Source organism: Callospermophilus lateralis, chromosome 3, assembly GCF_048772815.1.
Source record: "Callospermophilus lateralis isolate mCalLat2 chromosome 3, mCalLat2.hap1, whole genome shotgun sequence".
In the NCBI taxonomy this organism is placed as follows: Eukaryota; Metazoa; Chordata; class Mammalia; order Rodentia; family Sciuridae; genus Callospermophilus; species Callospermophilus lateralis.
The window spans coordinates 107,099,463-107,171,551 of record NC_135307.1 but is presented as its reverse complement, the minus strand read 5'-3'; the positions used below and the strand labels follow the sequence as shown (position 1 = coordinate 107,171,551).

The window sequence follows — 72,089 nt, the reverse complement described above, 5'->3', positions numbered from 1 at the left end:
TCTGTAAAATAGCAATACTATTAGTTATCTTGTGAGTTTATTACAAGGATTAAATAAAACCACATATGCGAAGCCATCTGGTGTTGTTCCTTTCATATAATGATCACTTCAAATTGCTACAAGAATGTCTTAAAACAAAGTTTATAAGGGAGGCAAGTAAAATTACTTACAATTACTACCACCCAGAAATAACCTTGTCATTATTGTGGTGTGTCCCCACTCCTAACCTGGAATTTGTAAGTGACATGGCTGAGATTGCATCATGTTCAGGTAAATTGACCAAGGTGTTGCAGCTGTGCAAGTGGCAGATCTGGGCTTACCAATCAGGATAGCTGTCTCCAGGACTAGGCTCTTCCTGCTATATGATGCCTCGATTAAGTTAAGCTTAAATGCCTTTGGAGAAATTGATAAAAAATACTTGGTCTTTCAAATGTGAGAATACACACTTCAAAAGCATGTAAAGAAACCAGAAGTAGCTATATAGTTAAAGGCTGGAATTTTGTCCAGAAAATAGTGTTTTGAGTGGAAAAATATTTTTAATTTCTCTATATATTTGTTTAACCAACATTTTAATTGTTAAAACAATACTGTTCAAGCATTTACAACTACAATGGGTAAATCTGGTAAAAATCTGGGTGAATTAATCAGTTGACAACTTGATTAAATTGACAATTCAGTGGATTGGGTGTTTAGTTTTACTGATTTCTTTTAGCGAATTGGCTTATATTTATTGGACATGAAATGGTGCTCGATATACTTATATATTTGTTAAATTCATAGAAGAATGGATGGATTTGTAGAATCTTGTCATAAACAGAATCATCTTTCCATCTAAAAATCAATGACTTTGGGGCTAGGGATGTGGCTCAAGCCTGGCATGCGCGGGGCACTGGGTTCGATCCTCAGCGCCACATACAAATAAAGATGTTGTGTCCGCCGAAAACTAAAAAATAAATATTAAAAAATTCTCTCTCCCTTAAAAAAAAAAATCAATGACTTTACATGATGCCAGCATTTTTCTTTTTAAAACTGGGGATTAAACCCATAGGAGCTTTACCACTGAGCTACATCCCAGCCCTTTTTATTTTTTGAGACAGGTTTTCATTCAGTTACTGAGGCTGGCCTTGAACTTGCAATCCTTCTGCCTCAGCCTCCCAAGTTGCTATATGATGTCAGCATTTTAAGAACCCTGAAAACTTCCCGAGACAGTTATTCTGGCTTAGGTTCATGAATATTCACTGCAGTGAACCCCTACTCTAAATCCACTCATTGTTCACTCAGCTACACTTAGAGTGGTGCTTCCTTGTTGCTTCTCAGGATTGAAGTCCATTCCCAGCAGGGCTTGGAGTCAGAGGACCCAAGCTTGGCTTATGTGCTCACTGGCCCCAGAGCATGGTCAGTTCATCTTTGAGCTCATACGTCATGACACACTACCCGTCAGGGTCACTCCATGCAAATCTGGGCTGACTAAATAAAGACACAGACACAGAAAATACTTTTCTTTGGTTTCAGTGACCGCTCCTCAGCCACAACTCCCACAAGCCGGGCAAGGCAGGCAAGAAGGAGAGCCAGGAGCATGTTCTGAACCCTTTTATTGGGGAGAAGCCATTCAAATGAGGCAAGGGGTCAGGTTACAAGGCGTTGAGTCTAGCTTTGTGATGTCTTGTGGGTGGTCAGCAGGTTGACTGACATCTTGGAAGCCCACGCCCATCTCATGTGCTGTATGGGGATCAAAGGCAGAGCAAGCGAAAGGGACACATATGTGCATAGCCCAGACAGGGCAACATCATCAGTTCAGTCCGCTTTGTGTGCTCAAAATGCTCACAGCTCACACACTCAGCCCATGGCTGGCTCACCACACTTACAATTCTGGTGTCTGCCCTATTTTATTTCCAGCATTGCTACAAATGCCAAATAAAATATGCAAATGTTCTCAGTGAGCAGGAAAGTGCTAGATGAATATTAATTCATTATTGTAAAAACCAAAGTGACCTGTATGCTTTGTGCAGTGGAGGGAGGGGGTTCCTCAGGAAGAACAGCTGGGCCTATTCCCTGGGAAAGGGTTACTTGTCACCACCTTTGCTCTTCAGTCTCTACCTTTCTGGTCATTGACATCCATAACAGAGAGACAAACATACCCATAAACTATCCCCACCCCCACTTCTGCCAGTGAGGAGCAGGCCAATACCAGTGGCCCTACAAACACCTCCTCACTGGCCATTTCATCGGTGAGGTCAGGCCAGGAGCCATTTGGGGTTGATGGGAGGAAGGAAACCTGGTTTCTGTGGCAGCCAGGTTGGGGGGCAGCTTCTTTCATCTGGCCTGTCCTCGCTACCCAGCCTTTGAGGTGGGGGGGCTGACGGGCCATCTACTTATCACCTTCCATGATGCACAGAAAGAAGTTTCTTGACACCCTGAGGAAACCTGGCTGGTGAGGGCAGGGGAAGAGAACACAGTTGGGTGTGACAGGGAGGGCAGGTGATGGTATAAGTCTGGAACCACATCAAAGACAAAAAGTGAGGTTGGAAGAGAGATGCCTGGAGAACACTGTTTTTTTTTTCTTTTCCCTTTTCTCAAATATAAGAGTGAAATCATTAAAGGAAGAAAAAGAAACCCTTCAAAGGAAAACTAGCATCAGTGTCAGACTCGATGCTTGAATGGGTAGCAGACATTCCAGTCAGGGACCTATCATCGCTAGGGGTCGCTGCCAGCCAGAGCTCTGGTACCTGACCTCACACCCAGGTCACTTGCCACCTAGCCACGCAATGAAGCATTAGCCACTCATTCTGGTTCACTCTCTTTTATGGGTACATCAGCCCCGGAGGGGACTCAACATAACTTTTCATTATACCTGAAAGGAGAATTCTCCCGGAGAATTTCACATCTGCTGCTTATCCCTCTGAAAGCTCTTCATGGGGGAAAGCTGTGTTCAGACTCTGAGTTGGAATGTCCTGAGGTTTCTAATCCAGTTATTACACAGATATAGGGTCCCCATCTCACCCCTCAGAGATCTGGTTCAATTTAGACTGAACCCCAATTCCAGGGTCTGTGACCAGGACTGATTTATTAAGACCTCTACAAGTGTTTCTCAGCTTTTTGGCTAAGATCAAATGTCTTGAGACCATTATAGGCCCCAGAGTCTTCTAATTATAAACTCCACATTTCATAGCACATTAACACACCAGCAAATACATATATTTCACATTAAATATAATGTGTGTGTGTGTGTGTGTGTGTGTGTGTGTGTGTGTATGTGTGTGTGTGTGCTTGTGTTTTGGAAAGGATTCAAAGGACTTTTACTATTCCTGCTTTTGGAATTATTTAGCTACTCTGGGTTACCATTGTACATGCACTGGAAAGTTTATACAGTGAGAAAATCAAACCTTAGCCTTATTTCCAAACATAGAATTTAGAAATGCTGAATTTACAAATGAACAAGATTGACATGATTATGTTTTATAGACATTTAATTAAAATGTATTGCTTCATTTTTTAAATTATTTTTGTGTTTTAGAGCCCAAAACCTTTTTTTTGCATATGTCTCACATGTTCTCACAGGCCTTTGAATAAAGCTTGTCGGCTAGGAGCTCTGTGCCAGGGAGGTCTATTGACCAGATGACTCTGTTTATGGTTAATTGAGAGCCCTTGGCAAGATTTTGGACTGTTCCTTACCTCCCTTGCAGCACCTTTTCTGATTCCTTGCTCCTGATTACCTGCCTGTGTTTTGTTGCAGCTGGTAAAACTGTAATAACCATTTTTACATTGTATTATAAGGTTAATAGCAATTTCTGAGGGCCATGGATGGCAGTCACTTAGGTACCTTGTGACCTTCTACTGTCTTGTTGGCTCCATCCTTTTCAACCAGTGCCCAACCTCTCTCATTCTGCACCCTCCAAACTGCCTCTGCCTGCAGCATGGCCACCCTGCCCAGGGCAGCTCTGCAGGGAGCCTGCACCACAGTGTCCTCTTCCATTTTTTGGCTGCTTTTTCTCAAAACAGCAGACCTTCCAGGAACACCTGCATTGCCTCCCTCTCTTGAACCTGAAGAATGACATTGTCTCCATCTCCTTTCATAAGAATTTGCTGATGCATCTTATCTCCAGGGTAGGAGCTGCATCTGGACACTTCCCAGAATGGAGACCTCATCATCTATCAGGAAAGGATTTTGCTTGCCCTCTGGGCTGTTCTCACAGATAGAGTATTAAGATAAATCTGAATTCTGGCTTCATTTTCATCTGCTCCTAATCTGGTCTCTGGGCTCCTTTGATGTTCATTCTACCCTGTGAGCCAGACTGTGTCCTTGTGAGGTAGCTGAGGAGTCAAGTGGTAAAGCCCACTGAGATTCAGGCCTCTGGTCCCCAGGCCTGGGCTCTCTCAGGTTCTCCCTAACTGCAACCCCACCCCACTCCTTTTATTACTGGGCTTTTTTCAGGAACACACTGCATTGTGAATTTCCTTCAGCCAACACAGGCTCTTTACTTGTTGAAGTCAATAGTGCCATGAGGGCAGGAGGAAGCAAAAGGGAAGGGAGCAGGGCAGCTTCTCCATTTGCCCCAGGAAGCACTGTGTCCAGGGCCTATCATACTCTTGGAAATATTTTAGGTTCTTTTAAAGTCAGGAGGAAAAAACCTTTTAGGTTAAAAAAAAGTTTAAAAATGTTCTACTATATGATATTAATTTATTTGTTTTCTTACCAATGCAGTATAAAATATAATTTATCTATGTATGTGTGTGGGGAAGTAGGTATATTTTATGAAGGAAGGGACCCACAAAGGAAAAAGTACCCATGGTCTATAATAGTCGTAATATGATCCTAGCGAGCAAGGGTCTTCTCGATGTATTTTTCATGTGAGGGTCTATTTAATGGATAGTTATGCTATGGAGGTGACAGAGCTGGCACCTCCTGGTCTATGAGTGACAAATAGCCCCTAGTAGATGAACTAATTATAAGGCCAGTGTTCTGCCAGTATGATCTGCATGCATTGGGTCTAGATATCCAATGCTCTCAGGGAATTTTCCTTAAGAGGAGATACTATACAGAGTATATAGAAGTTGTTTTTCTTCCTGTAAAAGGAAAATAGCATAAAGCTTTGTTGTAGTTTGGGATCAAATTGGTTCCTCATCTCATATCAAGGAAGCAGGTATGGGTACAATGTTGTGCTCTAAGCATCACAGATGACAGAAGTGAAACCAGAGGCCATGCTCTGCAGGAACTGGCATCTTTGCTCTTGGCAGTTTACTTTGTCCTTTGAATTCTACACAGTGACTGCTCAGCCCAGGGCTCCCTGAAGGATAGACTGGCAGTCCATCCAAGGCATAGGTCATCCTCATACTGGCCACCCCCACTGGGCCCTTCCCCTCACTCTTCCTTGCAGCTCACCTGCATTCTCAGAAGAGAAGAGCACTAAATAGCAAAAAGGATGTGAGCTTTGCACCCCCAGCTCTACCATCCCCCAGCTCTGTGTTCTTTTTGAGCTTTAATGTTGTTATCAATTAAAATGGGGGTAACATTGCCTACTCATATCATTGTTGTATTAAATAAGAAGCTATACAAAGCCCATAGAACCAGTGGGAGTTTAGGACTGGAAGTCTGAAAGCAGGGTCCAGGGCATGTTTCTTGGAGCTGAGTTTTCATGCTTTATATAATATAAAGAAATAGCAATAGCTTATATCAAAGATGGGAAGGGATTGACATTAGTGTTTCCTGGCATGTAGGTAGCTCCTGTCTTCTTTTTAATGAAACATTCTATTTCTCCATTCACCAGTTATCTGCCTTCCTAGTTCTACCATTCTATCCATAACCCATCTCCATCAGCCGGGAAGGGAAGACAGTGCAGCCTCATGGGAAATGCTCTGGGTATCTTGTCAGGCACCCTAGATCATAATGTGCACCCTGCTGTCCCTTAGCTATGGGATTTTGAATGACCTGCCTCAACAATTTGGTCTCCTCCTCCATATCTGTAAAATTACTTCTCCCTTCCAGTTCTGACATCTTGAACTTTTTTTTTTTTTTTTTTTTTGACTCTGGGCAAATTTGAAGTTTCTTCATGTTAGGAAAAGACTCTTTGTCTAAAGGTATTTCATGCATATGTTCTATTATGCTTTGAAAGCAGAGATTGTACCCTGTATTCCATCAAACTAGATGGGGCAGAAATAATGAACATTTGCTGCCTTCCATGAATTCTCTGCATCTCACAGTTGAAGGTGTAATTGATTTTTAAATTGCCTACCAGCAATTCTGTGTACCGCTAGAAGGCTCACATGCTGTTACAGACCCAAGAATTCTCTTACATTCCCCTGCTGGGACAGTCTAATGTGAGAAGGGAAAATGGAGCTTCATCGTCCCGGTGAGACCAATAAAATTCCTCTGGCAAATCCACAAAAATCTACAATTCCAGGGAGCCTGGGGAAATCACACTGGATCAGACTTCATCAGCTTTCCTCACTGAGAGATGATGTCTGACTTGAAAATCCTTGAGCTGGCAACTCAGCCCAAATTTACTGTCCTTGAAGTTGACCAGCTGCAAAAGCAGGAGTTTGGGGAAAGAGTTCATGTGGGGAGATGGGGCGACTAACACAACAACCACACATTTACCAATAAACTTGGGGTGGGGAGGATGGAAGAAAACCCACTTCTGGAATTCCTATTCTTGCCTGTTCTTTTCCCCTGCTCTTTTCAGTATGGAAACCATTTAGCTGCAGAGCGATGATTTCCCAGGCATGTAGTCGGGACTACCCAGAGTAAATCACTTCCTTTTCTACTCCTGGGAAAAATCTCTCTTTGCTTGGGTCATAATTCAAACAGTCTGCTTCCACTGAGCTGAGACTCAGAGATTGAGTAAGAAGTGCACCATCACTAATGGACTTGGTCTTCAAGAATTAGGAGCAGTGAAAAGACAAGATGAAGAGGAGGTATCCCTGGGCTAGCACAGTCACGGCTTCTGACCAATCTGTTTCCCCAAACTCAAGCTAATGTTTTTATCCTCTAAACCTAAGTAATTATTTTTAAATAGAAGTATAAAACTATTTTTAAAATATTATTTTATTAATAAGACTTCTATTTACATAGAGTTTCTGGAAATCAATGTACCTCTTAAAGAACCATTTCCCCACTAAAAAGAGATTATACACAAAAGTCAACTCAAAGTAGATAAAAAAAAAAACCTAGGAATTAGACCACACACTCTGCAACTACTAGAAGAAAATATAAGCCAACACTCCAACATGTGGCACAGACACTGACTTCCTTAACAAGATTCCTAAAGCACAAGAAATAAAGTCAAGAATCAAAAAGTAGAATAGCATCAAATTAAAAGGTTTCTGCACAGCAAAGGAAACAATTAGGAGTGTGAAGAGAAAGTCTACAGAATGAGAGATCTTTGCCACCTGCTCCTCAGAGAGGGGATTGATATCCAAATATATAAAGAACTCAAAAAACTTAACTGCATGATTCATACCCCATAGACAAAGAAACCAATCCAAATAACCCAATTAATAAATGGGCAAAAGAACTAAATGTCATTTATCAAAAGAAGAAACACAAATGGCCAAATACATGAAAAAATATTCAGCATCTCTAGCAATCAGGGAAATGTAAATCAAAATTACACTGAAATTTCCTCACACTCCAGTAAGAATGGCAATTATCAAGAACACAAATAAGGGGTGGGGTTGTAGCTCAGTGGTAGAGTGCTAGCCTTGAAAGCATGAGGCATTGGGTTTCCTCCTCAGCACCACATATAAATAAATAAATAAATAAATAAATAAAAATATCGTGTCCATCTAAGCTAAAAGAAAGAAAGAAAGAACACAAATAATAGTAATTACAGGCCAGGATGTGGGGAAAACGTACACTCACACATTTTTTGTGGGACTGCAAATTAGCACATGGAAAACCATATGGTTATTCCTCAAAAAAACCAGAAGTAGATGGGGCTGGGGTTGTGGCTCAGCGGTAGAGCACTCACATAGCACATGCGAGGCCCTGGGTTCGATCCTCAGCACCACATAAAAATAAATAAATAAAATAAAGGTATTGTGTACAATTAAAAAAATAAATATTAAAAAAAACTAGGAATATTACATGACCCACTCCTTGGTATATATCCAAAAGATCTAAAATCAGCATAATATAGGGATATAGTCACATCAATATTTATAGCAGCATGATTTACAATAGTCAAGTTATAGAACTAGTCCAGATGCCCTTCAATAGACAAATGGATAAAAAAAAATTGTGGATATATACAATGGAGTTTTACTTAGCCATAAAGAAGAATGAAATTATGGCATTTGTTGGTAAATGAACGGAATTTATGTTCAGTGAAATAAGCCAGACCCAGAAAGCCAAGAGTCAGATGTTTTGACTCATATGGAAACTAAACCAAATAAGGAAAGGGGAAAAGAAAGTGTGTGTGTGTGTGTGTGTGTGTGTGTGTTTGTGTGTGTGTATGTGTGTGTAATCCCAAGAGATTGGTAGAAGAGAGAAAGGGAATTAAGGGGGAGGGAGGAGGGATGGGAAAAGGAGGAACAGTGACATGAAACTGACGGAACTATCTTCTATCTTATATACATATTTGAATATACCACAGTGAATTTCACCTTTATGTATATCTTTAATGCACTAATTTTAAAAAACTATAAATAAACAGAAGAAAGACCAGTAGATTAAAGTAAACAGGGAAAGGAACTACTATAATTATGTCAGAATGAACCACAATATTATGTATAATTATAGTGCACTAATAAAAAAAATTAAAAAGGGATTTTATCCAGTGATTTTACAAAAAAATACTAGAATAAGCTGATGGGATAAATGTAGGGGCACAACCTCCTTTAAGAGAAACAAACTGTTTCTGCAATGGGCCAGACAGTAAATATTTTAGACTTGTGTGCCATATGGTCTCTGTCACAATTATTGGCTCTCATCCTAGCACTAAAACAGTCATAGACATTGCATGAATGAATGGATGTGGCTGGACTCCAATAAACCCTTACTTATGAATCCTGAAGTTTGGGTGCAGATAATTTTCATATATTATAAACTATTATTTTTATTTTGAGTTTTTTTCAGCCATTTAAAAATTGAAAAAAACATTCTTTACTATTAGGTTGTACATGGTAGACTGAATTTGACCTATTGACCATAGTTTGCCAAACTCTGGTTTAGAGGGTTTCTAGGGCAAAAACATGAAGAAGTTAGCATTTTGTTTTTTATTAGTATCCCATTTCCCTAATGGCACTGATGTTTAAAATAAAACAAGTGGGCAAGAAAAGTTAAAGTAAAATAAAAAGTATCATCATCATCATCATCATCATCTGTGCTAGAGGTGGAATCAGGGGTACTTTAACCATTGGGGATGAGTACATCCCCAATCCTTTTTTATTTTATTTTTTATTTGCAGACTGGTTCTTGCTTAATTGCTGAAGATCTTGCTAAATTGCTGAGACTGGCCTCAAACTTGTGATTCTACTGTATCAGCCTCCCTAGTCTCCAGGATTGTAGGAATGCACCACTGCACCTGTAGAAAACTTATTAATAAAGGAATTTCAAGAAGAGTAAGGGAAAAGGCATTTTGAAGAAGGTCCCTCAATTGATGCATTGTAAATAACTACCAACTTCACCTTCAGGCAGAATGAGTTTCAACTCTATCAAATCTAGCAGACTTCTGTTGATTTCTATTATATTTCAGGGACACACTAAGTGCAAAGATGATGAAAAAACAGCCTCTGCCCTCTGAAAGGGCAACTCTGTTAAATAATGAAGGGTCCTGTGGTAATCAGCTTTCTGTCTGAGATAATTATAAACAGACAGGTTTCATTTGACTTACATTTTTGGAGGTTCCAGTCCATGATCTGTTGATGCTGTTGATTTCGGGCCTGTGGCAAGGCATCACACCATGGTGGGAGCACGTGAGAGAGCAAACCTCATTGCCAGGAAGCAAAAGAGAGAAAGAGGAATTGAGGAAATGCCTCCTTCTCACTGGTCACAGTTTCTGGGGATCATGGGATCTTGGGCAGGGGCCTGTCCTGAAATGCACAACTCACTGAAACTCAGGGAGGCTCAAGGCTGACCCTGCCTGTTCAGGAATCCTCAGCTAAGTGCTTCTTAGACACAATCATCTGATGCCCCATTGATGGTTGACTCAAAAAAAAAAAATTATTTCATAGAATTACCTTTGAGCAAACCTCTCTCCAGAGAAGCCCCTCTACTTCAAACATTTGAAACAATGAAGGCTGAAACTTATGAAGATAAAGTTTCCCCACAAAGTCCATCAGGCTAAGATGGGATGGTTATGTGGCTTCTTTCCTCTATAAGGGGCTAGGAGTGAAGAGAGAACATTGACAACCCTATTTTTATTTTTTTGTACCAGGGATTGAACCCAAAGGGTTCATTGAGCCACATCCTCAGCCCTTTTTTTGTATTTTATTTAGAGATACAGTTTCACAAAGTTGCTTAGGGCCTCACTAAATCACTGAACTTGGCTTTGAACTTTCGATCTTCCTGCCTCACCCCCCTGAGCTGTTGGGATTACAGGTGTGAGCCACTGCTCCAGGAAACAACCCTAACATTTGTAAATTTCACCATATAGGCCCTGTTCATGATTTATCTTTTATTCTTTAATATAACCATAAGAAGCAGGTGCAGTCTTTTTTCCCCCTGGTACTAGGGATGAAGCCCAGGGGTGCTCTATCTCTGAGCCACATCCCTAGCCATTTTTAAAAATGTTGAGATAGGGTCTCACCACATTGACCAGGCTGACCTTGAACTTGTGATTCTTCTGCTTCAGTCTCCAGAGTAGCTGGGATTACAGGCGTGCACCACCAGCCCTACCAAGGCACGCTTTTATAGAGGAGAAAATCAAAAGTCAGAGCCAAGTAACTTGCCTCACATTCCCCAGTGGTTAACTTGGAAGCATTAGGGATTGAAGCCTACTATTACAGATTCACAAAACAGACCCATAATGTATAAATGTGGTTGGTGTTTCCTGTAGGTGATTAGTGGTGGCAGTGATGACAATGGCTCTGTGTATAGATATGTGGCCATATATTGAGAGGAAATGAGGTGGGTCCTCAGGAAAGTTAGGGCCTGGGTGAGAAGCTTATGGAAGAGCCCAGCACATCTTGATGGTGAACTGTGACACTGATGAGATATGCAGTCAGCTCAAAACAACATTTTCATGAAAGGCATTCATAACTCCAGATACACTATCACTAAACTATAAAATATTTATAAGACAGCAAATTCCTGTTTTTCAATGATAGCTTTGTTAGTACATCTTTTTAAAATATAAAATGTAAGTTAAATATTAATTTGCATTAACTATTAAATTTTATTATTTTTTTCCTCATTCTTTTGGGTGCCCTGGTTGAGCCAGCTCACTCAGTACCAAGTCCTATAGGATAATCCAGCTCTGAGGTGTGGAAACTGACCTCCCACTTCTCTTTAATGTCAAATCTGAGGTGGCAGCTGGCTCCTTCTGCTATCTGGAGGTTGCAGTGACCCCTCCATCTAGAAGACCAGGGATGTGCACCATTGTTAGGGTGGCAGATAGGGTGCAAACTTATGTAGTCACTGCTCTAAGGATTTCTAGAGTGTCCACTATCCCCATTCCTGGGCTCCCAGTCAAGATTGTAATTGAAGCCCTATGACAATAGAGTGTGAAAGGAAAGATGTCCCCTGGTGTCAAATACCTCGGCCAGCCAAACCTAAAAGCACAGAGCAGATGCTTGGCTTTATTCCTGGTGCTGGCTGGGTCCCTATGTCCTGCCCCATACCAGAACTACTCTCTAGGCAAAAGTCATAGCCAACTAAGGACCTCAAGCTCCTGCCTCCTCCAGAATGCCACAATCTGATCCAGTGAGAACAGCCTGCCTCCTCCTGCTAACCCTCCTGTTTAAAGGCTAAAGATATGGAGGTAGGAGCTGTAAGTCCACGATAGGGGACCATGAAGCAGCATCTTATATGCTGAGGATTTCACCAGAGGAGGACCAGGATGTTGCTGTCTGATGTCAGCTTTCAAGTGCTTTAGAGTCAGAGAGTAGAATCAACAAGCAGGTGAGCTGGGTTTTCGTAGTGTCATTGAGAAGTCTCCAGGAAACCTAACCTGGAAAGCAAACCCCTATCACCTGGGGGAGACACTGCACCTGGGCACTCTGTTCTGGATGCCACAAGGGGAGATAGCTCCCTGGATAGATGCTGATGGTTGCTCATTCAGGGTCTATTCAGGCTCCTCCTCTCTTTCCTGGAGGGGGGCTCTTCATGCTGTTCACCTATGCTGGATTTTAGAAGCCTTGATTCCTTGTGATTTCAGGGGAAAGATCTATCAAGCTATCTGGACACTGCCCTGACCCATCCTGATTTTCCTGAGGAAATGAATGTCAATGGTGGTCCTGAAGAGGAGAGCAAAATATCGCAGCCTCACAGTGAGTAGGGAAGAGGCAAAGGGCAGCCTTTCCTTTGAAGCCTGGGGAGGGACTATACAGGATGATTGTAGGGATGTAAGACTCAGGTGTGTTTCAATAATAACACACCAATGGGAGTTGTTCCTTGTTGAGTTTGCTGTGTCGGGGATTATACTAAAAGAAGTGCCAAGAAGTCTATTTTATACCTTTTCTGTATCATCCTACAACTCCCAATGTACAGTTCCTCATATGCAATAGCTTATTTATCCGTGTCCCAAATTTTATGATGCAGGTACTATTATTATCTTTCCACTTGGCAGATGGGGAATCAATCACAGAGAAGTTAAGAAGCTTACTCAAAATCACAAAACCAGTATACAGCAGAGGTGGCTTTCAAATTCTGGTCTTTTTCAAAGCTTGGATTTTACCCAGTACCTAGGCTGCCTCCTCAGCAGTGCAGTTTAAGCTTCCTTTATGACTGCTTCCTCCCACTATCAATGTTTATTACCTAGCACTTGAGGGTCTTCCCCAAACTGAGTACCTGGGCAATGCTTTTGAGTCCACATAGCACATATCCATTATTTACTCATATCTGTTCTGGGTCTAGACAAGGTTACAGACAAGAATAGGTAGCTGTGGTGAACACATGGCTTAAAGTTTCAGTTTTCATATTTGTGTTTCATAGAGATGAAGAGAGAAACAGAGAATAACCTGTGGAGCTAGATTTCTCTACCCTAACCAGTTTGGAAACAGTGTTTTGTTTCTTTCTTAAGAACCCAATATCAGGGGTGGGGGTGGGGGTGGGGGTGGGGTGGGGGGTGGGGGAGGGGCTCGAAAAAAGGCTGTCTAGTACAGGTTGAAGCAGAAATCACACATAGTTGAGAAGCAGCTTAATTCTGTATTTTACATTATGTCTGCAACTTAAAAGAAAGTTTTTTTTTTTTTCAAAGTGCATGTTTTTATTTCTCACAAGTCAGAAAATATCCACATTTCAAAGAATCTCTAATCAGCCCTAGTTATGAAAAATTAGAAACGACCCAAATGATCAAATATGAGAGAACAAATTATGGCACATTAGCTAGATGAATATCATATAATATCACGAAGACTAGCTTAGCAATATAGGAAAGTGCTTATGCAAACGCTTTTGAATACAAAAATTTGAATAAAAAGACATACACACACACTAGCAAACTACACAGAAAACAGAAAATCCTTCTTTTTAAAAGTGTTAAGATTACAGGTAATCTTTTTTGCTTTGTAGATTTTCTCTATTGTATGATTTGTGACAAATAAAAAACTCAAAATGTATACATATGGTATAGTATATGGTAGATTTTACTTTAGGCTCACATTTTGGCTTATTTACCTTGCAACTCTGTAACCAAATAGCTTTTCATTTGAACTTGCAAAGTATTGAATGAAATTTACATATTCCTTTAAATATACAACACACATCTATTCCTGTTATACAAATTGGGATTAGTTCTTTAGGTTGGCATCTTTTCCATTCAAATTTAATTATCCATGTTTATCAGTAAAAAAAAAAAAAATTTTTTTTCTGTTTTGGATAGGAATCAAAATTAGAAAAGCAAATGGCGAGCTCCCACCCCAGCCCAGCCGTTCCTGCTAAGGCAGCAGTGAAACCCAGCACACTGCCCTACTTTTCATCTCTCTTGAAAGACTGGGAAATGGGTTATCTGGAGACGCCCAGCACTCCTAACCTGTTAGGGAGGCTCTGAACTTGGCTGAAGCTTCTGAAGTCAGGCAACCCAAGAGGATCAGATCTTTATTACTCCAAGAAATAGAGCTAGGGCATATCCCATGGAAGAGGATGTTAGTGAACATTCTCAGTTTTTGGTTTTTCCAGAAACCCAAGGCTAACTAGTGGTGTAGAAAACTGATTTTATGGTCTCGGACAGTTTACACAACTGTTTGTTTATATTCTATTCTTTCCTCTAAAGATTAAAAGTTGCCCTAGGACAAAAGAAAAGGTTTGATAGGTAAGACCAAAAAATGGGAAATAGGTAAGAGGGAGTGTTAAAATGAGACTATGGGAGAAGAAAGCTACAACAATGAACAAAAACCTAGTGGACAAGGTAACTAGTAAAACCAGACTTTCTAAGCCAGTAGAGCTCATTTCTAAGATTTTAGAGGCCAGGGTGAGTCATGACTTGCCTGGGACTGGAGTGCCTTTGAGGAAATCATACATCATGCCCCAGGGAGTCTTGTTTTAGGGGGATAAAAACCTTCCCAGAAGGGAGTATGTCTGTTTCCCTTGTACTCCTGTATCATCTACTTTCAATTTGCCATGTCATCATTTTTTAAGTGTGTGTGCATATATTTAGTTGCTTCCTATGGATATCACAGACTCCTTGATGCCAAGAAGTCTATTTCATACCTTTTCTGTATCATCCTGCAACTCCCAATGTGCAGTTCCTCAAATAATGTCTTTTAAAAATAGAAATGGAATTTCTTAGTCTTTTAGACCAAATTATAAAGCTTACTTTCCATATATTCCCTAATTAATAAATGACAACATGGAAGCTCTTTTGCATATGATTAGAATAAGAGGTTAGAGTAATAAAAAATTTCAGGAAATGGTAGGGGAATGAAGATGATCCAAATAGTTTTTAAGAAGGGGGTTAGCAACTCAAGAGAGGTAAGCAACTTTGCCAAGATTTGACACCAGAAACAATTCATTGGGACTCATTTTTTTTTCTTACTTTATTATATTCTTATTACTAGACAAATTACTCTGCCTTTGTTTCTTCTTAATTTGGGGGGCAGGGGAGGCACTGAGGTTTAAACCTAGGGGTGCTTAACCACTGAGCTCTTTTAAATATTTTAGAGACAGGGTCTCACTGAGTTGCTTAGGGCCTCACCAAGTTGCTGAGGCTGGCTTTGAATTCACAATCCTCCTGCCTCAACCTCCTGAGCTACTGGGATTGCAGGTGTGTGCCACCGTACCTGGCCCTAATTTGTTGAGAAGGGGTTGGACAGTCCTGAGTTGTTCTGGAAAGGAGTGTTGGTGGACTACAGCAGGAAAACAAAACATGGCAGTGAGCCTTCAAGCGGAACAAGCTAGCAGTTCTCATTTTCGAACTGCCTGGTCTCCCAAGAGGCAGATATGCCAGCACCTCCCTAACCCTGCCCCCTGCCCTGCCTCTCCCCCACCAATCCCATTGCATTGTTCCCATTTTTGTGTGGATCACTGAGCTTTTAGCAATACTCAGTCCTTTTGGGGGATAGATAGTGAAGAGGTTCACATCATGTCCTTGACCAAAGCATGATCTAAAAGTAGTTCCTTGACAATTGTTTTATGTGAACCATGGTTTTCACGGAGGAACTGAACTTGAGACGGGTATGGAGTGTGGGTGCTGGTGCAGGATGTAGTGAACCCACTGAAACTCAGCTCACTGGAACACTGAAGGGCATTATCATTCCCAGGTACCTGGGAGTGAATTTTCAATTTTTGAGTGTAAAAGAGAGTTCCACTGGAAAGGCAGTATTCCAAATCCTTAGAGTTGGAAATAGATTGAGACTCACCATCATGCAGTATGCTGGTGTCTCTGTACCCTTCCCCATGCAGCATCCACTAAGAAGAGGTGGCTTTTCATTCCTCTGGCCCACCCATGCCCAGCAGGCCCCTGGGAAGATGGAGGGAGAGCTGCTCCTCTGTCACACATACAAAAGACACCTTACCTTTTGTGCCATCAGCTTTCCTCTGAACAGTGGCATGGATTCCACAGTGGTCCCCTTGATGACTCCTCCAGAAAGAATTAAGGGTGCACTGCCTTCCTTTACATCAAAGCCAGACCTTGGGGCAGTATCCTGTGTTCTGTCTACTTGCAATCAGCAGCAAATCCAAATATAGTTTGAGAATGGTGTCACAGAAACCTATTCTCAAGGGTAGGCGTTTTGATTAAAAGTGAAATGTGAATCTATGACATTCACCTCCTGTGCACAAATGAACAAATTTGAAGCTATTACTGGTGCTTGTTTCTGGGTCATTTTTCCAACCACAAACATTATATCTTTCATGTATGGGGCATCCTGGCCATACAATGAATAGCCTCCAGGTCAATGGTACCGAGGATTTTCATTTCAAAAGAAAAAAGTAGTTTCAGCTTGGCTAAGGGCACAATGCAGAAGGGAAGAAAGCCCAGGGCTGAGGAACACATTGCCACATCTACTTCTCAGCTAGCCCCTCTGCTGAGCTGAACTCAACCAGAATGTCTTGGAGCAAGCCACTTAATCTCTCCAGGCCTCCTTTTCCTCTGGCCTTTGTGGTCAGAAGGGGCAATGTTTTGCTGAATCAGCATTTCATTCAGGGCATCAGCATTGGCAGGCTCTGATAAGGCCCTGACTCAACTCTTTGTTCTCCATGGCCTTGGAAGCAGATGGAAATAAAATTCTCACAGGCAGCAAGAACCAGCCTTATCCTCTGGGTTGATGCCCATTTGTCATAAATTTGGCAAAGTTACATTCTTATTAGTGAACTCTCAACATAGCTTCATTCATTGTGTGACACACAAAATTTATGACATCTGTTGGAGGAATGTAGCTCTGAAAACCCTCAATGTCAAAAAGTATATATAGTGGAGGGAACATTTCTCATACTGCCCGACATTTCTGATTTATTTCTAAACCCCTGCTAATTTGGGAAATGATGGCTCCCTGAACACACTAATGGTTTTTGTTTTGAAGTGAGGATTCAGAATATTTTTTTTTTCCTGTATACACATCTGATTGTAGACTTTAAAAAATTACATCTATAAATATTTTTGACAAGTTGAGAAAATGGTTAAGATACACTCAAATATTTGTTTAAGAAAAAATGATTTTTTTTTTTTTTCCTGGAGAAGAAAAAAAACCTTCAGGCCCAAAATGTTAAACTATGGAGTATAAATACCAGCTTACACAAAAGGTGAATTTTGTTTCTGTTAATGAATCTCTAGGAACAGTAAGTAGGGGAATTGTTCTCTTTACTGCTAATTGCAAAAAAGTTCAGAATGTATTCACCAATGCTTTTATTTCCTCTTACTAATGGGTTATAGAAGTCTCATAAGGAATTTATGTTTTTTGAAGATGTTTACATCCTCCCCTGTACCCTTTTCTCTGTGGGTTCTATTGTTTTGCTCTGAACAGGGCAACTGCTACAGTCACTCATTCTGGAATTAGGCCTGGTAAGTTTCAGCAATTCAGATTCAGAGTTGAACCTTGAAATCTCTCTATATACTTCATGGGTCTCTATACCTGGTGGCCCTATCAGCAACGTTAGCCTTGGTCCTTCCATGATGGACTCCTAATCTCCTGAACCTGATTGCACAGGGCAGCCTGCTCAGAAGTTATCACACTAAGTCAGTGAAGGCGTGTGCCATATAAAAACAGGGCTGTTTTTAAAGTTTAATTTTGCAGATTAGGTAATTATTCTTGGAATTGGTATGATGCATAATTAATTGATCTCATCTGATACATAAAACCCATAGAGGAAGTTTGATGTTAAACCAGTTGTGGTCACATCAGCTGCTAAACAATAGACTCTACCTACATCTTCCTTTCCTAACTATGCTGCTTCAACTGTCTTCACCTGTATCTAGTCATTGCTTTTCTTCTACTGAATGTTTCCAACAAGTGGTACAAACCAAATAGAACTTTAGAGTCTGACAGACCAAGTAGCTCACAACTTGTGAGCTATGTTAGTAAAATGTTAGTAAAATGAGGACTGATGTGAAGTTTAAATGAAATAATACTTGTGAGTACAGGCTCTTGAATATATAAATGCTATCTGAGAATATTAACTATCACCTTCATTTAGAGTAAAGGTAGTGTAAGTCCCTGAGGTAGTCTTTAGAGCACACATAGCAAGTAGAGGGCAGCAGTAGTATGAACCTGCCTAAGTGCCAAGACCTGTGCTCCACCATTCCTTAGGTTACACATTACAAAAGTAACCTGTGTGCTAAGTGTTAATCTCACCTCCATTTTACACAGAGAGCACTTTAGATTGAGGTCCCTGACAGGTAGATGGCTAGTAACAGTAAATCCTGATCTGAAGTCTGAGCTGGCTCCCAAAGTGAAAGAGTGCCAGGTTTAGGAGAGGTTTCCATAACTAGAGTAAAGTAGAAGCTTTTTTTTTTTTTTTTTTTTTTTTTTTTTGTAGCTAAGGACTGGCAGAGTGAAACTGTGGATCACAGCTTTTTGGAAGTGGTGGGACTTAGAAGCCAGACCTCCAGGCTTTTTTGTGTTTTTTTTTTTTTTTGCTTTATAGTCTATGTCTTTCTGCAGAGAGGAGATACTTGATTAAAGATCATGAAGGACACTTAAGAGATATTTGTACTTTTGAATGAAAATATTATGCCTACATGCAAGTGAGTTTTCATTTATTTCCATTTGACTGTTTGCTTTTGGTGAGAACATTCTTTTTTCTCCTATGGCACAACTTAAGCCAAGTATTATTGTTTATCATCTGGGTGTATTGGCTTAGTGTCTCCAAAAGCTATGGAAACAATGATATTTTCAGTTTCCAAGTCTGAGGAAAGGAAGACGCAATGGAATTTGCAACCCATTCAATCTAGAAAGCTGAAAATCAAAAAGACTCATGAAAGCAGAACTATTAAGTAGAATCACAGGGGTGTGGGCCAATAGCAGGTTTGGTATATTAATCCACCACCAGTTGATGTGTACATATTAGGGCTAAAGACTTGGCTGATATTTGAGCAAGAAATTCCCAAAGCAGTAAAAGCATTGCAAAAGATCTCTATGTCCATGCAGATACATACCAGTAATATGGAAAAACAACTTCTGGAAAGAGTTCTTCCTGCTTGCTATAACTTTTAAGAGACCAAAATCATGCTGCCTTTACTGCTTCTGAGAGTATAACACATGAGACTCCACTTCCCTCTGGCTTATCATTTTAAGAAATCTTGAAGGTCAGTCATACAGTCTAAACTTCATAAAGTAAGAACATACAAATGACAGGACCACCAAATTTAGAAAATGTCCTACAATGTGCATTTTATTTCATATCATTATACAATGTTTACATATAGTTATGACTCTCAAGAAAATGTATTTTCTTTACCAATTGTATGTAGTGCCTAAACCTTTCACTTTAACATGGACAATGGGAAAAGAGTAGAAATCCACAATGAATGCTATTCTACAGAAGTTGTAATGGGCTGCAAATGTGCCAATCAGAAAGGAATGGAAGCCTTAGAAGAGCAGTGTGGCTTTCAAATCCTTGGCTTCAGTGAACACAGGCATACTGGATCCATAGTCTCATTTTGCAGTAAAACTCAAGACAAAATAGTGTTGGACAAAATTCTAAATTGTACAATATTGAACAAAAGACCAAAGGGGACATTTTATTTAAAGTAGCACCAATCCACAACTGATTGTCTCCGACATCAATCTTCCTGTTGCCCCTAACGTTGGCACTTTGAGTGGAAATCTTTCTGCTTCCGTGAGGAGTCTTCCACTGACTAAGCAAACTGTGTGGCTAAACTCTATGTAAAGTGTGGCAATGTCAACCTGGGAAATGGCACATTTAAACCATTATTGCCCTAACATGGGCTTGCCTTTTTTGGTGTTTTCTCCCTACCTCCTGCACTAGCTGGTGTTTTGTGGATGTTTCTGTGACGGTGGTAAAAGTAAATAAAAATGCATTTAAGGGGTATCATTGTAAGCAGGTGTTTAGAAACAAAACAACAAAAAATAAAATAAAAGAATGTGGCCGCAGCTAAGGAGGTTTTCACATGTTGTTTAACTCCAGTAAAGTCTGATCCAGCATCTGATGCATACTAAGGTTTTCTTCTTTGGCATGAGCCACTTTCTCTGTGGTGGGATTAGAAAATTAAGTCATGAATAGCTGCGCTTTGGACACAGTGGTGCTTTGTACATTCAGGCAGGCAAACATCAATCACAAACACAGAATGAGATGATTAGAACTAGGCATGCTTTTAAGACATTACTCATTTCTAGACAAGGACCTAAGATGGGGAAGACATCTTTAACCCAAAGGAACCACAGGCACAGCAGAGTCTTAGTGTGGTCAGAGACACCAGCACCAACAATCCGCCCTGAGAATAAAATGCAGGGTGGGTTTGGTGAAGGTTCACCGATTGTATGCTGTGGGAATACAGAGAGGCAAAAACCAAATACAGCTTGCAGCATTATTATACAAACTGGAGAAGTTAATATCAGCAGATGCTCTGAGTTACAGGCAGTTAAAGGTCTGGGAGACGTGTTGTAACACGGCCTCACAGAAAACAAAGATGACATAATAGGTTTTGGACAACTTTTAAAATGATTTATTTCTGTTGCTCATAAAGTTATCAACATGTTTCATGCACACTTCATTAGGACATTCTCTTAATATTTTATAGTATTCTATTTAGTAGTAGCAAGACATTCTCATCAGATTCCAACAACACTATTAAACTGAATAAAGCATACCTTTCAGACAACCAGGGACTTCTGATATAAGCTCCTGTTTTCAAAAGCTATTTTGCCCAAGCATAGGTACATTTAATTATATTTCAAACACTATACCATATATGAATAAGTTAGGAATACAAATATGTAATTATTTATATACTTAAAGCAGGACTCACAGTTGTCTCTGTGAAATAGAAAACAAAATTTTTTTGGTCCTCATTATTGAAAGAGGAGGACCTGCTGTTGCAAAAAGAGTGCCGACTTGATTGTTATAAATATTTATCCACATATATAATATATGTATTTTATTTTACCATAAAAAATTGTTTTGGGATTAAAGAGAACTCAATTATTCCTGATATATAGAGGAAAAGACAGGCCAAGCCAGCGCCTTTCAGCCGATTCCTTTCATTTGCATTTCTGCAGAAGAAAGTACCATTTTCCACCCTATTAGCTGAGGGTTGGACAGTCTTAGATTTCCTGCACATGGGCTCCATTCCTAGAATTCAGCCCAAGATTTTTTTCACACTTTTTAATCCTCATTCAGGGCCAGCTTTAGTTCATTAGTTAGGCGGCGGTTTTGCTCAAGTTGCTGGTAGAGCTGGTCTGTACAGGTCAGCAAGTAGGTTAGCAGAAAAGAAGAGGCAGAAGAGAGGTTAGGCAGACTTGGTGAGAGACAGTTAATAGAGAACACAGAGATACCTCAGGCAGGACAGCAACTGGTCACTTGCTGAACAGTCTACCCTCACCCCATTGTCATCTGTCCAGGTTGGTAAAAGGCCTGGCAGAAGGGTCAGACTTTCTCTCTTGTGGGGAGAAGGGAAAGAGAGGCATGGGAAATGAGGAGAAAGAGTTATATTCCCCTTGTACCTTACTAAAATCATCTCATGAACTGATCCATGTGCAGCTTCTGGCAACAGATTTGGGAACTGAAACCAGGCTGGAGGCAAGTCTACATGTCATCCACCCCTTGCTAGGGCTCAGCAGAGATCCTAGGCGGAACTGTGACCTACCCATTTCTGCCCATTCTTCCAGGACCCCTTCCTCTCTGCTCACAGTGCAGGCTTTTCCCTCAGGTAATCGCAAGCAGGTGCCACTGCTTCTGCTGCATTGAAACTTTTTGAAATGCAAAACTAAGCTCCTTGTTCTTCAGCCAATCACCAGGATACAGAGTACACATTCTCAAGTCTTTGGTAATGTGTTCCTCTATTCAAGTAGCAAAATAACAAGCATTTATCTCTAATCAACATTGATTTAGGAGTTATGTTTAAGAGGATGGCATTTATGTTTGGTGCTAATGTACGTGTATAAAATGAACAAAACATCAAACATCGCCACAAAGACCTGTGTGATACCATTTTTATATACTGAGATGCAATCTGCTCAGGTGGCATAACAATCCGTTACCTGGTGATATAAGGGATACCCAATGACAACCAAGAGACTGGTACCCACCAGTCTAAAACTGAGAAACATGATTAGAGTGATGGTGATCATCTGGACCTAAAAATTCTACTTAATCATCTTGGTAAGCTAATAGTTTTACTCCTTGGGGCAAACGTGCTGACTATAGTCCCCAGGGAAATTGAGCAGATTTCCTGTTAACTTTCTTTCCTAAACAGCAGGAGATGGGTAAGATGCTATGCTCATTGTTTACTAGCTCACTGTGAGATGCTATGCCCAACATCTGTTGCTTTTTTCTCTTTGCCAATTCAAATTTTCCGAATATTCACAGTTAATTGTCACGTCCTCCAGGTAGCTCCCAATTACAATCATTTACTGTTCCTTGCTGACTCAAAACACAAAAGTCTATTGGACTCACCTCACTCATCTATGTCTGCACAAGATGGTTAGCTCATGGAGGGCAAAGAACACTTTCAGCTCATCTTTTTCCATACCCCTACTACCTTCCAGTGTCCTGCATGTAGCATGTGCTTCAGAGTTATGAAAATGTACAATTCCCGCCCCCTCAGTATTGGGGATTGAACCCAGAGGCACTCTACCACTGAACTATATCCCCAGACATTATTTATATTTTGAGACAGAATCTCACCAAGTTGCCAAGGTTAGCCTCAAACTTGCAATTCTGCCTCAGTCTCCCAAGTCACTGGGATTACAGAGATGGGCCACCACACCCAGTGGGGGGTTGCAAAGTGTAACCCCATTACTATGTTCACACTATCTTTATGGGAAACTGATGCCACAGGCAGACAGGCTGCTGAGCCCAACCAAATGTTTGATCCAGCAGGAATGAAGAACTTTAGAGAAACCCCCGAAGATTCCAGAGGGCCAACGTAAATTCAGTTTCAATGACAGTGGTCCCTGTTTCAGCCTCTCTTGGGCTTGTTCCCCTTCACCTGTCATGGAGCTCTTGTGCCTATCTGACCTGAGGGCATATGCATTTGGAAGTACTTTCCCTCCTGTTTATTGGACTCCCAGATGTCTGAGGACTTCAATGCTCAGACTCAGTAATGCTTTTGGTTTGGTCCAATAGAGGCTCTTGTAGCAGCTGCAGCTTTGGCCTAACCCTCTGAACTAGAAGCCTGGCCTCAACAATTTCTTGATTAACTCAACTTGTGGTTTAACTTTCTTCTGCTCACCTTCTTAGGCTACAAGACCTGCTCTCTTGATCCATTGCCTTCCTATTTCCTTTGTAGACAATACTTGAAAAATGTGTGTGAAATCTCTGGTAGGTTTTTCAATAAAGAGTTGTGCCTCCAGGCTTTAGTGAACATCTGCTCAGCAGAACTTTCAGACTTGTCATTTTGTCTATAGCAGGATTACTCAGAGATGGGTCACTTTCATTATTCTGAATTTAAAAAAAGAACAAGGCAGGAATCATGGCAAAAACAGGTCTAAGAAGCCTTAGCAAAAGGAAAAAAAAAAAAAATTCAGAGGCATTTGTATTCCCAAGGGAAAGACGTTGTCCAGATTCTAAATTTAAAAATGTCTACCGTACCATTACTAAAATACTTTAATTCGGAGTCTTAAAAAGAAAGTACTCTCTCTTTGCTCTGAAGACTTTGTAAAGGGACTGACACCATTTTCAGAGTTTTCCAAAAATTTTTAAGTACTGTGGTATATGAGTCCTTGAATGCTACCAAACAGTATACAAAAAACAGTTGACGATGACCCATGTTTAAAACACAGAAGAAATAGAGCCAGACTGTTAAGGAAGGAGAAATGTTGAACATTAAGGAGCTAAAGTCTCCCATCTGTTTAAAGTTCTAATTTTGTAATTAAAAAAAAAAATTCACTTAACTGCTGTTTGTGAATTAAAATAGTGAAGCCCTAATAAAATACAACTGTGTTCTCAATAATTCCCACCAACTACTTTTTTTGGGGGATTAATAATAATAATAATAATAATAATAATCAACTAATGGCTATATTTTAAAAATGTTCATAAATGAAGAAAAAGCTCAGCTACTAAACAGGAAGATTATATAGTACAACCCCTAAGAAATACATGATATGCTTAAGAACATAAAAATAAACCTTGACTCAACTACAGCTGCCATATTTAGAAAACCTATCATGTCATTTCATGATCAAAATGAAGGATTCAGTAAGGAATAAACTAAGAAAATCTTGAACTTGTCTTTGTGTTATAAAAGGATAATCAACAATAATCACAATTTACCTCGTTTGAATCCAAGTTCCTTTCCACTTTCCCACTATGGAAATTCCTAGCTCAGTGGGACAGCTGTGTAGCCATTCATCATAAGCCTTTCATTAGTGAGCTATGTCCTCTGTATCTTGCCATGGCCCAATCTAGACCTCTGGCAGAGGAAGACACTGCTCAAGCCAGATCTTCTGACTCCCAACAAGCACTGTCCCCTGTGCAGAGATTCTCAACCCACACTTCATGCCAGAACTATTTCAGTTCCTAAAACTCACAGAGGCCTGGCCCTCACTCTAACTTCTGGAAAGCAAAACCCTCAGAGGGATGCAGGCGCGTGTATTTTTTTTTTTTAAATATAAAAGTTCCAGAAGGAACTACTGGTTTAGAAACTCTTGATATTAACACAAAAATGTTCAGAATAAAAAAAAAACAAAAACAAAAAACAGAAAAGCAGCAGCCAAAAATCAACCCTCATATGAATGAAGCAGAATTGTAGTTTTATTCAGTGTTGAAACCAAAACGTCAATAAATAAGAAGTAAAAAGAAGAGCAAACAGCAATAGCTTACACAGTGTTTATTTTACACTGGAACGAAGAGCTTCTATACAATAGAAAGCACAGTATGTGCCTGGCCCTAAGGCAGGTGCTAAGAGAAAGAACCAGGTCAGCTGGAGAACAGATAAGTGCAGAGCTGAGAGGTGGGATATCCAGCTTGATGGAGTCTTGGGAGAAGTGAAGCAAAGAAATTTATCTGCATGAAGAAAAAAGGTGGGAGAAAGAGGAAAAAAAGTGGCATAATGGAAAAAAGGAAGACAAAACTTACAGAGGAGAGCAGCACTTGAATCACAGGCAAGAGGCAGACATGCTTGCAAAACCCACTGCCAGCTGCACCCTGTGGGAGTCTGTACTGGCCCTAGTCTAGACTAGGGGCTATCTCGGGTCAACTTTTGGGGAAGACCCATGAACAGAATTTAAATCCTTCATATTTAACACTTAAAAGTTTGTCCCACAGAATCACATTTTAGCACTAGAGGGGACCCTAGAGAAAAATGATCTGCCTCATCCCCTCATTTGCAAATGAGGGAGGAGATTTTCTTTCTAGTTTCCATGGCGATAGCCATTCTATAAGGGAGGGGGGGGTGTGCCCCTGCCCCCCCAATCCCACCCCAGTGTGGAGATTCTATACCTCTAAGGCAGCAGGCACATGCCACACTCCTAAAGTTACTGCTTTTCTGCATGGGTAAAGAAATGACAGGTGGGCCTAGAGAGCAACTTGTCCAGCTTTACTGGAATCTAGTGTGATATTAGAATGAAGAGCCCTCTGTGAAACATTCCAGGTTAGAATTTAAAGAGGCAGATAAGTTTAATGTTTAAGTTTGGTTAGTGATATGCAAATCAGTTGTGTATGCTTATGGTTCTCCTGAGAACAAGCCACCTACTCCAATCTTTATAGCCTCTCAAGAGTAAAATCTGGGCCATTAACCCCCAAATTCATAATGTGTAAGCTGTGTTTTATTTACCACCTCCCCCCTTTTAGGTCACAGCTTATAGCAAATGTTTACTGTGGGCATTTTAATTCCTTTTCACATAAACATAGAAATTAAAGGTGTGGTCACATATTGGAGCAATCACATTGCTCTAGAACTTTTATAAGTGAGGAAGAGAAGATCATTTTCAGAATCACTCCTTAGGCTATACTGGGTCATTTCCTTTTTCTCAGATCCTCAATCATCTGATATTTTGGGGTTTTCTTAAATTTACATTTCTTTTATGAAAATGATCATATTGTACTTCATGGAATCTCAGGAAACTAAATTTGATATTTCTTGAAAAATCCCCGCACAATTACCTAGTTTTACTCAAATCTAGTTTAATTTCTTGAAAGGATAGTATTCAAGGTCATTCATATTCCAGTTCATCACTTGGTGGGGACAATCTAATTCAGTGTTTACCAAAGAAAAGGATTCTAAAAGGAGAATGGTTTCCACAAAATGAATCTTCTTGGCCTTTCTATTAGTACGATGGTTATACAAGAGAGCAAACAGAAGAGTGCAAAGATGGAGGTCATGGAGCAGGAAGGGAGCGGTGGTGAGGCTATCACATAAGCATGAGGGCACAGGTGCGAGCAGGCGGATGCATGAGCATTTACATGGAAGTCATATCGTTGAGAGCGTGGTCCAGCTCCTCGCTGATGGCCTTGTACTTCAGTTTCTGAGCATACAGCTCGTCTAGGACCAGGAAGTGGAAGGCAGAGGTGCAAGGACATGGAGAGTGATCAAGAGATGGAGGGTGAGCGAGGGTGGCGCAGGCGCCATCCCAACACAGCAGCAAGGAAAGGGCAATGCATGAAGGGGTTGGTGCCGCAGCAGGTGCCAACGCAGGAGGCGTGCGTTTTGTTTTTAAATAAATTGAAACAAAAACAAAGAGAACAAAACCCATTAGAAATTAAAATGAGAAAGACTCGATATGAAAATCATAAATACTGTAGGCATATCAGTAAACCATGCTAAATCCTAAACAAAACTACAGAAGGCTGTCTCTCCTGATGGGAAATGGAACATCTTTCTTTTTATAGAGCTATATTTTAATTATACCAGAGTAGTCAGCCACCTGTCGCTAAAAACAATGGAAAAAATATCCAAAGGCAGTGTTTTGGAAGAACAACTTGCGATTAAAGTCTATAATCCTTATCTAGCTCCACCTTCAAACCACTGACTTCCTGACCAAACTAGACCATGGGATATTGATTTTTTTAGTGTCATTTAAACTACTCCTGTGGTCTTCCCTCCAGAGCTGCTTGTACCTTAGTCCAGGAACCTTGAAAAGCAAAGAAAGCCACACTTTCAATTGTACACCAGCAGACTGTTTGCGACCATATGTCATTCTTTTTCTCCACTATGGTTATTATTATCTGTACCAGCCTCCAGTCCCTTCTCCAACTCCTTCTGCCCACAATAAACATTTTTTTTCTTCACAAGCCTCAGAGTTCAACATTTAGGATTTCTGTGAGATAGAGTCAGTGTCACTCAAATAAAACCTACATGCCTTGGGGGAGAAATGCTTAAGCATAATCTCAAAATATTATGCCCTACTGGTTCCTATCTTCCTTTTAGGATACAGATTATTGTACCAATGAATGACTGAATACCCAAGCCCTTCCACTGAATTCATACTTGGGAGAAGATGGGTTGTGTCTAAAACCAATGCACATCATTCTGACAATTAGGAGGTATCACTAAAGAAATAAAATATACCAGAGTCACTCTCCTCTATAAGCATCTCACTCATGATGAATATTAAACCCACTACCTTCTGAGGAGTGTAAAAGGCTGGGGGGCATTTGCCATTTCAAAAAGAGACATGTGCTGTCTGGTGGCTAACCAGTCACCTGAAGAACTAAGGACTCAGGTCCAAGAGTTTAAGAGCTACAGATGAAAATCCCAGAGAAAGTTAGAAAAAAAGTGCAGGAGCAAAGAAGTTTATCCAGGTAGATGCACTTGGATTGGACAATTGTATGCCAGGTCAGTATTCAACCATGAGGATTAAATGAAAAACAATATTTAAGATCTTACCTTCTAAGTCATCAATGCTTTTCTCCAATTTAGTTACTGACCTCTCCGCAAACTCAGCCCGAGTCTCAGCCTGTAATGATTTAATTTATCTAAGTCAAAGTTTAAGAAGTTTCACAGTTCTAGTAGCCACAAATACAGGGAAAACTAGAGAATGGTCATGAGGCATCTCACCCATGAAATGGATTTAAAACTATCTGTCAGTTTTAGTCACTACTGTGAGCAATGGGAACTAGCATAGTATGTTAATTCCAAGACTACCTCTGAATAACTCTTGCTTGAATCAATAACTTTAAAAGCAAAAAATTCCTGACCAGCTTCATGGACATAAATGTGATTAAAATCCAGTTGACTTCATCCAAAATTCTCATGTTATTATTACCTCCTTCAGCTTGTCAGAAAGGACCTTGATCTCTTCCTCATATTTGTCTTCCTTCTGAGAGTACTGTAATTAGAAAGAGCATTCCAGATGTCAGGCTGTGGCTGTTTTCATCCCTTCTAACAAAAAGAACTCGCCAGCTCAACCAACAGATGTTAAGGATCTCTGAGGCAGTAACAGAACCTCCAATATCAAATGGCATACTATAATACATTCTCTGCTTTCTAGCCTATTGTTTTACATGGGATAAGAAGAAGATAACTTATCCATCTGGCACTCTGTTTAAATTAAATTGATGACTCACATACTCAACATAAAATATTCTCTATGAAAAAAATTATAAAAATACCCCCTGTATCTAATAACCACTAGAAATCATCTAAAAAATTTGCCATTTATTAAAATGTCTACTGTGCCAATGCTTTCATCAGCAGGGCCTCTTTTGAGTAGCTCTTAAAAGATGTCTTCCCCACACCATGCTCCTGGCCTACCTTCTCAGCCTGAGCCTCCAGTGACTTCAAGTTGTTGGTCACAGTTTTCAATTCTTCTTCAAGCTCGGCACATTTGCTAATGTTTTCGATCAGAGGCAGAAAGGGTGGGAGACAAGCCAAAGGAAGGAAGAGAGAAAAAGGAGAGGAATGGGAAAAAATGAAAACCAAGTCCTAGAGATGAAGGACTGCCTTAAAGTAGCCAAACTATCAGGTATGAAAATGCTCAATTTTGCCATGGACATTGCCTCCCAACTTTGCAACAGTGGAAAGGCATGATCACAAAATTGAGCAACTGAAGTGTGATAATTTGGCTTCTTATTTGGCTGCCTCTAAGAGCATTTATAAAGGGAAAAACAAAGGAGCATAAAGGACCAAGAGAAAGCACTTAAAGCAAGATATAAATAGCAGAGGGTGTAGTGAAGGTGCAGTCATTACATCAAACCAACCAGTAGGCAGTGGAAGCTGAAAGACGCCTGGGTTTCAGTTAAACCTAAAAACCACACATGAGCCATCAGTACCTTATCCTCTGCAGCCATTAATGCTTTCAAGGTCTGATCCATTATTCTTAATTGTTCTTCCAGCTGTCGAACTTGGCTGTTAGTGGACACAGGAAATGCACAAGGCCATTCACAAAATCAGTGTGCAGGTAAGGCATGCAGTGATACACGCATTCATACATAGACACCCCACACGAGTCCTCCGTGTTCCATACTCATGGCTCATCCACAACAAATGAGCACAAAAGGAGCCCGGAGCTGAAATAGGTAAATGTGCAGCTGCCAGAAGGTCATGCTGTTTAGTCACTGCTCTGTAGCACCCCACACGCTCCTGGTGCTGGACCCGCTTACCCTTCTGAGAGCTCAGCCCGCTCCTCTGCACGTTCCAGGTCACTTTCAATGATGACCAGCTTACGGGCTACCTGCAGCAGGACAAACACAGTACACACACACATTGTGGGGCTTGTGTATTTTGTGTAAGGGTTGTTTGGGTGGGAATCAGGCTGCATCAGCCCCTACAGATTCCTGTCTACATACAGGATCCTCCCCATTTGGGGGAGACTGAAGAGAAGCAACTTTCCCTCAGGAGTGCTGACAGACAGGAGGCCAGTCTTTGCTCACCAAGACCCAGAATGGACAGCTACAATTTTGCAATATCAATCTGAAGTCTGACCCAGGTGAAATCTACACAATTACATAGAATCCAGACCAGAGTGTGGAATGAGAGAGAAATATGAAATCCAGTCTCAAAAAATAACATACTGCGATTAGTATGCAGACATACTGCTCACCATACTTCTCATTAAGAAACCCATTTAATACTGAAAAAGTAGGGACTGCCAAGAAACCATGAAAATAAACCTAGGAACTCCACCAATACAGAGTTCTGTGCCACAGCCTCCTTTTTGTGGAGGCAATTTAAGAAGGCAAAAGAAATTAACATGAAATGAGGTGGTGAGATGACTAACAAGGTCAAATCTGTATTCAATGGAAGAAACAACCTGAGAGAAGGGATTCTCTGAAGCAATTCAAAATTAGCAAGCACAGTATAATCTGCAGAAAGGTCAGTCTGTTTCAGGCAGTCATGATGTGATACAATGAGGAAAAAACTAAAACTTTGACAGTCATGTTAACTCTGTTATCACAGGTCATTGTCACAGTAATATGACCAGAAGCTGATTCTCCTGAGAACCTGTGCTAACAGAGGATTTCCAAGACCTGGGAGGAGAGGCCTTCATGAATCTATTAAGTAGATGCTACTCAGTTGCCTGAATTGGACTGCTAGGTGGATCACACTGAAAGAAATACTTGCATAAGGACAGCCTGAGCATCCTTTCCCAAGGGTTCACCTTTCCCATTTCCTGGCCAAAGACCTTTTATCCTGGTCATTAGGGAAGGGAGTTTTAATTCTTCTTCCCAGTGCCATTGACTAGCTTCCTGATAAAGGCTGGGATCCCCTAGCTGGATCAAAATAAGAACCATTTTCTGGAGTCAAAGAAATTTGCTTCTCAAAACTACCCATTTCTACCAAGGAAGCAGACTGCTTCCCTCAGGAATCAAGGCTATGCATGCTCCCTGAACCCCAGAAGACCACTGTTAGGAATCGATGAGGCTTTGGGCGCTAGGATCTGACCTCTTCATATTTCCGGTCGGCATCTTCAGCAATGTGCTTGGCCTCTTTCAGTTGGATCTCCTGAATTTCCATTTTCTCTTCATCCTTTTGGGCTCTACTTTCAATGACTTTCATGCCTCTGGAAAGAAAGACAAGTACAAAACCCAAGATTTAGAGTTGACCTTCCTAGACTCAATTTTCTTTGACCTTCCTAGAATCATACTGTCCTGCTGTGGTCTGAGAGGTTTGGATCAAAATAGAGCACAGAACTACTTTTTATTTTTTTTCCCCCCAAAACCATGAAGCAAGACCTTCTAGTGCTAAAGGCAGAAAAAAAGACACATTTCTCTCTGCTTATTGTGTTATACTTTGGGTACTGCAGAACCTGTCCAGGCACTTTGTGTTAAGTCAAAGGAACAATATTAGGGTCCCATTTGAATCTGGAAGGCATGGAAACAAGAAAAGCCAAGATGCTTTCTTTGTTAAATAAATAAAGGAATTTCTTTCCTTTCCTGAGGGAAGTCTGTTTGAAAATGAACAAAAGCTACAATCAAAGCAAATTTATTTTTGTGTACCTCTTTCTACAAAAAAAGGGTCTTACCCCATCAACCACAAACAAAAACAGTAGACTAGCCCATAAGAAACTGCTGATGTTTGAGCATTTTGGACTTATAAAAGTAGCAGTTTTAGTAGAGTCAAGTGAATTCTTTAGATAAGAAACCAAGTTTTACTTCTAATGGAACCCTCTCTAAATAGGGAGGTTGGGAGGGATTGATACTGGCTTCTACATCGATGTGTATATTAGGGTCCTATGGCATGGTGTTACATTTCAGAAAATGTGAACTGATCTATGATATATTAAAGATTTATGGAATAACAAGTCATGGGACTTATTTACAAAATTTAAATAGGCAATAAATAAACCACTATTTTTTGATCGAGTACTAGAATATACTTGAGGAGACCCAAGGTCCAGCTTTGGCTTAGACGCAAATATGCTATCAGCCTTTGGGCAGTGACAGTCTCTGAGCCTTAGTTTTCTTATTTTTCCTCCAGGGGATTGGAGTAAATGATCTCTAAGTTCCTCTTACTCCACAGTCTAACATTATCAGACCATATTTACAGTTCACTAACAGGTATATTTCAGGAGGAAGTTAGCTACAACATCACTGTTATATATACATTGTAAGAGATAATTAGTCATCATGAAGAATTTCAAAACTCTTGGCCAATGAAGAAACACTAAGTAGCAGTGAATAATGAGGTGACAACTGAAGCTAAAAACCTTCTTGAACCCTAAAGTCTGAAATCACTTTTATATGTGGTAGCAGGGAGCATCTTTATCTTGCTGTAAAGATGCAGAAATGGACAAATGACTGACTACCTTCTCCTGCCCAGGTTACAACACAGGCAGTCACACTTGTAGTGTTCTAACACATCATCCCTCAAGCAGAACTCTCTTACCTCACTGAGTCTTTCCTGAAGTTCTTCTTTGCAATGTGGTAAATACATTAACTTGAACAGTTGAGCACAGAAGAAAAAACCTTCTGGGATGCATGAGGTTAGTTGTGCTGCTGTATATGAACCATGATTTCCCTTTCCTACCACAGGTGGCATCTTACAGTAATAAGCCAGGTAGAGTCATGTTACAATGGAGGTGGGCTCAGAGCACACAAGTACCTGACTATATTTGTATGTTTGGCAGTGTCTTGTCTGCAATTAATCCTAGTCCAAAACAATTTACTTCTGCAGATCACATTTCTGTTTTATCTGGGCTTTTTTCTTCCACCTATTTGACAACTAAGAGCCCACAGTTTCTGACCCAGACCCAAGACTCCTTGGTGTATTTTAAAATAAAGTAGTTATTATTATTATTTTTTTTTTAGATGAACAATTGCTCTGTGGTCAGTTGGAATTAAAGAACCACTGCATATCCCTGGAACTTTTCATTTCCAAGTCTGTCTCCCTTGTTGGGTGGTGCTCTGTGAGGACAAAACAGTATCTGTTTCTTCTCTATAACTCTAGAGCTTAGAATAGTGCTCTGCACACATTCAGTATTCCATTTATTTTATTATTATTATTGTTTTTGGTGGTGCTGGGAATTGAACCCAGGGCCTTCTGCATGCTGGACAAGACCTCTACCATTGAGCTCCAGCTCTAGCCCTTTTCTACTTATTTTAAAGAAACAAAATCAAACTACACATGTGATCAACTGAAGAGATGACTCCACTGAGGGCTGTAAAATTGTTAAACCTCAAAGATCAGAGGAGCTTCCTGTTCATCCTGCCAGGAGGAAAGGCTTGTGCTAAAATGGCTGGATGAGACGTTCTCACCTCTCGCTTTCATCTGCTGCTTTTTCAGCCTCCTCCAGCTTTTGCAAAGCTGTTGCCAGACGCTCCTGAGCACGATCCAACTCTTCCTCAACCAGCTGGATGCGTCTGTTCAGAGAAGCTACATCAGCTTCAGCCTAGGCAGAGAGAGTGGAAGGCCTTTCAGAGCTGGAGAGAAAGTGAAGGTGGCACTTACAGAAAGTGGCTGATTTTAGACAGGACGTGTGGTCCTAGTGGTCAGTTAAAAGTGCATTACAAGCCCTCATCAACTCTGGAGTTCTCAGAAATGTACATATGTTGAATTTCAAAGTGAGCATCCATATTTACACACAATTTTTATCAAATAAATGTTCCATTAGCAAAGACTCACATGGCCTATTTCTCACCCTAGCATTACTTGTCCATTGAAGGAGAGTTTTATCACAGCCACCTCATTCACTAGGGGCCTGAGGTATAGATAAAGACAACAAGACTTACCCAGAGATTCAGCCACTTAAGACAACAGCAGTACCACAGAAATTGGAACCAGCAGTTTCATTAAATTCTCTTTTTTTCTGAAACCATTTTCTCAAAGAAGCTTTACAAAGGAACTAAATACTCAAAAATCCAGTAGTTTAAAAATACATACCACATGGAGAACTAACACAATTTTAGAAAGTTTCCTCCTCTCACCCCGGCCTTTTCAGGAACTCCTTCAAAATAAGTGGTCACACCAGAACGAGGCCAAGACAAATCTCCCAAGAGTTTTTGTCCTAAGCCTACTGGATATTCTTACAAGTCAAGATTGCTACAAGAAAAGTTTCAAACTCTTATGGAGAAAAGGAATACATTTAATGTTTTTACTTGGAATCTATGCTTCTTTTTGGGTACTGGGGACTGAACTTTGGGGCACTCGACCACTGAGCCACATCCCCAGCCCTATTTTGTATTTTATTTAGAGACAAGGTCTCACTCACTTATTTGCTGAGGCTGGCTTTGAACTCTCGATCCTCCGGCCTCAGCCTCTGGAGCCACTGGGATTATAGGCATGTGCCACCTGCCCAGCTGAAATCTATATTTTAAATAAAAATTTCCTTCCTGGATACAGAGACTACCTCCTGTCATACACATTTGTTAATATATTTGAGAATCCTAGAAATGTTGTAAAGGTGGCCATTCAAATTTTTACTGCATGGAAGTGAAGATGGAACTTATTAATTAGGTACTATTTATTCATCTTTATCCACTTTGAATGTACATCTATCAAGGGGTGATGGGTTTTCAGGACATGTAGATTTCTAAATATTACAATATATACCTCAGGACCCACAGTAGTTCTTTATATACATCTCTGACTTTACTAAACTATAAGCTACTCATATTTTATTTATATATATAAATACACATGCGGGGCGCACACACACACATCCTATATGTAAATATGCAATTCTCTGCAGAGTATAGACTCAACCAATATCTACTCAATCAAATACGTAAAACCATTCTAATTTAAACAATAGCACTTTTCTTAGCTCATGGCCCCATGACAGAGTTTGAAATGCACATGTAGTTAGAGAGAGGTTGTGGTCATGGCCTTAAGTCAAAGGAATATGAAAGAACATTCAGCTTTTGCTCATTTAGATTTGTAAGATTTTAAATGCCAAGTTTTATCTGGGGAAGAGAGGTGAAAAAGGCACTTCCAACCATAAACACATTTAAATATACTTTTATCTCAACAAAAAACTATATGGTAATTGACAGATGGAGGCAGGGAGCAGAGCAAATGTGAAATGAAACCTAAAAGGAACATTTACAACTGAACTGGCTCATAAAGTCAATCCTTATCAGTGTTCAGCTAGCAACTAGGTACAGCTAGGAATGACTGGCAGGTAACCCTTGATTTCTGCTTGTTTTTGAAGGGTGAGGGCAATAAGGTAGGGAATTTTCAAAGTACAGGGAACTGCCTTTTAAAGTCATAGTCCTTTTTTTTTTTTTTTTTAATTGTAAGAATGTATATACATTAAAGGTGCAATTTTGGGCCAAGTTAAATTTCTTCACTGTTTTATATTTTCCTTTTCCAATAAAATTCTATTCCTTTTATGACTAGAGGTGGAGAACAGGGACAAGCAGTCAATCCTGAATGTTGAAATAATAAGGGTAAATATCCCCATTACAGATGCTGTGGTTTATCAGATAAATGGCAACAAGATTTTCAAAAACATTTTTGCAGACACCAAAGTCTGAGTTTCCCGATCTGCTTTAGATCTGGGTCCAAACCTTGAGGACTTGGTGCTCACAAAAAGGTGACTGTTTATTCTTTGGGGAAAGAACCTTCTGGGTGACTGCTGGGTCTATGGCCCCAGCTCCTCACACAGTTGAAGCCCCAGAGAGGAAGGAGCGGGCACCCTGAGTTCATCCTTGCCTCTGGTATGCAAGACTACCCCACATGAAAGGTTCACCTCAATCAATCTCTACTTCCTACTGCCCCCACCAGCTTTATCCTTTCTTTTCCTTAGCCCTTGACTCTGTTTAGAAGAATATTATTTTGAAAATATCACTTACACTTCTGCCCCAGGAGCATTTTGTAGAACCCTGATTCTCTGACAGTAGGGTATGTCCTCCAAAACTAGTCTTCAGGGACTTACATAGGGTGTCCACACAATGGCACGGAGCCCTGTCTGTAGAAGCCAGTTTGACACAAAGATGGGACTGGTGCACACACAGAGAACCTACCTATGGACAGCTGGCTCTTCCTGAGAAACTGATATAAGTAAACAAAATGGGGGTCTCATTTTTTTTCTTTAGCTGGAAGAATCCATGAGCATCATCTAGCTCCCACAACTGGCTAGGTGCCAGAATCAACTAGAATATGTGTATTAAAAATATAAACTTCCAGAGAGTTTCCCATCCCTTCCCCATCCCTAGAGATTCTGATTTAGGAGATCAGAGGGGCAGGGCAGGAATTTGCACTGTAAATAGGCAATCCCTCCACTCCTCCAGCACCACCCCAAGAAGCTGTCAAATTCAGTGGATCAAATAGGACTCTTCATCTACCTCTGGGCTTAAAAGAAGAGAGGACCTCTGACCCAGAGTGCTGAAGCAAGCTCCTTTATAGCCCTCAGTGGAAGACAGGACTAAACTCTCTATAATACTGATGCAACAAATTTTGTCCAGTTCCTTGGAATTCAGGAAAAGTTTAATTTCATAATTTAATCAAGGTACTTTCTTTCTTTTTACTTTTCCTCCCCTTATTTACTATGCTCTGTGTTCAAAGGCTTATTCTCTCATTTCTGGTATTTTTTTTCCCTGAATTTTGAGTCTCCTCTAGATATTTTCTCAGGTTCTTTTTATCATAGCCTGGGTAGTTTTAAGGATCTGCTGCTACCTGTTAATACTAGTTCACAGACATGACCATTTGCTATTTAAAAGCAGTCAAATAACAAGGCACTGGGGAGGGTCAAAACCCTAGATACAATTTTTTTTTCCCCCAAGGCATGTAAGTTACCCTTAGAGTACTGAGTTAGCTTTCTTCCAACAAGGGCCTATGTGTCCACACTGCAAGTGAAGACTTTCAGTTTGGGTTGCTAGTTTCTTTTATTTCAAAAGTGCTATAGTGTCCCAACATGTGATAAACTTCTCAGAAACAGACTGCTGCATTAGTAAGGCTACCAATGTCTTCTTGCAGATCTATTGTTAAACTACCACCTAGCACTCTGAACTTGTGAGGTCCTTAGGGTTGCACGTGCCCCTCACCCCAGCAGGTACTAACTACCTATACAGAAGTCAAGCGCCTGCTCACTATTCCCACTCTTCTGTGTCCACCTACACAGAAAACAAAGGCACACATACCGTTATCCCACCTCAACAAAGTACAGAAATCAGTGCATGCCCACCCAATATAGCAAAATGTTATTCCAAATAGGATTTGAAAAAAATAAAAAAATAAAATATCTTTATAAGGCCTGGGATTTTGAAGAGATCCAGATGTTTTTGTCAGCACAAAATCAACAATTTAAAATTGCAATGATTTTTACTTTAAAAACAATGCCCCAGTTAGGGCTAGTCACAAGAAATAGAGGTAGGAGAATAATATTGTATCCTTAAAATCAATCCTCTGGAATATATTTTCAAAGTCCTGCCTGAACCAGAGTGGAGCATGGGATGACCAAAGTTCATATCTTTTTATTCATGTCAACTGTAGTTATACAGAGGTTTCTCCCAACTTGCTGTGTAAGATCAAGTGACTACAGCCAAGTTAAACTTCTGCCCTTATATGGTAAGGAAAAGGGGGAGGGAGACCCAAAACACTGATGACATTAGTGGCCACTCCCATGGATAGCAGATAAACACAACCTAGTCTATTTGTGCCAAAGCCTATAATTTATGAGGCATATTTGTATAATGAGGGAAAACAGACTTGAACAAGGCATTGTGGTGCCTCTGTTGTGCTACAGAGAGTGGAAATGGAGGGTACTGTATACATTCCAACTACAGCCACTCTGGGAGTGCCAATGCAAGCACAAAAAGCACTCTCAGTTTCCTGGTCCCAGAACTATTTACCAACTCTTCAGAGGGAAAGGGCCGGGCATTTTTGAAACTGGTTATTTCCCATGACTTAATAAAGTTACCAACTAAGAACTTACTGGCTGCAACTATAAGCCTCCTCATTTGCTGGGTACTATCCAGAAAGGAGGAAAATCTCTTTCTTGTTATCTTTTTTAAAAAAATAATAACAACAAACAAAACCCTTGTAGATCATAAGACCTACAGTCAACCATTACATCAAGCAAAGTAGCCTCATTCCAACATTTTGAAGGGCCCACACACCTTGGAAAAACAAACTAGGAGGAAATAAGGGATGGCTGCTTTTTCCAAGGTAAGTGTTGGTTTAGTAGGGCCAATTAATGACAGCCTGTCTGAACCTCTGAGTATCTGAACTTCAGCCAACTCTCCAGTCAAATATTTTTTGCAGTGGTTCATGATTTTTGTCGCTAAACCTTTATCTTTGCTGCCAAGAGAAACTCTTGCTGCTAGCTTGATTCATGGCTACCTAAATTAGCTACACTGAAGTTCTAGTTTTAGAAGTTTAGGAACAACTCTCAATTGGAAATTCTCCAACTGTTAGGAACAATCCTCAACCAGTCTTTAAGTTACTGTTTTATAAGGTTTTGTAGACACAAAAAACATCCAGATAGACTGTTTTTTGAAAAAAAGTTTAAAAAATTTTTCAAAACAATTTATGCCACTTTTGACATAAAGTCTTAAAAAGAAAGCCTTGTCCTCAGTCAACTAGCAAAGGAGGAATGCTGCTATAAAAATGATGCATAAAATAGGTGAATATAAAAATCATAACATAGCCTTCATAAGATTGGTGGTTTTTTGGTGTCTAATATCAGTTACTAGGCCTGGAGTTGATCAAGGCTCTCTTGCATATGATCACATATTCCCTTTCTTGTTAGGATGAGAGTAGTTCAACTCACATCACCAATATATTAACCCACCAAAATTCATTCCAGTCTGCTCACTTCCCCTCTCTATTCAAATTCCAAAAGGCAGGGGTGGGGTTGAGGTTTGATTAAAAGCATTAAATGAAAAGTTTTACGATGTACTGAAATGAGCAGGCCATTTGTAATAGCCCTTGCAAGGTGGTGAAATGCAGGTAAGGAATACTGGGTTAGGCAGTATTGTGCAGAGTTAATAACAGGGGAAATAGCACAACCAACCCCTTTAACCAGCAGGTGTTATTGTTACCCACATTTTACACTTAGGAAACCCAAAAACTAAAAGATGAACTGTCTCCAACTAGTATGTAGTAAAGTCAGGATTCAAATTCTTGCAATCTGGGTCCAGAGTTCTTGTTCTTATTCATCATGTTCTATTAGGTCTAATGGTTCAAGGACAGCTGCAAAACAGAGAGGGAGTTGGAATTAATCTATCACCCAGCCAAGTTCAGAGGCATTCGTGGGGTGGGGGCACCCTGTTGACTTATCCTCAATGCAAACACTGAAAATTATCTCTTGCCTATTGATTTCCTTATTTCTGTATTTCATCTGGAAACTTCTCTAATTAGGACTTGAAGAGGACTTGTTTCTTTTTTTCTGTACTTTCTACAAAACGTGTCTTCAAGTTTCTGTTGTAAGCTACAGTGAATACAAACATTTAACCTAAAGGATTTATTCAGTTCAGAAAAGTCCCCGAGTATATGATGAACAGCTGGTCACCATATTATCTCTTGTCATAAAATTCCCAAGGTGTTTTGAGTATTTTGATTTAAAACTTACTCTCAAAATGGACAAATACCCAAAACTAAACTCCCTATGAAATCCTGCTCCTGTTTGATACATTTGCCTTAGGAGAAGAAAGGAAGCCAGGTATTACATTCAACAAGAGGGGAAGCTAGCCAAAAGAATATACGTCCAACAACCCTTGACATTTACCCAACCCTTTCAAGACTTGATAACAAAGGAATATCTATTTGTATAGACAACTTGGGAGGAGCGATGGTTAAGGGAAAGATAAAAGGGCTGCATACTATATAAGTTGGTTCTTCCATCAGAATCCAGAGCTGTCAATGTCTTAACCACCACATAGAAACCGCCTCCAGAAAACCACAGGATCGACGGGGACAGCAGAGTTTAGCATCCAGGCCCCAACGTCTGACAGAGCTTCACGAACTTAACCCCTTCCTCAAAGGAGGGATCTCCCTCTTCCCCATTGTTGCCAGCAGTGCAAAGTGCACGTTCCCGGGCTCCCGAAAGACCCGGACACAGCGCGACCACCTCAGAAATGGAACCCCTTCCTGAGAAAGTGCTGCTTCCAGAACCTTCACAACACCGTTTAGGCTTGCCCTCTGGGCTTTTAAACCAGCAAGATAGAAAGGGCTGAGGAGAAAGGGCAGGGCTCCTCCCCGGAGCCGGACGCCAGCTGGCCCAGGTGCGCCAGGTGCGCAGCGGAGGCGTGCGTCCGCCAGCTCCCGGAGGGACCTGGGGGGCGCTGCGGGATCGACTGGAGAGGTAGCGCCTCTAGGGGATTGCGGGGTGATGGTGGGTGCCTTACGGTCTCCCTCAGCTTCCTTTCAAGGTCCAGCTCGTGCTGCAGGTTGCCCGCCCGCTCCTCCGCTGCGTCCGCCTGCTCCTGTAGGCTCCGGATCTTTCTACGCACCGCCTCCAGCGAGCTGCTCGCCGCCATCGCAAGGGCGGCGGCGGCCGGCGGGTTGCGGTGGAGAGGCTGGCTGCTGCGCTAAGGCCACCGCGGGTGTTGCTGCAGCCAAGCACCCGTCCGCCCCGCCCAGGCCGCTCCGCGCGACGGCGGCGCCCCCAGCCGCCCAGGAGCAGCCCGGAAGTCACGGCCTCCCCGGCGGCGCCGACGAACCGCGGGCGGGTGCGCGAGCGCCGGGGGCGGGCACCACCAAAGAGCAGGGCGGGGCTGGGTGCGCGCCGCGGACCCCGGGAACTTGGGGCCCGCCGGAGGCATTGCGCATGCTCGCGGCCGCAGAGACTGGGCTGGTGGCTAGCAGCCCACTGAGATCTAGAAGGAGGCGGGAAGGAGGCTACAGCGCTAAGTATTTTACTTGGACTGGCAGTGCCCCTCCCTAGCACCCGGGAGGTGGTAACTAGGGTAACGGACCAGGCCGCTAAGGGCGATGGAATCCAGATTACCACGTCTAGAAGGAAGAGACGCTGAGAGCGAGGGTTGAGCCTGAATGGGGCCTGAAGAAAATGTTTAGAACCCTAGACACACAACCTCTTAATCACAATCTCACCCCCAGTCTCAAGCGAAACCCACTAATAAAGCATAGTGTGGTTGGCCTTCCTGTTCTAAATGCAGTATTCCTATATTTGAATCTGGCTCCTATTTCCCTTGACTTGTCTGGTCTTCAGCTGTAAAAATAAAGGTAATAGTATTCATAGGGTTGTTATGAGAATTATGATATAATTAAAGCACTTTTCACAATACCATATATGTAGTTAAAAACTCGAATGATAGCTATAATTAATAAACATGCAAGCACTGCTTTAAGAGTCAGGTTGGGACCCATAACTAGCTGTGCAATCTCAGACAAACCAAGAGTCTCTTATAATTTCAACCGTCCCTAGTTTTAGACCAGTCAGGGTCTGAAATCTGCTGGAATTAGGTGGATTCTGGGCTGGACTAGGATGCCTTTAAAAGGCACCCCAAAGAAGGCCACAGAACCCTAGGAAAGAACCTCTGTCTACCACCTAGAAAACCATTCTGGAACACAATTTCTGGGGACTGACTTTTGTAGGTTCCCCTCTTGGGCTGCATTTTTGGCTTTTCCCCTTCACCTTTGTCACAGGGCCATTGAAGTCAATTTCTGACATGTTTTAAGAATGATAAAGTGTTGGCGCTGGGGATGTGGCTCAAGCCGTAAGGCGCTGGCCTGGAATGCGCGGGGCGCTGGGTTCGATCCTCAGCACCACATAAAATAAAGATGTTGTGTCCACCGAAAACTGAAAAATAAATATTAAAAAAAATTCTCTCTCTCTTAAAAAAAAAAAAAAAAAGAATGATAAAGTGCCTGGGATGGGGAGGATAGGAAGAGACAGTAAGAAAAAGAAAACATGCCTGTCAACATCCTCATCCTCCAAAGTCCTAACAGTGAGCTTCCTTTGCTTTCCTAACACTTTCTGTGGAGTTCCTCAGTATTTACTGAGATGCTCACAAATCCCAGCTTGGGTCCTCTCATCCTGTAGGTGGAGCCTCTGGCTTTGTTTCCACACAGTTCAACTGGACAGGCCCAGTGGCAGGCCCAGTGGTTACAGCTCCTCCTCTAAGAACACAGACTGAGGGCCTCTGATATTGGGGATGGGGAAAGAGGGCATTTAAGAACCTTCAGGGGAGACAGGGAAACTGCTGGACACTTGCAGATGCTCTAAGCCACCTAATGACTTAATATCCTGCTTTTCAAACACCTGAGGAATTCAGTTTCAGATGAGTTCATTTTCAAACTGATGTCATTATAGCAGAGTTTGGGACAATTGTTCTCAGCCTTGGCTGCAAGTTGGAATAACCTGAGTATTAAAATAAATAAATAAATAAATAAATAAATAAATAAATAAATAAATTCTGATTCTGCCTCCTGGGTTCCAACCCCAACAATTCTGACTTAATTGACTAGGTGCAACCTGACTTGATTTTTACAACTTCCCTGGGTTGTAAAGCTTTACTTAAATAAGGCTGAGAATCAATAAAGACCTAAGTAGGGATAAAGACCCACTGGAAATATCAGATCACAATTATTGGGGAAAAAGCTGGGCCAGAGACAATGGAGCCCTGACACTCCCTTAGGCTCACTTAGCCAATCAAAAATTCAAAACAAAATCATCATCAGGGGTGCTACCTCCTGAATGAGACCCTTATAATCTAGGAAAAACCCACTTCTGGAATTGAATTTGTAAAGCATGTTGGTAAATTGGAAAAACATTTTTAGTAATAGTAATCGAAAAATATAAAAATTGTTTTTATGTGGGGAAGTAATGACAGTGAAATTTTTTAATCCCACTTCCTTAGGACACTGATTTCTCTCCCAGCTCTCTTTTTCTCTAGTGACATTCCCTTTTTCTCCTCAAATTTTAACTATTTTTACTAGTTCAGGAATTATTCTAAATATAGCATTTCTTCACAAACTTCTTCAACATCCCTACAGTCTCCAAACCACCTAAAATGTCTTAAAGGGGAAGATGATCAATACATTCACCAAAAGGAGACACACACACACACACACACACACACCATATTTAGGGTTTTCTGAAGGATAAAGAACCAAAACAGGATTAAATAACCTTCTCCCCTGCTGATCCTGCCCCTACAGCTGAGTTTAGAGTAGTCTCTTTCCATTTTTGCCCCACCTTATTCCCTCTAAAGCCCCTCTAAACAAAACTTTTCAATAAAGACATGATAGCACTACATAGTTACAATAATTATCATCTTTTTCTTCCCCTTAAGAATTGTAGTAGCATTTTTCTCCTCTTGCTTTCAGTCTTACTGGGCTATTTTCAAATTCTTTGAATTCTTTTCCTTATAAGGAATATCTCTTTCTTGATCTATCAGCGGCTCTTTTGAAAAAGTTAAAGAAATGTCCTGTTGGAGAATTTGGGGGAGACAGGCATCCTCCATTTAGCCATATACAGAGCAGACATTTGATCCTTAAAAACAGGCTTAAAGTTACATGTGGGTTATTTTTGTTTGTTTATGACTCTTTTTCTAACCCAGGTAGTTTCTAACTAAAATGTTTTAGCTTAAATGTCAGTGCTTTCCTAAACCCTCTATATAGGAATCTTGATATTCACCGAAAATTTCTTTTTGTAAGATTCTAAGTGTTGTACATCTGGATTTCTCCATTTATAGAACACATAAGTATTGCAAGCTTTTTATGTTACAAAAGCCTGTGGAGATTTCAAGACCTGAGACCCTTCAGTAATGCACATTTTACTCCCATACAAAAAATTCTGCTATTGCACTTGGAGGTTAACTTCTGGGCATAGCTTTCCCTGGTGCTCATGCATTCTTGGAATAGTTACCAACTTCCCAAGGAATTCTTTTCTAATTGGGCCACTAGGCTTAATTGGCTTCTAGAATAGAATTCAACAGTGTGAAAAGAAGTTGGTTCTTTGGAAATCTAATCCTTGTCTTGACTTTTGGAGGCAGAAGAGGCAAGTTCTACAATTAAGATTCCAAAGGGCAGTGGACAAAGTGCTAGTGAGATTTAGCTAGTGTGTTTCACCCTTGAAAGTATGCAGTGGTTGTCAAAGGGCTGACAGGTGGGGGTGGGGCAAGCAGGAGGAGCAGTGGGCAGCTAGCTCACTATACCATATAAAGCACTGAGCTATATATAACTTCCTACTTATTTTCTGGCTCCAGTGGCCTCAGACTGCCTACCCAAGCAAGTATCATCTTCCCAGGCAGATCTTAAAGGCAGGGTTAAGACTTTGCTACTGAGAAAGAAAGCCTCAGAGTGTCCCTGTGCCCCACCATCAAGCTCAGCCCAAAGTATTACTATGTTTGGAGGCCAGCCTCTTTGTACCCTGACTGGGACCACTATGAAAAGACAGATTAGATTGTTCACACACTGGGGATGGCAAAAGGAAAGAAATAGAAGAAAATTAAACCTGATGATGACACCCACCTTGGGTTTTCTGCCACTAGTAGTGAAGTTTCACCTCCAGAGTCCAATCCAGGGGCTCTGCTCTCCCAGCTTCTCTCCCACCCACATCCAACCCGAGGGGTAAAGAAGAGGAGAAAAAGAGAGGAACGGATGAAATATAAATGAACGTGTGCAGTAGCAGTCAGAGATAGCATCCAGTGCTCTGGGCTATAGTAGGGCTGTGTACTGGCATCCAGCAGGAGGTTACCTTCCTCCATTACTTTTTAGCCCCTGTGGTGACTCCAGAGTGGCTATGCGGCAGGTGAAGGAAGCAGTGTGAGCGTGCACTTACATCAGTGGCCTTTTTCTCCGCCAGCTCCAGTTTCTCCTGGGCATCTTTGAGAGCCTCAGAGTATTTGTCCAGTTCATCTTCAGTGCCCTTGAGTTTCTTTTGCAGCGACACCAGCTCATCTTCCAGCTGGGAGTTGGCGGTGGCGCGGTATGGGGTGGGGGTGGGGGGTGGGGGAGGGTGCAGCAGGCAGCGTGATCCCGCAAGGCGGGTGGGGGGGTGGTGTGGGTGCACAGATATTCAGACAGGGACAGAGGGAAAGAAAGAGGGAAAGACAGGGAGGGAGAGAAAAAGAGAAAGAAAGAGTTAGCCATTCGTGCCGCACCGCGCCGCGCGCCCCAGGTACCTTGGCGGCGGCCTCGTCGGCGGCCAGGAGGCTATCCTCCGCCTTGTGCAGCTCCTCCAGCACCCGGTCCCGCTCGTCTTCCGACACCCGCAGCAGCTTCTCCTTCGCCGCGATGTCCTCCTCAAGCTAGGGGGCAGCGGCGGGCGGGCGCGGGCGACCGGCACGGACCGGGTGTTAGACATACACACAACACATGGGCGCCACATTGGCTGGGGAATCCCTGGGCTTGGGGCGCCACCAAGTTGGGGCTCAAGGGACCCTAGGTAACCTCCTGTCGCCAGAAGCTGTAGCCATTCTCTGGTGTCTCAACAACCCCCCACCCCCACTCCGCGCGCCCTGGACAAGCCTCCAGCCGAGGTCCCAGCCGGCTCAAGTCCACAACTTGGGGCGCAGAAAAATGACCCTGTTTGCCTGACTTTCCGGCCGCATCCTACCTTCTGTCCCATCTTTGTTCTTAGGAAACATCCCCGTGACTCCGTTCTCCTCCCCTAAAGTCTCCATCCCAGGTTGAGGTTCCTTTCTCCCCAGTCAAAAGTCCAAAGAACTGCAAGCACTTTCAGGAATCTGAAGTTCCCTCTCTCCTGCCCTTTCTTCAAACGTCTTCAAAAGACGCCCCCACCTCGCCCTCCGATCTTAACAATATTGATTCCCAGCCTAGAGAATTAAGTGCCTTTAGGACTCGGATAGACTCGGAGAGCTATGGGAACCAAGAAAGGAATAAGCCCACTCCAGCGAGACTGAAAAGTTAGAATAAGCCTCAGTCTTGCGCTAGCCCTCCCTCTTTTCCAGACACTTGCCCCGGCCGCCTTGGCTTGGGGTGGAATGGGGATAGAATCCTCGGGGTGGGACCAGGAAGGGATCCTAGGCTCGGCTCGGATCCCCCCGCCCGGGGTCATGCGGGCAAGCGCAGCGCGGGCGACTAGCGGATGCGGTCCGGGGAGGCGCAGACCTGTTTGCTCCTGTCTTCTGCCGCCTTCTTGTCGGCCTCTGCCTGCTCTGCTCGATCCAAGGCGTTCTCCTTGTCGAGCTTCAGCATCTGCATCTTCTTCTTGATGGCGTCCATTGTGGCGGTGGCGAGGGGCCCTTGGGCTGCGGCGGGAGCTGAGAGGCGAGCACGAGCGCGGTGAGCCGGCGGATCCTGAGTGCGATCGCGGAGCCTCCTGCTGCTTCCAGATATGTACTTTCCCAAGGGGACGACCGCATTCCTCAAGACAGCCAATACTTTTTTGGAAAAGCTTTTTTCTCCTGCCCCCTTTCCCCTTCTCCTGCCTCCGCCCCGTGCCCCCTCCCCGTTCCTCCCGCGGGGGCCGCTCGCCCATTCGCTACCTCCCGCCGGCCTCTCAGTTGACGGTGGATATGACTATATATGGGGACCCGAGCCGGGGAGGCGGCGGCCAGGCGAGGCCGCCCTGTTTCCAAATCTGCGCGCTAGAGAGAGGGCGCCGGGCCTCGCTGGAGTGGAGCTGTGCTCAAGGCATTAACCTCTGCCCTCTGCACCTCTTCACCTCTTCCTCCCTGGGCCAACCTTGCCCTTTAGGGTCCTCAGCCAACCCGACCTGAACCGTCGGAGGCCTGGGGGCAATCGTTAGGTGCGCGTGGACCCACTGGGTCGCCAGACCCTGGCACTTAAGGCCACTTAAGGCCCAGGGATTCGTCCTAGTAGACGAGCTCTGAGCACCCAGCTGGTCTTCTTGGCAGCTCGCAGCCTTTCAGGCTCACTCAGGGCGCTAACTTTCTGGAAACTCAACTGAAGCAAAGGGAGAGCTGAGAGAAAGGTCTGGGATCACTCCTGAGAATTTCTTGGTTGTGCAGGTTGGAAAGAAAGGTAGGGTGTAGCACAACCACAGTACGCAGTATCCCCGACCCCCTCAGGGGTGGCCAAACAATTTGTAAGTCCTTCAGAGAATGATCAAGTTCCCCTCCAGGATTTTATCAGGTTTCTTTCACTAACCCCACTGCCCAAGAGGGAAAAAGTACCCTGATCTACTAGTCAGAACATCAGGGAGGGACAAATACAATAGGGAGACAGGACTCAGTTGGCTTAATTTTGAGTGTGCAATTGTATGGTGCTTCCGGAAAGGGTAGGGCATGTGTTGGTGTGTAGGTGATGGGCAGGAGTTTCAGGGGGAAAAATGTTGAGTTTAGACTCAGACAACTTGGTATTTGTTTGCTACTTAGTCACGAGCAACTGTGTGACCTTGACTAGTGATAGCATTGCGCTGTAGATTAAAACCAGAGGTTAGTTGCTTTCCTGAAGTCTCTCTAAATCTCCCTTTTCATAATTTTCCTTGCACTGATTTTAGGGAATCAGTCTCTTCCCATGCTAGGCACTCAGGTGCCAGGTTGCCAAAACATGGGATAAACAATATCCTAGTTAAGTCTTTGTATCCACAGTCACAACTGTGAGGAGGGAATAGAGCCAGCTCTGCATTGTGAGCACAACTTGAAAGCAGGAGAATTTCCCCTAGTGCCTCTCAAACTCCCATTCCTCCATCCCCCAAGGGAGAAAATTCTGCTCTTTCCAGAACTTCAGTGGAAGAGCAGGAAAGGCCTTTCCTGAGACCAGCAGAGGCAGGGTTGGTAAGGGTCTTGTTAACAATCCCCACAGAATAATTCACAGCCTGTACTACATGGATACTGAATAGTCCCTGAACGGTATCTGAGCAGATTAGGCAGGCCAAACAATTTGTAAGTCCTTCAGAGAATGATCAAGTTCCCCTCCAGGATTTTATCAGGTTTCTTTCACTAACCCCACTGCCCAAGAGGGAAAAAGTACTCTGATCTACGGGTCAGAACATCAGAGCTATGGGCATAGGTGCTGCATGGCACAGGAATTTACCAGAGTCTTTTAATTCACCACTTGTCAACAAAGCCACTGCAGCACTGACACATTTCCAGGCCTGTGGGCACTACACAAATGTGTGGCTGACAGGGAGCTGACTCCCCAGCTTGGAGTTTAGCAGAGGAGGCAAGAATAAGAACTCAGGAGTTAGACCTTGAGACTCATACTTGGCCTGGCCACTTACACCTTATTATATATTACAACCTCTCTGAGCCTTAGTATTTTCTTTGCTATAATGAGGCATCTGAACTAGAGACCTTCTTTAAGGGACCATGTATTACTGACTTTTCTCCTTTCATTGAGCCAACATAGCTGAGGAACTCATTAAGTTTTCCTTAAATGAGCCAGTGCTACAGACAATTAATTAAAAAGACCATTATTGAGCACCTACTGTATATTAAGCTCTGGAATCCAAAAATAAGTAAAATATATCCATGTCCTCCAGGTGTTCAATATGAGCACAGGTATAAGAATTCAGAGAATGAAGAACTAGAAATGATGAGGTCAGAGCAGACAGAAAAAGCTTTTCTGAAAAGGTGGTGACTTTTGAACTGATTTCAGAGGAAGGGTATCAATTAGATAGAGAGGGGGGCCATTGTAAGAACTAAGGAAAGAAAAGGGAATGTTTGATGGTGGTTGGATGATAGGTTTTTTGGACATGAGACTGGAAAGATAGGATAGGGCCATATAATAAAGAGCTTAGAATTCCAAGTTCAGCTATCCAGACCTTATTGTGTGGTTTGAAGCCATTGATTTCTGTTCTTTCCATCTCTTCCCTTTCTTCCCCTCTCACCTAAAGTTATTTCAGAGCCTATAGTATTCAAATATAGAAATGGAGCTACATAAATCTAATTTTTTAAATTCCCTGATCCCTAGACTGATGGGTTATCATGGCAGGTCCCCTAATTCAAATAATTTCTATTTCATCCTTGTTGAGATTCTACCCCATCAGCAACCCATGGAAAATAGCCTCTGCTTCCTGGAGGGGTTTGGAGCTCTGAGAAAAGTCTTTAGGCCATTTGGATGCCTGTCCTCATAGTTAGTGACATTCCTGGTCACTAAACATCTCAAAGCTCAGATGTGGCCCTTAGGCTTGAGAAGGCACCTGCTACTGTTCTGATTCTGCTGAGAATGCTTGCTACCTGGAGAGTTGCATGGGGGAAAATGGTTCTTCCAATACATTAAAAAAAAAAAAAAGAAGTAAGTCAAGCATAGGCATTTCCTCTTATTTTCTATCTCTCAACAGTAGCATCTCTGTGTAGGGTTAATCAAATTCAATTTGCAATGGAATTTAGCCACCTCAAGAATAGAAATTGGGACTGGGTTGTGGCTCATTGGTAGAGCACTTGCCTAGTTTGTGTGAGGCACTGGATTCAATCCTCAGCATCACATAAAAATAAATAAAATAAAGGTATTGTGTCCATCTAAACTAATTTTTTTTAAAAAAAAGGAATAGAAATTGTCTCTTATGTATGCAAAATTTTAAAAAGAACTTTCAAATTCATTACCTCCTCACAACCACTTTCAACAACTTCAGTATGAGTGCTGCAATTCCCAGAAAACCAAAGGCAGTGACTGGTTTAAGACTATCCAACTGGGAGGTGGCAGTTCAGGGACAAGAATGCAGATGTTTCAGTACCCAACAACAATGCTCGTTTCACTCATTCATTTCCAAGTCTGTTTTTATATTCACATTTTATTTTGTGTTTAAAATAAGGTCATGATAAGAAGAGAGGGGACTACCAGAGGTCTTGTCTAAATATAGAACATAGTGAAAACATGATCTAATAAGACTGAGGCTGAACAGGCATCTTGAATTTCATGGGCCAGCTCAGTACCACACCCTAGCTTCTAAACCCACCTACCCACTTTCAGCTAATGGGAGAACCTAGCAAAGAAGTGAAACCTTTTCCCATTGTCATGCTTATGGCTCAAGATGGGATAATTCAGACATCTTCATGAGGATTGAAGGCTGGATGTGTTAATTTTATTCCCAGGAGCTTCAAGGGAGAATTTGAGGCAATCATTAGAAATCTATACCTGCTTCCTTCAAAATCCTTAGGAGGGCAATGGAATGAACTACAGTTAATTCAGGTAGTATATTTGAGGAAAAAAAAGAAGACAAGACCTATGGTCAGGACAGCATCTCTTGCCTCCTCAAGCCCAGCTTGCACAGCAATAAAAGGGCCTATAGATCTTGCAGTCCAGAGACTGTAGCCAGCCTAAGGGGCCACATCTGAGGTTTGAGATAGTTTTAATCATTACATCCCAGCAAACTTCACATTCTTTTTATATTGAATGCCACCTGTTCATTTTTAAGTTTTTATATTTGGTTCTCAAGTTTCAATGGATGTCCTTAACAGGAACACATGTGGAAGTGACCTTTGCAGACTCCTGAATGGCAAGCAGAGCTCCACTCTTATTCAGCAAACCATGAAACCTGACCCCAAAATGCTGGTAGGAGCAGACAACCCCAGGGGCATCTTGCTGTACTGGACAGCTAACTATAACTCATTCAGGTGGAAGGGGATGGCTGAGGGCCCTCTTGCTATATTTTTTGTTTCACTATAGCTAATTCAGGCTTTAGAGGGATGCCATATTAGATGAATTCAAAATTATTTTTCTAAAGTTTTATTTCTATGCATGTTAAACCCACTGCCAACAGCTAAGTTTTTAGTGCAGATGATTTGGCTTGGAGGCCTGTAAGCGGCATGAGGTTATTAAGCAAGCAATGGACTTGCTTTTTGTTTTTGTAAGGATTCTTTCTCTAGCGACCAGTAAAACCTTTTCCCTAAGCACTTTCTACTGGGACCCTGGCCTCCCCTTCAGGGTATCAGTTCCTCAGGGTAAATGCTTCTTCTAGGGTTTTCTCCTGAGAACCATTTCCACCCCAGTAACTTCAGTGCAGGAGGGAGTCAGAGTTTTCTTACGACTTGAGGCAAAGGAAACTTTCTGTTTCTTTTCTGGGGACCTGCCACTGAAGGAGGAAGCTCCATCCAGTTTGTCGGCCAAGGTCCAGAAGAGGCTGGTATTTTTAGCATGGCCTTCTTCACTTCCCAGCACCTGCCATGATCTGTAACCCAAGGGGCTACTTAAATGCCAGCAAGATGACTGAGGACAAGGCAGCCTGAGCTAATGTCCTAAAATTACCACCCAGGGGAGGCTTTTCTTATGGGAGTCATTTCATGCCTAGCTCTTCTCTTTTTCTTGATCTTTCCTAAATGGTGGGGCTGCCTCAAATCCTGGTTGAGATCTGTAACATCAGCCCTTCGAAGAGGTCAGAGAAAGCCATCGACTTGATTCAGCTAAAGTTGTGATGACACTACTACTTGGCTCTCAACTTCAATCTTTCCCTCCACTGTGCATGCTAGATGGAAGCACCAAGGAATGTCTACACATAAAGCAAAATGCTTTTTTGATATCTGAACATATGTAAAGATGAGAGACAAAGTCTAGGCAATGTTTCAGATCAGATAATGGAAAAGGGAATGCAAACCTCTTTCCCATAGCAGGTAGAACTCATGAAGCTCATGATCCCCTAAAGACAGTGCAAGCTGGAAATAGAAATGTGTTTTCAAGAAGCCCAGTGTGTTTGTGGAGGACAGATGCACCAAGGGTCATGAAGCATAATGAGAATGTCTTAAGAAGTCTCTAATCCTGGAGTTTGACATCAGTTCATACCATCCACAGCATTCCTTGGTGTCACTGTCAGTATGATATGGGCTGATAAATTCTAAGGCTGACCCAGTGTGGAAATATATATGTGCTTTTCTCTGGTAACTTTTAATTCTTCCAAATGCTCTGCTATGAAATGCTATTGAAATGAAGTCAAGAACTTATTTTGAACAGAAGTGAACCAGGAGCTGCGGTTGTGGCTCAGGGATGGAGAGCTTGCCTAGCATGTGTGAGGCACTGGGTTCAATCCTTAGCACAAAATAAATAAAATAAAGGTATTGTATCCATCTACAACCAAAAATATTCTTTAAAAAAGGAAGTGAACCAGAATATTAAATATTGAAACAAGTTTTATCTCCTTTAAAGTGGTAAGTTTTCATTTTAGTTGCATAAAAATGTTATTGACAGATCATACATATGGTGATCAAATTTAATTTAAAAAATAATAAATATACATATACATTTCATATATGTGTATGATTATACACCCACACATACTAACGTAGATTTGGAAAGTTGCACATCAATCTGATAACTGAATTCACTTCCTCTAGGGAGGTGAGTGGGAGGGGTATGAGGATCAGATATGGCGGCAAAAAGGGAATACAGACATATCATTAAAGTTTAATTCTTAAAGGAGGCTATATTTATGAATTATATAACTAAAGTATTAACCACCTCTTAATTTTGCTTTATTATTTAAATATGTATTCTTGAGTTTATTACAGAAAATTTTATAAGGTTTACAATTTCCTGAGTCTCCTAAAGGAGGAAAAATCCACGTTAGCATGTATATTGGCACAAGCCTCACAGCAATGAAAAATTAATTTAAAAATAAAGTGATCAATTTCCTTCAGGGTGTTTAATTTTTTAAAAATGCCTACTATTTGTCAGGCATAAATCTGGGCACCAGAAATTTAAAAGTGAGCAACAGCATGCTGGCCTCCTGTGAGATCCTTTATTACTAAATTAGTGCTTGTGGCAAATTCAAGTTTCAAACTACCTACTGGAACTGTCATTAGTGCTCTTTTACAACCCACCCAGTAAAATTAGCTTCATTATTTTGCCATCTTATGTTTGGACTAAAAGCAACATGCCCCCAGCTTGATCATGTTTCAAATTTGCCACACCTGGTTCCTGATGACTTACGGGTGTTTCCAAAACTCCAACCTACCTTCAAAGGATGGAGATTTGCCTCACCCAGCAAAGTCCAGAGAATGTGCAACATAGTCTAAAGTCACGGGGGCTCTGAATATGGAGTTCAAAAATTCTGTGGGGAAAATATGAATAAAAAAATATGCAGTACAATTTGACTTGTTTTGGGATGATAGAATTATAATTTCAGAATAGCTTTCTATATTTTCAAAAATTTCAAAGATGAGCATGTTTTATTTTTTACTATAATAAAAAGCTATTTAAATGTTGTTTAATGACTCTTTTAATCCACAATGATTCCTATGTAAAGATGAGGCTTTCCAAATGTTTTGAAAAGGGCAGAGCCTATAACTCTGAATTGCCTCTGGGGTTCCAAGTCACATCCTGCATATTTATTAGGTTATAAGCACAGGCACAGTGTGCTTGCTCTAAGGCCTCTCCTAGAAGGAATACTTCTTGAGTATTGTGCCCTGCTTTTGACACCCACCTTCGGAATCCCACTGAGTGTAATTCAAGTAATGATGGCATCAAACTCTCACTGGTCTAGGCTTGTGTGAGACTTGAACTTGAACCCAATTCAGATAGGGACCAGAGTTCACATTCTTAACTGCTGGACTATATCACTCCTCTACATGTGTTCTGAGAGTAGACCCACAATGCTTGTTTACCAAATAGGCGAATGTTCCCACATGCATTAAAAAAGTGCAGCCCCTATACCTTGTAGTTTCACATCACTAACAGCAATAGGGAAGCCAGAAGACAGTATCTTTTCAGCTAGAGAAGGGAAAAAGCAAAGGTCATTACTGCTTGTGTTCACCTCTACTCCCTCCATCAGCATGAACCTAAGTACGGATAATGACCCTGCAGCTGGGAATAATGTTCTCAGCATGCGTGTGGCAGCCAGGCAGCCATTACTCATGCATTGCCTTTTGGGAAGCTGAGTTGCCTTTTGACTTCTCCATCATTGGCCAAATTCTTCCAAGGCACAAGTGCTGATGGTTGCTCTTGGGTTCCTGGGTTCCTGGGTTCCTCCATCAAGGAACCCTACCTGGGTTTTCTCCTTGATGTTATTTCTTGGTGTCTGTGGAGGTGGTGAGTCTGAGCACCCTGGAATGGCCAGAGACAAGCTCAAGCACTCAGCGCCCCTGTCCTCATGCCGGGCCAGGACACATGGGAGTCCTTCTGTCCAACCAATAGCCCAGCGGGGCCAGTTCAGAGGCTAAAGTAGGACATAGATGCCTTCTTGGGCTTTGGAGTCACCAGGCAAGAGTTTAATGAAGGCCCTTTATGTTTCCAGCCTCAGTGTTTCCTGTAAACTAAAGATAAGAATATCTAACTTAAAAAATGGTTAAGAGGGTGAAGTGTGGCAACAGAATTGTCACGTTTGCTGCCTCCCTTCCAATATTTTCATATGGGAAAATGATCAGCAAATTAATTATTCTCTGTTTAGCCCTTGAAGCAAACACGCTCACTGGTCTTCATACCAGCTGTATCTGCAGTATAAACTATCCATGAATGAAAGCGAACATTTCCTGTCATATTTCATACAGAGGAGTCAGGCATACAAACCTTCTTACCTTTTTGGGAAGTTGAATTTTTCCACCTAGTAGCCATGTGACATTAGTTGAGTCACTAAACCTTTTTAAGCTTCAATTTCCTCATCTGAAAACTAGGGATGATAATATTACCCACTTCATAAGGTTATTCTCATAATTGAGCCACTCAGTGAATATAAACCACAGTGCCTACCATTAATAGGATTCAATAAATATTACCTTTGCAATTATCATAAATTTATTAAAGGGTCCAAGGCAATATACATGTGTATGCACACATTTGTATGCTTTGGATCTATAAAACATTAGCCCAAACACATTACTGTTATTATACCATTTATGTTGTCTTTGTGGTAATGAGATCTCTCTCCCCTCTTGAATTCCAAAAATGCTGCCCTTCTGTGACTTGGCTTCCTGATTCCTATTTTACTTTCTTTCTTTTTTTGTGGGAAAGGTGTACTGAGGATTGAATTCAGGGGCACTTGACCACTGAACTACATCCCTAGCCCTATTTTTGTTTTTTATTAGAGACAGGGTCTTACCGAGTTGCTTAGCGCCTTGCTAAATCACTGAGGCTGACTTTGAACTCGTGATCCTCTTGCCTTCGCTTCCCAAGCTGCTGGGATCATAGGTGTGCGCCACCATGCCCAGCTAACTGTTTATTTCAACCAGATACCACATGTATGGAAATGCTAGGGAGGTGGAACCTTGAATTCCTGCCAGGATTGTATCAGGCAGGCTCTGGGGACAAATCAAGACCTGACCCCTGTTTGTTTTACTTTTGAACTTTTTGCTGACAGAGACCATATATGACAGATGTGTGTATATATCATACACATGCAGTTCACTGAATTTTTACAAATGCAACAGACCCAACCAACATCCAGACCAGGAACCTGAACATTCCAGAACTCCTTGTATTCCCTTCCACATACTCTCTCCACTAGGGATAACGAATGCCTGACTGTTTTTTCTTATTTTTGAACTTTTTACAAATCTGTCCTCTGATTTTAAGCAGCTCCGTGACCCTTTGTTTCCCCCCCAAATCTCCCTTATGGCCAGGCTTCCACAGGGGAGATAATTAATTCAAGTGGCAACAAACTTACCCAGCAGCTCCCATGTACAAGGACCCTGTGAATTACCTCAAGCAATGAGGTCAAAGAAGTTCAGAGTCTCCAGCTAGTGTTTTTCACATGGGGCTGCCTCCTTGAGTTGTGTCTCTCTGGAATGAGGTACAAGTTTTCCATCTTCTCTCTTTTCTGGCTTCCAATCTATCTTGTATCTGTGAAAGCCAGGGTTCTTGGATAAAGACCCCAACAGAAGCTGATCAGGGTGTCCAACCCTCCAATTCCAGAACTCCAGGAGAGAGAATTGGCTGGCCTGCCTATGTCTACTCTTGCTTATGGCAACCATGGCAGAGGGTTTACGAATATATGATGCTAACAGACCATGGGACCCACCCCTGAAAAGTAGAAACTGCTGAGACAGAGAGTGGGGCGGGACTTGGGGGTCTACTGTAGGGATATGAGTCAGAACTGCCCCTTCCAGGCTGTTAGTCTATGATACCTCTCCTTCTCTGATTCAGATACTTGACCCAATATCTAGACTGACTTATTATTCACCCAATGCACCCATTTTGAACTAAAGCAATTAGATATCATGGTTCATGGGTGACTAAACCTGCTGCTTCCCAAACTGCCTTTGTGGGACTCTTCTGGCGTGATGCAGTGAGGGCCACTCAGAAAGGCAATTCTTTCACAGGGCTCTGAGGATTAGCTGGGATTTTATAGACACACATGGTCTGCAGTCTCTCCCTTAGAGGGATGGGTATGTTCCATCACAGCACAGACTTGGCCCCTGAAAATTAATTTCCTGAATGCAGGGACCACTGACTGTTTATGATGATGATTATTATTACAGAGCATTGGAATTCCTGCCCTGGTTCCAAAAATCACCCCCATGTAGGAAAGTTTACAGCAGCATCCTGAATCCTATACAACATTGTGGTCAGGGTGAAGAATATAATGTTGGGTCTACTGTCCAGATTGTGGTTGTGATGTGTGGGACCAGAGATGGAAGCAGGGAACTGTGCTCAGTTTGCTTTACAAACATGATCTCACCTCATCTTCACTGTGAATTCAAGAGAGACACTATTACTGCTTTGGTTTTTATGGGTGTGCAAACTGAGGCCAAGAGAGTTGAGTATAACACAAGTAAAACTCATTATCATTTGGAAAGTGGATTGCTTCTTATCATCTCATTTCATACTTATGAAATGCCACTTTACAGATGAATTCCTTGTGACTCAGTCCCCCAGCTTTGTCCAGGTCATGAGTGCCAGAGATTGGACACAGACTAAGAACTCAGATTTCTATCCCCTAAGGCAAATCTTCAAATAGAAGATTATGGTAATATCTTTACATGATCCAGGTGAAATTCTATGGTGTTTCCAAGAAAGGTGACCTTATATTCCCAGGAGAAAATTTGGGAAAGGATCAAAGGAGGAGGTGACAGTGGTGCCTAGTGGTATGTGGACAGTAATTGGACAAGGGTAATTCGGGATAAGAACAGTCCAGGAGGGGGGATCAACATAACTGAAAGGTTGGGGAGGGGATGTATGTTGGTGAAATAGTGGGGATCATTCAAGGCACCAGGGAGACCTAAGGGTGGAGTAGGATGTAAGACTGGTCCATGGGCTACGCTGCTGTCTCCTTGACAGGTTAGGGAAGACAGGAGCTAGGTTAACAATGCACAGGTAGAGGTCTGTAACCTCAGAAGAACTCCCAAGTCTGCTTAGCTGTCTCCCTCACCTTACTGATTAGGGACAGGGTGAAGGTAGGGGTTGGAGCCCCAATTGTTTACAAGTGCTGGGGAGATCCAGCAATCTTCTAAAAGAAGGAACAATAAAACTTTTATAGACTATTAAAGAATCAGACTCCACTAAGGGGGAGTCACATTTCATGTGCATTTTGATGTTTGTGGGTCAGGGAGGGTAGAGAGCAAGCTAGTCAGGGAATGACACCTGGGCATGGCCTCCTTTCCCATCTTTAGGGGCAAGGCTTATGTGAGGATACCATCCCTTCTCTGAGCCTCAGTTTCCTCATCTCATCTCATTTCATCCACAAACAGGGAGAGCATAATACCTATGCCCAGGATTGCTGCAAGAATTCAGGGAGATGTGTCAATTTGTCCTGTGACATGGCTTTCATTGTTATTTTATACTTCCCTTTTTTGGTACTGGGGATTGAACCCAGGAGTGCTTTGCCACTGAGCTATATCCCCAGCCCTGTTTTTTTTATTTTGAGACAGGGTCTTCCAAAGTTACTGAGGCTGGACTTGAACTTGCAATCCTCCTGCCTCAGCCTCACCATGTTGTTGGAATTAGATGTGTGTGCCACTGCACCTGGCATTATTTTATACTATCATTAAACTTAAGCCTCCTCATGAGTGTATACCTTCCCACCTAGAAAATAAAAGTCTTTAAGAGTAGGGCCTTATCATCTACTTCTTTTAATCTTTGACAGTGACACACACACACACACACACACACACACACACACAGACACACACACATCACACTGGTTCAATAAAAAGCAAACAAACAAAAAACACATTCTAGTTGAGGTTCCTTTGCCCATGAGACAGATCTCATTGAGCTGATAGAAGCAAGATGGGTTTCACCCAGTCCTTTGATACTTGTAAAACAAACCTAGATTGAGTCCCCATTGTGTGCCTGCCTACATGAGTCCTGGACATGAGTGAGTTGTATTGAACCTATTCTGCTGTAGAATCTATTGTAGAGTAGATTATTTTGGAATCTGGAACATAAGATTTGTTTAGGTAATGATATGAACCTATTCTACTGTAGAATCTATTGTAGAGTAGATTATTTTGGAATCTGGAACATAAGATTTGTTTAGGTAATGATAACTTAAGGGACCATGTTATTGAAAAATGAGGTTCTTGTCCTTCCTGGTTCTCCTGCAGGATCATCAGAAAACAAAGGAGAGTCACTTTCTCTTGAGACTGGTGGGATAAGGCCGCCAGCCCTCCCATTCTTGAGTTCTGCACACCTTGCCCTGGTGGATGGACTGGAGAGGCTGATGATAGTCAGCTTGTGTGTGCGTATGTATACATATAGGATTCCAGAAGCAAGAGGAAAGCATCTGGGCCTTTTTTGGAAGGTCAAGGCCTGACTTGCAGCTTGGGGCTTGGGACTTGGGTTTGGGATGACAATGGGAGTCTTTCAATCCTGAGGGTGGCGGAAGCCAGGGTGGGATGACTGCCTGGATGCTTAAGGACAAAGACACAAATTCTACACTGGGCTTCTATCCACGAATGGGCTTGTGGATAGTGGTTTTGGATATGTTTGTGGAGCCCTGCACATTTGAATGGAATCCACAAGTTTGGACCAGAAACCTCAACAGTGACCATGATGGATCACAACTACCAGTCTTGCTATGACTTATGAAAACCTTAGTGGGAGGGCCAGGGAGTCACAAAAAAGATGACCCACATGGGACTTCACACTATCTTGGAGGAATTAAAGCCTGGTTTGATTTAGTTCAGAAACATTTGCAATAGTAACCATTCTTACACCTCAAGCAAAGTGCAAAGATTCATGCCAGTTCATTTCACATTGGGGTACATTAGGTAGAGAAATTGCTATACAAACCTTGTCCTAGGACCTGCATATTGGAGTGATAGAAGAGAGAGAGCTGAAATTAACATGGAAGAGATCAGGTCCAGCTGCCTATCTTTGGGTGATAAACATTTTTGGGAAAGAATTTACTTTAGCTGTGAATGCCTGGAAAATTATTTTTGATGTATTTTAAAAAGTAGGAGATGATACAAAACCACAGGTAGTTTCTGTACGGTTAGGAGAGAATCTGGATCCAAGCCATGACACAGCTTTGGGAGAAGTTGAGAATATCTATGGGTAGTGAGGCCTTCTTCTTCTCCTGTTTCTTTTCTTCTTCTTCCTTCTTCATGTTGGGAATTGAACTCAGGGCCTCATAAATGGTAGGCAAGCTCTCTACCTCTGAACTACCATCTTCAGCCTGAGGATTTTTAAAAATTGTTTTGTATATTATTTTCATCTGATTATGCCCAGAGATCCTATGTTGATAAGTTCTTCTTGGTTCAGTACTGGAATAATGCCTGATATATAGTTACTTAATAAATATGTAGTGGATATATGATTGAATGAATAATATCCATTAGTTTCAAGAAATGCTTTATAGTTTATAAATTAATTGTCAGGCTTTATAAAATTTGACCCTTACCCCTGTGAAATATGTAGGATTGGGATTATTAGTGCTCTCAAAAGCATTAACATATGGTCAATATGTGAGGCAGTGCTCAAAGTTACACAGTCCTAAGTCCGATGTTCTTTCCTTCATACTCGAATCACATGACCATGTTGTGACCTCAGTTCACTGGACTTTGTCCATACTCATTGGCTATGAAGTGGGTATTTTGAAGTGTAGATGAAATGACCTTTGGGAGGCTGGGCCAACCAAACCCTTTTTATGGTCACAAGGCAGATTTACTGTGAAGCCAGTGCTGTTTGAGCCTTAAGGCCACTTACTTGTTCTGGATCTTTCAGGACAATTCCTGACCCTTTTGCCAAGTGAAAAGTATGTATGTGTGACTTCATTCAACAAACCAAATCAAGTTCTAGAAGAAATTAAGTTTCTATTTAACATCCAGAGTCACAAGTGAAAATAGAGCTGCAAGCATTCTTTAAAATCAGTAAGAGGGCTGAGGCTGCAGCTCAGTGGTAGATCACTTGCCTAGCATGCATGAGGCACTGGGTTTGATCCTAAGTACCACATAAAAGTAAATAAATAAAAGCATTCTGTACATCTACAACTACAAAAAAAAAAAAAAAATCTCAGAATAGGTGTCAGAGACCTATTCTAGTTTCCTTAATCTCACAGGAGAATTCTCTTCCATGACTCCTGAAGTTGACATTTTCAGTGTTTTCCAACAGTTACATATTTTCTTTTCAAGTTTGTATTATAGACATAATATTTAAAATATAGATGCTAACTTGGATTTTGCTTTAGCTCAAGAACTGAGAAAAAATTCAGACTCAAAAATTAGTTTGTTGTGAGATTGATGACAAATTATTTTGATATCAAGAAACAAACTGGGGGCTGGGGTTATGGCTCAGTGGTAGAGCTCTCGCCTTGCACGTTCAAGGCCCTGGGTTCCCTCCTCAGCACCACAAATAAATAAATAAAATAAAGGTATTGTGTCCAACTACAAAAACAAATATTAAAAAAAGAAACAAAGTGTAACCAAAGACTTTCAGTGCCCAGAGTAGTAATTTATTAAGAAGAGGTATGTTTTGAAGATAAGTAATAAATAGAGTCTCAGCCAGCAGACAGTTCTATCTTTAAGGAGGGCTCCTCTGGGTGATGGAGGCTTTGGTTAGAAGACACGTTTTCTTCTCAGCCCAGGGCCTGTGGAGTGCAGCGTCTACTAGCCCCGGCCAGACAGGGGACCCAGTGAGCTAGAGCTTCTCCTGCATGCTCCTGACCACCCAGCTCCTCCTATGCCCCATGTGACCCAGCCTCCCTCTAATGAGCCACTTGGAGTTCTTAGGCACGAGCAAGTAAAAAGAAACCCAGAAGAAACATTCTGTGTTTATTTAAAATAAATGTTTGCTATCCCCAACTCTTCTATCGTTCTTCAGTTTCAGAAAAAACTTTGTGTCTGGATTAGTCCAGCTGAAGTTATTTTTCTTACCATCTATATGGGGAATTTTCCCATTTTTTCCAACAAGAAAATAACCCCTGGGTTAAGGGAACTGTGAAAATGTTTAGTCTCCAGAAAGGCATGCAGACTCTCTGGGCGGCAGGAGCCCTGTAGTTCAACTTTGGAGAGGGCCATCATGTCATTATGAAATAACCTTTCCTGCTTCTCCTTTGCATGCTCAGCGTTCAATTTCTGAGCCCAACAATTCACCATTAACTGTCCTTTGGGATGTCAGGGGAAGATTTATTGGGGTGGGGTGGTGCAGGAATGTCACACAATTATCCCAATAGGTGGTGTGGAATCAAAGAATGGATGCTGGGTTTAGTGCTGAGAGATTGGCTCTTGTCTCAGTTCTCTTGCTGGCTGATCAAGGACAAGTAATTTCTATTCCTTGAGTCTTAGTTTCCCCAATTATAAAAAGAATGTGTTGAACTGATAATCTCCTAAGTTTAATGATTTATATGAATTGCCTTGAAGAACACAGGGCAAGCCTAGGATCATGCTACTGAAATGAGCAAGGGAAAATGCCAATCTGTGTATTCTTCAGGGGAAGCAGGGAAGAGCCTTAATTGGTGGGGAGGGGAGGTAGGAGACTTGCACATGCTAATTACATGCTTTACCATGTAGCCACACCCCCAGCCATGCCTTGATTTTTGAAATGTATATTCAACATTAGTGAACTGTATCATGCCAGGCCAATGGATGTCAGGGGCCATTTGGTAAGAAAGAAGCAGATGTTGTGATCATCAAAATAAGGTTAACCCTGACCAGAATCAAGAGGACAGTGACTAAGGCAATCAGTTAAGGCAGATCAAGAACCAGGTGATTAGTTAGATATGAGGAGACAGTCCAAAGACCAAAATCAAAGCAAGGGTTGGGCATGGTGGCACATGCCTATAATTTCAGTAATTTGGGAGGCTGAGGCAGGAGGATCTAAAGTTCAAAGCCAGCCTCAGCAAAAATAAAGTGCTAAGCAACTCAGTGAGACCCTGTCTCTAAATAAAACACAAAATAGAGTTGGGGATGTGGCTCAGTGGTTGAGTGCCTCTGAGTTAAATCCCCAGTACAAAAAAAAAATCAAAGTAAGACAGAGGGAGGACATTCACAGTGTACCTAGCAGCAGCTAAAATAGCCTGTAACTGAGGGTCTTCCTGCCCCAGCCAGGAAGGCCTTTATATACTTCCTGCTCAGCCAGGCTCTGAGGACAGGCTCTACACCTGGCTGACCTATTGTTTGCTGGCCCAGGAAGGGTTCCCAGGGAGGTGAGTATGACTGGAGTAGAGAGTGAGATTCACCTTATTTGGGCTACTATAACCAAGTACCATAGATGAGCAGTTTACAAATGACAGACATTAATTTCTCACATTTCTGGAGGCAGGAAGTCTGAGAGCAGGTTGAATTCCTCCAGGTTGTATGTAGACTATTAACTCTGGGTTGCACCTTCCCATGGCAGAAAAGAGCTGGCTAGTTCTCTGCCCTTTTCTTATAAGGGTACTTGTCCCACTCATGAAGTTTCCACCTTCATGACCTAATTATTTCCTGAAGCCCCCCACAACCAAATACCATCACTTTGGGGTTAAAGTTTCAACATATAAATTTTGACAGGACATAAATATTCAGTTAATTGCATTATCTAATGTTTTCGTATGACAATATTTATACGACTAAAATATTGACATGACTAAGTTACAAAATAATGTTGGAATTAAAAGATAGAATGTAAACTATAATAAGTTCATATCAACTTTAAAAATAAACAATTACTTGGATAAAAATTGTTTTGAAACAGTCTTTTGAATATGTAAATAAATCTTTAAAGTATTTTTATAAAACAAAAACTATAGTTCTAGCCGGGCATGGTGGCTCATGCCTGTAATCCCAGCAACTTGGGAGGCTGAGGCAGGAGGATCACAAGTTCAAAGCCAGGCTCAGCAAAAGTAAAGTGCTAAGTAACTCAGTGAGACCCTGCCTCTAAATAAATAAAATATAAATTAAGGCTGGGGATGTGGCTCAGTGGTTGAGTGCCCCTGAGTTCAATCCCAGTACAAAACAAAACAAAATAACAACAACAACAAAAACCGCAACTACAATTTTAGCTTTAAGATCTGCTGTAAAGTCAACATTAAGAATCAGTTTGTTCATTAAAAAGGGATGAGAGGTGGGAGGGAAAGGGAGAGAGAAGGGAAATTGCATGGAAATGGAAGGAGACCCTCAGGGGTATACAAAATTACATACAAGAGGAAGTGAGGGGAAAGGGAAAAAAAATATAAGGGAGAGAAATGAATTACAGTAGAGGGGGTAGAAAGAGAAGAGGGGAGGGGAGGGGGGGAGGGGGGATAGTAGAGGATAGGAAAGACAGCAGAATACAACAGACACTAGTATGGCAATATGTAAATCAATGGATGTGTAACTGATGTGATTCTGCAATCTGTATACGGGGTAAAAATGGGAGTTCATATCCCACTTGAATCAAAGTGTGAAATATGATATATCAAGAACTATGTAATGTTTTGAACAACCAACAATAAAAATTAAAAAAAAAAAGAATCAGTTTGTTTCCTGTGTGTTATGGATTCACCTGCAGATTCACAAATTTAAAATACTATGTCTTAATTAATATTACAATATATTTTGTAGCAATCATATATAATTGTTGTAAATACTGCATTAAATTTGAGTGCCTCCAGAACCACAAATTGGAACACGGAAGCAAGAAATAGACACTTAGCACTGCTAGGAAAGTATATTCTACTTTGTATGAATCTGTTGCATTCATGCTAACTGCAGGAAGAGTATGATATGCTAATTAATTTGCTTTATCCTTATATAAGTGCGTCCTCTGCTCAGATCCTACCTACCTTTTGAAGGGTGGTGTCTATCTCCAATGTTGGCAGCAGTACAACTCACAAAATTTCATGGCATCTGAGTACAATTTCCTTTTGATTCATAGACACAGACACGAGATGTAGAGAAGTGTTTTCCTGGGGCCTGGTTGGTGTTACAAGGTGGATGATTAGGGTTCCCAGTTGTGTTACCAATGCCGAGCTCTGGATCTTGAGCAAAAGAAGCACTCTCTTGTTCTTCAATATAATAATTTATTTTGTGCTTGTGATATGTGATACTTGTTGAACCATGGGCTCAGAGACAGGGCCCCTTTTTCTGGGTCTTGCCCAAATGATGGGTGACTCATTCAATAGACACTAGTGTGGACAGATGATGGCTAAAGAATACATACTCAAAATAGATGAGAAGTTGAATCATAAAATCCCATTTTTGGAATGTTCCTGTGTGAAGCCTTCCCCAATCTTTCTTCCTTCCTTATTGAAAGAATCATCATTCCTTGGTCCATTTGTACACATACTTTTTATCATTAACAAATATCACACTATAATACATACTTATGCAACATGTTAATATTTGTGTCTCTGGTTAGGTTGAAATTTCACAAGACAAGGAGATATCTTAATCATTCTTATGTTTCCAGTGTACAGCACAGCAGTTGATATATCACAGGGATATGGGCAGAAACGGACAGTGAGCATTAAGAGTCTGTGTTTTGAAACCATACACTTCTGGGTTTAAATCCTTGACTTGTCACTTCCTACTTGGGTGACTTTGGAAATTTCTTAACATTCTAAGCCCAATTTATTTACCTGAAAATATAGTGACATTTCCCCCTTATATGATTTACGTATTTGGAACACGTTTAGCACAATGTTAATTAGCTGCTGTAGTCACTCTATCGTTAACCACAACAGATATGTAAACGGAACCTTCTGCCTGTCCTGCCTTGTAGTGTTGACATTCAGATAAACTAGGCAGTGTGTACTGGGACACTTGCAAGGACATTGCAAGGAGGCACTATTGTTAGGTCCACTGCTAAACTTATAAAGAATACCGAGTGTGTGAAAGGCTTGCAGCTCTTTCAGCTGACTGGGAGGGAGGAAAGATTAAGGAATACAGCTAAGCTAAAAAAGTCCTGGAACAAATGAAATGTAGACCTTCAGTTGTCATTCTCCTCCTGGAGGGTGACGCTCTCTGGCAAATATTTCCTGCACTAATGGGGTGGTGGTGACGGCCATGTCCTGAAGCAGCTTCCATCAAAAGCTGAGGAGCTGCAGCAGGGTGTAATATGAGCCCTGCTCCAGTGAGTCTGAAATCTCAGCTCAGATAGCACTAGTGTTCAGAGCCACAGTCAAGCCGGGCTCTGTGTCCTCATGGCTGTGTCCTTCCTCCCCAACCTGGAAGAAACATGCAGCTTGTTTTCAGCTTGTGTGTTCCTATCTGTCAACTGACTTTTAATCATCAGTCCTGGCCCTGAGAAGCACCTTGGCTTTCCATTGCCCCCCTGACCACCATATATGCCATTTTTCTGGTGGGAAGGGACTATGGCAGTGTCCTGTGTCCTCCATAGAGCAGCTACTTGACAGACATCTTGTAAACTCGTATTAGTTTCTAGGCTCTGTGCCGAGTACCAGGGACAGGAAAAGTATAAGAAGGTTCTTCACTTTAGTTGGGAAGAAATGGGCTGCTACTCAGTTCCTAGTGCAAGAAATGTATGTGCTAAGTGTCAAATTAGTGCTCTGGAAAGTGAGGGAGGGACCCCCGAGGTTGGCTGGTTTGTTCAAGGAGGGAGTCTCATTTCTTCCATGTTAAGAGGATCTGCTGACATTGCAGTTGCCCATTTATCTTCAGGGTCCATGTAATCAGCACCGGTGCCACTACCCAATTGCCAGGGTTTGGGGTAGGGGAGGTCCAGACTGGTATGAGGATGTAATTCTTAGAGCAGCTTGGGAAGGGGTCTGCAAATCACTTCTCACCAGCATCCTAGGCTCAGGAGCAACCCTTAGAAAAGGTGAAACACCGGGGAGCAGCTCCCTCCAGCTTACATATAGAGCATCTCAAAGTGAGGTTTTCCATCCAGCATGTGACTCTGGCTCATGGGGGCTGTGTCAGGCAGGGGATCCTGGTCAAGGCTCTACCTGACCTGAGACCAGATAGCAAGAATGTGATTGCAATGGCATGATACTGCATGGCCATCCAGGATGCTTTAGGACCTCAGGGCAGGCCAGATCAAGTTCTATTTGCAAAGCACAGCAGAGTAAGGGCATCTCTTAACTGTGCTCTGAACTATCAGGCTCCTAATTGGGGGAATTATTATAATTATTATAAGTCAGGCCATTCAAAATAGTTCAAAAGACCTATTATCAGATGTGAGTAACTTTGTCTCTGTCAGAAAACCTGAAGGGGTTCAAATAAGGAGGAATACAGCACATGTCCATCAATATCATCGTCATCATAAATATCATCGTCATCATCATCATCATCATCATTTATTATATAAGATCAGTCATTAAGCACCTAGTATGTGTCAGGCAGTGTGCCATATGCTGATCCTCATAGCAATCTTAAAAGCTAAATGTTACAGGTGAAGCAACTGAAGTTCAGAGAGGTTAAATAACTTGTGGAAAGCATTCAAGTGGCAGGTCTGAGACTCTGAAGTCCATGTAACAGTTTCCACAGTAGCAGAAACATGGTGACTTTGGCACTTAGTGAGCTTTGTCTGGGTGTGAGCACTGGAGATTAGGACCAGCTAGGATTCTTGGTTGCAAATAACAGAAACTGAATAGCTAATTTAAACAAGAGAGGGGCTTATTGGAGAGACAGAGGATTACTCAAATGCTGCAGAAAGATTGAAGAAGAAGATAGGGACCTGCCTCCACCAAGACTTGCATAATGGGGAGTTCCTCTGGGAAGGTTTGGATGTTGGGAAGTCAAAATAGTATGACAAACATCTACTGCAAACTCCTGAAAATGGCAGAGGATCAAGGATGGTGGGATTGGAACTCTAACAATGAAAAATTATGGGCAAATGTATCTAAAACCCACAGACATTGGTACCTGAGTCTTGATGCCTGGAAAAACAAGTTACTTGTAAATATTTGAGCAAAAAGGGGATAGAGTCCTTTGCATTTGTATCTCCTCATATAAAAACTAAACTCAAGTAGCTGAGGTTTTTTTTTTTTGTACTGGGGATTGACCATTGAGCCACATCCCCAGCCTTATTTTGTCTTTTATTTATAGATAGGGTCTCACTGAGTTGCTTAGTGCCTTGGTTTTGCCGAGGCTGGCTTTGAATTTGTGATCTTACTGCCTCAGCCTCCCAAGCCCCTAGGATTACAAGTGTATGCCACTGTGCCTGGATAGTAACTGAGCTTTTGTGGCAATCACTTCCAGGGTGGTCCCAATATTAGGACCCACCCATTTTCAGATGGCCCTGATGAGCCTTGCCTGCTGGTGTCATGTCCTTGTATAGTCACCTTCAACACTGAATCAAGCTGACTTGATGGGACGATGTGTGACTTCTAGAACTAGATCAAAGAGGCATTACAGCTTCCTCCTTGGTCTAGATTAGTTGTTGGAGAAGCCAGTTGTCATGTGAGAACACTCAGGCAATCTCCTGGAGAAGTTCAAGTCAGAGAAACCACTTGCCAGCATACCAGTAAATGGTTGAGTTTTGGGGATAACCTGCTACACAAAAACCACTGGAGGTGAGTTAGAAAGGAGGTGCTATGTATAGAAGGCAATAATCACTGGAGCAGTGGCTGGCACACAGTCCTCCTCTGGGCCAAAAGGGACCTTCCAGCGGTGTAGATATTTCCTCAGGAACAACCCTGATGGGCGCCCAGCTCTCAGCAAATCTGGAGCTCCCGTAGCTATCTTACTGTGTGGTCATTTGTTGCAGGAGATGCTAAATGCCTGGCTTCCTGGGCAAAAGGAAGCAATGGTGGAGTCAGGGGGAAGGCAGGCTGGAGACACAGGGGGAAGGCTTTCTGGCCCTCTGAGCCTATCTGGCCACAGGTCTTTTATGCTTTCCCTTTGTGTAAACCAGTGATTAGCATATCATGGCTCTTGAACCAGCTGCCTGCTTTTGTAGAATTAAGCTTTATTAGAATCCAGCCATGCCTTTAGTTTATCTATTGTTTAATGCTGTTTTTCTCCCCAGTGCTGTTTTTATGCTATCATGGCAGGGTTGAATAGTTGCAACAGATATAGTATATGTTTTGCAAAACCTGAAAAGCCTATGGGTTGACTCTCCCTTATCTGAAATGCTTGTGTTCAGGATTTCAGATTTTGTAATATTTGTATGTATGCGCAATGAGATAGCTTGAGGATAGAACCCCAGTCTAGGCATAAATTTATTTATGTTCGTATATACCTTATACACATAGCCTGAAGGTAATTTTATACAATACATTTTACTGCATTTGCACTTGAACTGACACCTTCTTATGAGGTCAGTTATGAATTTTTTCACTTGTGGCATCCTGTGCTCAAAAGTTCCAGATTTTGGAGCATTTTGGGTTTTCAGATTAGGGATACTCAATTTGCATTTGGCCTTCTAGGAAAAAGTTTACTGACTTTAGAAAAGGTGAAAGCATTGCTGGTTAGCATAGCTGAGAGTCAGAGAGGTAGTCTTGGTTGTCTTCTCTCTGTTCCTAGCAATCAGAGGATAGCAGGGCAATAGGGGGACACTCTGGCTTCTTTCTTCCCTTCTCTCAAGACCAAGGATTTTCCAACAGGACAGAGTAGAGAATCAAATCCTACATATTAGCCAACAGACATCTACCCTCCGGGGCTAATTAACTATTGCTGTGAAACAAACTACCTCAAAACATAGTGACTTCCAAGGGCAGCTGGAAGGAGCAGAAATGATCATGGATGTGAAAGTTCAGCTTGTGATCTGAAAGCACCCTGTCACATCCTTATCAGCCAAACCAGAACATAAAGGTGGAAGTCTATTTATGTAAAGCTACAGTTTGGCTTTGGACTGATATACCACTCACTATATTTTAGAGAGAACACTCCAAGTCATGTGTGCTTAGCAGACTGAGATCTCTTGGACGTGTTACAGAATAAATGTGTTTTCATCAAAAAAAACACACAAAAAAAACAATAGACAATTACTCTTTCTTACGGTTTCTGTGGGTCAGGGGTCTAGGAGTGACATAAGCTTTTTGTTCTGGCTGGGGGTATTTCATGAGACTCCAGTCAAGATGTAGGCTAGGACTGCCATTATTTGGAGTCTTGACTAGAAGATCAGATATCAAGGTGGTTCACTCATGTGCTGGCAAATGGTTGGTGTTAGTAGGTTCCTCACCATATGGGCCTCTCCTTAGATTGCTTGAATGTCCTTACAAAATGACATCTGCCTTTTCTGAGAGAAAGTACACCATCTTTTCTGGGACCTCCTATTGGCTATCCAGATCATGGGGAGGGATTTCATGTAGGGTAACTACCCAGAGGTAGGAATCCTTGTGCATCCTCTTAGAGGCTGGACACTACATATCCTACCAGATAAGGGTGCTGATGGAAAGTAAGATGTGTCCTTTGGATAGAAAAATAGAAGGATGCTCTTTGTGTCTGCATGGTGGGGTGGAGAGAATTGTGTGTTGCTAATCAGGAGACCTGGGTATCATTGCTTACTCTGCCCCTGGTCTTCTGGTGTCCTGGAATGACACATGTTGGAGCTGCAAGTTTTCTTATCTTTTAGACTTGAGATTTCATCAAGTGTCTAACCTGACCACTCCTCCTGCCTGTGGGGTTACTACAAGCCCTATTTGAGCAGTCAACTGAAGGCTTACCGCCCACCTTTCAAGGTTATAGAAGCTGCTCTTAGGTGCCTGCTGACCTGAGGCCTGCACAACTATCATGCCTGCCTGCCCAAATCTGCTCTGTGCCAAGCTATGGTGTAAAGGCTTCAGTTACAAGACTCCTTTCAGTGCTAGAGACCCAGAGGACTAAGTCCATCAGACCTGTCCTCATTCTCTTCAGCTTCAGCCACAGTCCCAGACCTCTTCCTGCACTCATTGGCTGACAGGCTCTATCCCTTACTGCTGCTCTGTTCCCTTCCCAGCTGCCCTGGCCCCACCCCCATTTCCCTGACCTTCCCAGCTCTATGCAACACATTTCTCTGTACCCACACATAGCCCCTTCTTGGAACATTATCCTCCCTCTGTGCTCTGTCCCCTTAGATAGGAGTTGCAATTCTCACATGCTCTGCTCAGGGTCAGGGGGTCAGTCTAAAAAACTTCTGGCTCCCCACACTACTCCTATCAGGTGGAGCTCATCTTGGGGAAGCCCCTGTTCTCTTAGAACACACTGTTTAGGCCCCCTCCATCCTTGTTGCTCTCCTGGGCCTTCTGGTCAACCTGCTTACTCTCTGACCTTGACTCCCAGGCTCCTAGACATCCTTTCCACCCCAATTCACTAATCATTCCTGGGCCCTTTATCATCTACATGGATGACTTTTTCAGGATCTCCATCTTGACTTCATAACCGAGAACAGTGAGTAATACCTCAGGTAATTATCTTCTCATCACCAACTTGGCATAATCTACCAAATCCCAAACATCTCACTCTTTGAACATGACCTCTTGTCCTTCCAGCTCACTTCCTCAAGGCTTCCTACAATGATTTTTAAACCTCATTATGAACTCAGGCCTACTGGGCCTGAGTTCTCACTGTCCATCTATCCATCTACATTCTGACCTCTTGCCCGGCCTTTCTGTCTTAGATTCCAAGGTCCTTCATTGGGATCCCTTACTTGTCCACACCTCCAAGGCCCTCACTCTTCTTTCACTCCTTTGCACTTTGCCCAATTTATAATAGTGCTTGGCATTAGTCCAGGGCTCTTCACTTCGTAAAGCTTTTTAAAATGCATGATTTTGTTGGGTTGTCTTGCTGATCACATATGACGAAGGGTGGGCAGCAGGGCCAGTATACATATTTCTGACTTATAGATGAGATACAGTATTAAGGCTCAAAGAGGTTGATCCAGAGCTGAGCCTCAAGCCCATGTTTGGTGGCCTCAAGTCACCTTACCTCTTGGGGCAGTCCTTCTAGAATAGGTTGGGATTTGTATAGCAGGGCAGAGCAGAGGTAAGAATATTTCCTAGCAATGATGGGGACAGGAAAGGCAGCATCCAGAGGGAGTAGGACCATGGTGCTCCTCGCAGGCCCCATGAGGATTTGTAGAGGCTGACAAATCCTTTCCAAGGGGCCAGCTTGCAAAGGCGCACTGGCCACAATGTACAAAACCAGATGCTGTGGGTAATGCACACTGTCTGAAACAGGATTCCTCCAGCTTCCCAGCCTTCTGCAAATCCCATTTTCTTTCCTTGTTGGGGCTCAGGGGGCCAGGGGCCCCGCAGCACTCCTCACATCAAAGGCGTCACTAGGTTTCCCAGCACAGCTCTCAGAGGCTTTTAACCAGCCTTTGACAATAAAATCGCTTTAAAATAAAAACCAAGACTCAATATTCGGCAGGAAAGGGATTAACAGGATCAGCTGGGGGGTGACATCATGCTATTTTTGTTGGCATTTTCCCAGCTCAAGCATGAGGAGCCAGGGTGTGGGAGGGAGGATATACATTTTTCTTTTCAACTGACTTGGTCCCTCTGAATCTAGACCTGGGAAATCCAAGGAGCTGGAGAGAGCGGAAGGTGCTGGGGGTGGCTCTGCAGCCAGGTCTGGGCACTCACCAGCCTGAGGGGTGAGGACACTGGCCATGCGGGGAAGAGGTTGGACTAAGATGGGCTTTTGCTGGGCTAGACTCCCTGGGAGCAGGCAGCAGCAAAGGAAAGGTCCTGTTTGGTGATCAGAGCCTGAACTTGCAGGAAGATGCCCTGCAAAGTGGACAAACAGATGGTTTACCCAGTGGAGACAAGTGTCCTAGGGAATGTGGGCTTGGACCATTTACACACAGACCTCTGGGTAATGACTGTCAGGCTAAGCTCAGAATGAGGACACAGTGAAAGTCTGAAAGGACACCTACTCTAGTGCTTTTCAAACTTGCTGGTGTTTTAGTTAAGGAACTCTTGCTTCAAATGAGACACTAAACGTACACTGCATACTGAAGGAAGGAGAGCTACAAGATCTGGGACCTCTTGGCTAGACTTTCCTGGCTCCT

The 72,089-nt window shown here is 42.1% G+C and overlaps 1 protein-coding gene across 11 annotated transcripts; it reads right to left on the bottom strand.

Moving 5' to 3' along the window:
• Positions 1-19,396: 19,396 nt before the first annotated feature.
• Tpm1 (tropomyosin 1) lies at positions 19,397-46,337 on the bottom strand. Of its 11 annotated transcripts, none has more exons than XM_076850893.2 (10): positions 46,074-46,336; positions 45,125-45,250; positions 44,782-44,907; positions 33,350-33,483; positions 31,038-31,155; positions 29,756-29,826; positions 28,908-28,983; positions 28,420-28,482; positions 28,041-28,110; positions 19,397-20,241 (listed from the first exon to the last, which is right to left on the bottom strand). In XM_076850893.2, exons 1-10 carry the CDS (start codon positions 46,185-46,187, stop codon positions 20,159-20,161), a joined length of 981 nt encoding a protein of 326 aa, XP_076707008.1. In that variant the 5' UTR covers positions 46,188-46,336; the 3' UTR covers positions 19,397-20,158. The 11 variants fall into 11 exon arrangements, with proteins under 11 accessions (XP_076707008.1, XP_076707011.1, XP_076707005.1 ...); XM_076850889.1 differs by lacking the exons at positions 19,397-20,241; positions 45,125-45,250 and adding exons at positions 25,029-25,219; positions 26,618-26,696 and having other exon boundaries at positions 46,074-46,328; XM_076850894.2 differs by lacking the exon at positions 19,397-20,241 and adding an exon at positions 26,614-26,696 and having other exon boundaries at positions 46,074-46,335.
• Positions 46,338-72,089: the final 25,752 nt, after the last annotated feature.

Coding starts and splice junctions, on each gene's coding strand:
- Tpm1 (XM_076850893.2), bottom strand. CDS start 46,187: ATGGACGCCATCAAGAAGAAGATGCAGATGCTGAAGCTCGACAAGGAG. Junction 29,827..31,037: donor CCGACCGGAAATATGAAGAG/GTCAGATCCTAG, acceptor GTCCTGCTGCAG/GTAGCCCGTAAGCTGGTCAT. Junction 20,242..28,040: donor AAGCATTGATGACTTAGAAG/GTAAGATCTTAA, acceptor ATCCCACCACAG/AGAAAGTGGCTCATGCCAAA.